This window comes from Zea mays, chromosome 1 (genome assembly GCF_902167145.1).
Source record: "Zea mays cultivar B73 chromosome 1, Zm-B73-REFERENCE-NAM-5.0, whole genome shotgun sequence".
Lineage (NCBI taxonomy): Eukaryota > Viridiplantae > Streptophyta > Magnoliopsida > Poales > Poaceae > Zea > Zea mays.
Window position 1 is genome coordinate 264,372,806 of NC_050096.1, and position 60,948 is coordinate 264,433,753.

Below are 60,948 nucleotides of genomic sequence, written 5' to 3' on the forward strand. Positions count from 1 at the left end.
GACTATGGAATTATTTTCAAGAATGTGCCTCTCATGTGTGATAATGAGAGTGCGATAAAATTGGCTACCAATCCGGTCCAACACTCAAGAACCAAGCATATTGATATACGGCATCACTTCTTAAGAGATCATGTTGGCAAGGGAGATATCTCTATTTATTCCATTGGCACCGATGATCAATTAGCAGACATTTTTACAAAACCTTTGGATGAAACAAGATTTTGTTCTCTAAGAAGTGAAATGAATGTGATCGATATCTCAAATGTGACTTGAAGTTGATCACACATGTGTCGTCTTGCATCTCGGGTCTAAGTATGCTCTTTATGCTATTTATTTGGTATTATTTGTGCATTTTTCATTTCTAATTGCTCTAGATAGTTTAATTCAAAAATCTTGCATTACTCAATTACATCATATGTATATGCATGCATACCAACTCTTGGATTGGTCAAAATGTCCATATATGAGCACCAATTCGGATTCGGAATTCAAAATCAGAAAGTGGACAGAAATTGAAAAATGAGTATCAGGCCGCGGACCGTCCGCCCATGGACCGCGGACCGTCCGCAGCATCAGGAAATGGACAGTCCGAGCAGCCTCGCAGACCGTCTGAGATCATCAGGGCGCGGACCGTCCGCCGCCCCAGCGCGGACCGTCCGCCGCCCCAGCGCGGACCGTCCGCGACAGGGCAGAAAAAGGGACAGAGCCCGCAGACTTGCCAGTTGTGCCCATTCGCTTGTTCTCTCTTGCTCTCCACTCGCCATATACTCTCTTGTGTCGAGTGTGCGCGGACCGTGAAGTGAAGTTGCGTGCGGACAGTCCGACAGCTTGCAGCAACATTCCCTCAACATGTCTTCATCACGGTATCTTCAAATCTTGTGGATTTAATCAAATTTCATCCACTTTGAGATTATTTGGATTTCTTCTCTGATCTGAACTTGAGCAGTGGGTTTCAAAATCTAATTGGTGGGATTGATAGTTCTTCTCAATATCAATGCTATGCCAAATTTTGAACTTGTTTGGCTGGGTATTATCTGCAAAAACATCAAAGTGAACACTTGTGGTGGCTAGGGTTCTTGGAGTCGCCCCTGGTCGGTCGCGGACCGTCCGCCTGGTGGACGCGGACCATCCGGGCCTCTGGCGCGGACAGTCCGGCCCCCTAGCGCGGACCGTCCGGACCCTGGCAGAGCATTACCATTCCATTCCTTTTTATAAGTGGTGATTGATCTCAATTATTTATCTATGGATGTCTGTCACCTTGTTGCAGTGGTTTTGGTGGTCTCCGCAAGAAACTTGCAGGTCGCTTTAAATCCAAGCGCCCTCGTGGCAATGATGATGACTACACACCGACCACTGATTCAGAGGCCCAATCCTCAGCTGGGGGCACTGAATCCATGGATGCTGAAGATTTTCTTCATGTTCATCCTGATTATCCCATTGATATCCAAGGATGGACTTATCCCAAGCGGAGATTTTCTATGGCTGAGTACTGCTCTAGACGGACTGTGAACCAGTATGCTCTGCCATCTGATACAAATATCTAGTTTTTCCACACTCAGCTGCAGTTTGATGTCTTTTGGGGCACCCTGGTGGATACCAATTTTCATAAGCATCAGGTGATTGATTGGTCCTTCTTGCTCAGTCAATCAGTCATGGAGGGTCTCATCCCCAAATTTGAAACATGTGGGTTATATCAATTTATGGGGCAGCGCACCGATTTTAATGAAATGGCAGTTAAGCAATTCTTGGCTACCTCAGAGATTGATATTGCAGAAGAATCTATCACCTGGATGACTGGCTTCAAGCGGTATTCTGCTTCTTTTGCTGACTTTGCCGCTGCCAACAGTCTAGACTATGGCACCATTTCTGCTGGGGTGGATCTTTATACTGAAGATAATTTTGAGGATTTTGTGCAGTTTTATGAGCCAGCCAGGCTCGGTATACCCAGGAGATTTGGAGAAACAGCAGGACTCAGACATCATCCTGCTGTCATCAACAAGATTGCCAGAGTCACCATTCTTCCCAAGAGTGGTGATAAGAGTAAAATTCGAGATAAGTTCTGGAACATAATCCAGCACATCATGAATGGTGAAGTCATGAACATTGTTCTTTTCATGATGAGACAGCTTAATGATTTAAAGATGGACAAGAATCAAAACTTGGCATATGCTCCCTACATTATGGCTCTCATCAAATCCAAGACAAGATTTGAGGGCCCATGTGAGATTGTTCACACTCCATTCAGGCCTTTTAAGAATGAGATAGGGTTTCTCACCAGGCCACTCACTCCATTCCCAGATGATGAGGAAGACCCTGGCTATGAGGGTGGAGCAGCTCCTAATGTTGAGGAACAGCAGATGCCTCCTCCTCCACCTCCTCCTCAGCCTCAGCACTATTGGGAGCCTGCTCCAGGATATTTTGATCCTTATTTTCACAATATGCAGCAAGGGCTGGAGACTCATATTGATACTCGCTTTGAGGGGTTGATGTCACATGTGGATCACCGCCTCGATGACATGCAGTCTCGCTTTGACAGCAACTGGGATGCGCTCAACTCTGAATTTTCTGACTTTCGTGATCAAATTCACACTAATGTCACTGATCCCATCATGTCAAGGCTGAATAATATGCAACAAAGTTTTCAAGATAACATGGGTGCTCTCTCCAGTCAGTTTGACAATCTTTCTACAACTGACAACATGCATGATATAAGTCAGAGGCAGCAGCAGCTCCAGCAGGACTTTGGCCAGTTCTCCTCCCTGTTTGACACCTTCAGCACTCATTATTACAACATGCATCCTCCGCCGAGTGATCAGTAAGGCCTCTCCTTTATGGCAATTGATGCCAAAGGGGGAGAGAAGTGATGAGAAGTTGTCAGGCGTCTCCTTCAGGGGGAGTTGGTGGTTCTATGTGGACACTAAGACCATGCATATGCATTTTACCTTTTTTATGCCGCTTTAGTTTATGTCTTATGCATTTGGAACTTGGCTTGATCTATTAACTCTATGTCGTATGTCTGTGGACTATTATCTGTAATATTCTGTGGGATGAACTATGTTTTAGTTCAAATTACTCTGTGTGTGGTTAATCGAGATGTGATTATAATTGCTGCGCTCACTCTACGAATCATCTCTTGTATGCCTCGATAACCATGATTGTAGGAAAGTATCCATCAAGCTCCAATATATTATGTGTGTTATATCTTCAACTTCAAATAATCCTGCACACACTTAGGGGGAGCCTTTCTTGCATACTGAGTTTTTATTGGGATTTATCTATCTCTTGGACAGAACTTCAAATCAAGATAAGTCCTATGAAACTCATCTTCAAAATCTATCTTATACCTTAGGTATGAGAGAGATTTGGAGAAACTAAACTTCTCTTTAATATACTATGTGGTGTTGTCATCAATTACCAAAAAGGGGGAGATTGTGAATCATCTAGGCCCCTTTGGTAATGTTTTGGTAATTAATGACAACTACTTGTGGACTAACGATTCTTGGAGAAATAAGAATGCAGGGTTGGACCACATAGAACAGGAAATGTTGAAGAGTCATACGCATTGGTTGTGGATCAGATGAAGGCAAAGGTATAATATAGGTTTTACTTTTGCCGGTCTTGAGGTGTTTAGAGAAGATACCTGACCGGATTAGTAGGCTAGATAGCCGTACTATTAAGAGGGGTCAATGACTTAGATCTGTGTAAAACTTAGTGCCTCATAGAGCATCAAGTAGTTGCATCTGCATAAGGGCTAACAGCGCTTCTCATTTCGTGAGTTAAAAGTTCATTCAAAAGCATGTTTGAAATTTGAGAAGTCTTGGTCGCGCGGACTGTCCGACCCTTGGGGGCGGACCGTCCGCGATCCTCCAGCAGGTCCGGGGTTTGACCATTTGTGTTGACTCTGTGTTCTATTGCACTGCGGACCGTCCGGGCCTTAGGGCCGGACCGTCCGCAGTCCTGACCAGAGGAAGGTGGCTTCGGGTCAGTCCCTGAATTATAGGCGGACGGTCCGCCTGTGAGGCGCGGACGGTCCGCATGTGTATAACTCGTTTTTGGACAGGGACTGTGTGTTTTTATTGGTTTGTACTACGGACGGTCCGGGGGACCAGTCCGGACAGTACTGTCTCAGGTCGCGGACGGTCCGGGATTTATAGCCGGACGGTCCGCGTGTGTTAACTCCGTTTGATCCGAGGCTCGGGTGTTTGAAATTGCCAGGTCGCGGACGGTCCGGCCTTGAAGGGCGGACTGTCCGGACCCACCTTTTGAGTCTGCTCTGACATGTTTCAACGGTCATTATAGCCGTTATGGTGTACGGCGGACCGTCCGGCCCTAGGGCGCGGACGGTCCGCGTGTGCGCAGAACTGCCCCCTTTTGCACATAACGGTTGGTTTTAGATGGGGGACTATAAATAGAAGGGTAGCTCGTGTGTGAGACCTCTCTTGGCTATTCCTTGCACACATTGAGCTCATTTGTGATCCTCCAACTCACTCTCTCACACTCTTTGCTTGAGATTGCATTCTAGTGAGAGATTGAGGGTTCCTAGTGCATTTGCATCATTTGGTGATTCTTGAGGCACTAGGTGGTACACCGAGCAAGCGTCGTTGGCTTGTTACTCTTGGAGGTTGCCGCCTCCTAGACGGCTCGGGTGATTGTCTCCGTCGAGCTCTCCAAGAAGATTGTGGAGAAGCCGCGATGTTGATTGTGAGGGGTTCGCGCCTACCTCGCCGGAGCGGCAAAGGTGACATTAGTGGAATCGAGGTATTGAGTGATTTCTTGTCCACTTGGCTCAAAGATCAAGTCGTGTCTTGATAGAGGAGCAAGTGAGAGCTTGAAATCCACCTCAACGTGGATTAGGGGTGATCGGCAAATCACCGATACCACGGGATAAATTTCGGTGTCTATTCCTTCTAGCATTACTTATTGCCTTGCAATTGATTAGTGTTTTGCTTATTGTTCTTCAAGTATTCAATCTCCGTAGTTGTCTTTCATACATTGTTTACTTATTGACACTAGTAAATTTATTCCTCTTGTTGTATTGATTAAATTTACTTAGTATTGTTGTTTTTAGTCAAAACCGTCTATTCACCCCCCCTCTAGCCGGTGTCCTAGATCCTACAAACGATGAGTTGGAGGAGAAGTCCCGGGACAGTTTCCGTGAGTATACTGAGGCGGCGATGAGGTCGCTTTGGTCAACCATGGAAATCCTTTCCAGGGACGTTCCCAGGGTTTTCCAGGTAAGGATTTAGACGTTCGCCTTGTGTGACCAGGGCATTCTTTGTGACATCTTGTTTTCCTTCCTCAAGAGCTCGGGGATGCGAGCACCGCCAAGTCGCTGTTCATACGCCATGAAAGCGACGTTTGGGAGTCGCTGTGATCCTAGCGGGCCGCGCTTGCCGAAGCCAACGAGCGCCTTGCCCAACGGAGCGCCGAGGTGGCGGACCTTCGGTTGCTTTGCGACGAGCTGAAGTCGGAGGCAGCTGCGGCGCAGACAGAGGCGGCATCAGCACGAATGGAGGCTTTGTCAGCCCGGGAGCAGGTGGCTTCCCTGGCCGAGGAGATGCGGCAGCGGCAGCTGGAGCTTGCCTAGGCTATCGGCGAGCGGGACCAATCTCAGAGCCAAGCTGCCGAGGCCGTGAGCCGGGCTGAGGCCCTTAGGGGTCAGCTGGCTGAGGCTACGAAGCGGCTAGCCGAGGCGTTCGCTCGGGCCGGGACCCTTGCGGAGAGCCTGGCCGTGGCCGTCGGGTCTGCCCATTCCGCCGAAGCCGAGGCCTCATAGCAGCGTACCCGGGCCGAAGGTATGTTTTGCTCGCTTTGTGACTTTGTTTATGTCTCCATTCTTCTCCTTGCGTCTGAAGAATTTTGTTCGACTGTCTGCAGGGTTCGAGACGGCTCTTGACGAGTCCGTCAAGAACTGCAAGGCGCTTGCCGAGGCGGTTGAGCAGAAGGAGGCCGACCGTGTGGCCATGTCCGAGGCTATCTCGGCCTTTTGCTAGGCCTTCGGCCTCGACGGCGTCTCCTCGGGTAGCTCCCCCTAGAGTCATCTGCGGGCCTTGGGTGGCCATGTGCGCAACAGACTCCACGGGGCGCTGCACCACGGCGTAAGGCGGGCCTTCGCCGTGCTCGCTTCCCACTATGACGTGGATCTGGAGCGGGTTAGCGAGGGGTACTGCTTACCCGACGAAGAGGAGGCTGCCTTAGCCGAGGTCTAAAGGCTTGACGCGGCTGTCGAGGGCCCGAGTGCGGCGTTGGCTTCCTCCTTTGAGGTGGAGATCCTTCCGCCCGTGTCGCCGTCCGAGGCTGGGCCAGATTCTGCCGAGGGTGGAAATGACGCTGAGCATGCTGCTCCTCCCTCTGCCGATGTCTGAGCCTGCAGGAACAGTTTCTAAGTATGCGTATGTTTTTTGCGGCCGCTGAGGCCTAAACATTTTAATGTCAGATTATAAAGCTGTGTTTTCTTTCCTCTCGTTTCGAGCGTTAAGACTTGTTCGGTAGCAGAATCCCTTGTCCGAGCGTGAGCTACTTTTCACGGAAGGTCATGAGTGAGGTATCCGTATCCCGGAGGCGTAGGAGTCCCTCGGCTCGGTCGGCCTTGTTGCTTACGTGTTCTCTCGTCGTTTTTAGTATTCTGTTATCAATATAGTCGAAAAGCACGAAAGTCATTTTGGTAGAAAAGTTTCCGAGCGTTAGGACTTGTTCGGTAGCAGAATCGCTTATCCGAGCGTGAGCTACTTTTCACGGAAGGTGATGAGTGAGGTATCCGTATCCCGGAGGCGTAGGAGTCCCTCGGCTCGGTCAGCCTTGCCGTTCAAGGTCTCTCTCGCTCGTCTTTAGGATTCTGTTATCGACGCAGTCGAAAAGCATGAAAGACGTTCTAGTAGAAGACTTATCCGAGGAAAATTTTGACGCAGAGGGGGTTCCCCCCTTCTAGCCCCCGAGGGAGGGTCGGGCTTTGCCGAGGCAAGGCTGATCCTTCCTTGATGGTTAGACTTTATTTATGCATGTAAAGAAAAGCGAGATACATGAACAACTTGAAACATTTTTAAGGGTAGAAGCGATGTAGCTGTTGGATGTTCCAAGCGTTGCTGTAGACCTCGCCTTGATCGTTGGCCAGCTTGTATGTCCCAGGCTTCAAAATCTTGGCGATGATGAAGGGCCCTTCCCAGGGAGGAGTAAGCTTATGGCGCCCTCGGGCGTCTTGTCGCAACCGAAGTACCAAGTCTCCCACTTGGAAGCCTCGGGGCCGAACCCTTCGGGCGTGGTAGTGTCGCAGAGACTGCTGATACCGCGCCGAGTGTAGTAAGGCCATGTCCCGAGCTTCTTCCAGCCGGTCCAATGAATCTTCTCGGCTGGTCTGGTTGCTTTGGTCGTCGTAAGCCTTTGTCCTCGAGGAACTGTATTCCAAGTCCGTGGGTAAGATGGCCTCGGCCCCATAGACTAGGAAAAACGGCGAGAAACCCGTGGCCCGGTTCGGCGTCGTCCTCAGACTCCAAACCACCGAGGGTAGTTCTTTTATCCTCCGCTTGCCGAACTTGTTGAGGTCGTTGTAGATCCTCGGCTTTAGTCCCTACAAAAATCATACCGTTGGCACGCTCCACCTGCCCATTTGTCATTGGGTGAGCCACGGCGGCCCAGTCCACACGGATGTGGTGGCATTCGCAGAAGTCCAGGAACTTCTTCCCAGTGAACTACGTGCCATTGTCGGTGATGATGGAGTTTAGGACCCCAAAGCGATGGATGATATTTGTGAAGAACGCCACCGCCTGCTCGGACCCGATGCTGGTTAAGGGTCAGACCTCGATCCACTTGGAGAATTTGTCAACGGCGACCAACAGGTGCTTGAAGCCCCCGGGTGCCTTCTGCAAGGGACCGACAAGGTCCAGACCCCATACGGCAAACGACCAAGTGATGGGTATTGTTTGCAGGGTCTGAGCGGGCAGGTGCGTTTGTCTCGCGTAGAATTGACACCCTCGGCAGGAGCGTACAATCCTAGTGGCGTCGGCCACCGCGGTCGGCCAGTAGAAACCTTGTCGGAAAGCGTTTCCCATGAGGGTCCGAGGTGCTGCATGGTGACTGAAAGGGAAATAGGCTTACACCTTTTTCTAAATTGATTTTGGTGGTTGAAGTGCCCAAAACAAATAATTGGGCTAACTAGTTTGCTCTAGTCTATAAAGTTTTACAGGTGCCAAAGGTTCACAACAAGCCAATAAAAAGACCAAAGATGGGTTCAAATGAAGTGAGCAAAAGACATCCCAAAGGCACCCTGGTCTGGCGCACCGGACTGTTCGGTGTGCCACCGGACAGTGTCCGGTGCACCACCAGACAGTGTCCGGTGCACCAGGACACTCAACGCTGAACTCGCTACCTTCGGAAAATTTAGAGGGCGCTCTGCTATAATTCACCGGACTATCCGGTGAAGCACCGAACAGTGTCCGATGCAACACCGGACTGTCCGGTGTGACAGCGGAGCAACGGCTACTTCGCTCGCAATGGTCGACTGCAACGCATTAAATGCGCGCCTGCGCGCGTAGGGGATAGAGGACGCACAGTTGGCGCACCGGACAGTCTACAGGACCTGTCCGATGCACCACCGGACAGCCTAGAGGCCCCACAAGTCAGAGCTCCAACGGTCGAACCCCAACGGCTGGCTGACGTGGCTGGCGCACCGGACAGTGTTCGGTGGCGCACCGGACTGTCCGGTGCGCCATGCGACAGCAGCCTTCCAACGGCCATATTTTGGTGGTTGGGGCTATAAATACCCCAACCACCCCACATTCAATGGTATCCAAGTTTCCAACCTTCAACACATTACAAGAGCTATAGCATTCAATTCTAGACACTCCAAAGAGATCAAATCCTCTCCCAAGTCCAGAATCACTCCAAATCAAATAGTGACTAGAGAGAGCGACATTTGTGTTCTTTTGAGCTCTTGCGCTTGGATCGCTTCTTTTCTTTCTCATTCTTCTTGTGATCAAACTCAATTGTAACCAACGCAAGAGACACCAATTGTGTGGTGATCCTTGCGGGAACTTCGTGTTCCATTTGATTGAGAAGAGAAGCTCACTCGGTCTAAGTGACCGTTTGAGAGAGGGAAAGGGTTGAAAGAGACCTGGTCTTTGTGATCACCTCAACGGGGAGTAGGTTTGAAAGAACCGAACCTCGGTAAAACAAATCTTCGTGTCTCGCTCTTTATTTGCTCACGATTTGTTTTGCGCCCTCTCTCTCGGACTCGTTTCTATTTCTAACGCTAACCCAACTTGTAGTTGTGCTTAAGTTTATAAATTTCAGATTCGCCCTATTCACCCCCCTCTAGGCGACTTTCAATTGGTATCAGAGGTAGGTTCTTCATTAGAGCCTAACCGCTCGAAGTGATGTCGGGAGCATCCGCCAAGAGGGAGTTCGGGACCGGCGAGAAGCCCGCCACAAGCCATGGGAAGGCTCCATCCGGGGAGTCCGCCAACAAGGTGAAGGGATCCCCTTCACACAATAAGTCGCGTCGGAGCGGTGACAAGAAGAAGAAGATGAGGAAGGTGGTCTACTACGAGACCGACTCTTCGTCGCCATCCACCTCCGGCTCCGACACGCCGTCCTTAACTTCTAAGCGCCATGAGCGCAAGAAGTTTAGTAAGATACCCCTACGCTATCCTCGCATACCCAAACGTACTCCTTTACTTTCCATCCCATTAGACAAACCACCTATGTTTGATGGTGAAGATTATAATATGTGGAGTGATAAAATGAGGCATCATCTAACCTCACTCCACACTAGCATTTGGGATGTTGTTGAGATTGGAGTACAGGTACCATCACCGGGGGATGAAGACTATGATTCGGACGAGGTCGCCCAAATCCGGCACTTCAACTCCCAAGCCACCACTATACTCCTCACCTCTCTAAGTCGAGAGGAGTATAACAAGGTGCAAGGACTAAAGAGCGCCAAAGAGTTGGGACGTACTCAAGACCGCGCACGAAGGAGATGAGGTGACCAAAATCACCAAGCGGGAGACGATCGAGGGGGAGCTCGGTCGCTTCCGGCTTCGCCATGGGGAGGAGCCACAAGACATGTACAACCGCTTGAAGACCTTGGTGGACCAAGTGCGCAACCTCGGGAGCACAAAATGGGATGACCATGAGATGGTCAAGGTTATTCTAAGATCCCTTGTTTTCCTTAACCCTACGCAAGTTCAATTAATTCGAGGAAATCCTAGATATACACTAATGTCTCCTGAGGAAGTAATAGGGAACTTTGTGAGCTTTGAGTTGATGATCAAAGGCTCAAAGAAAATCATCGAGCTAGATGGCCCCTCCATGCCCGAAGCACAACCGGTTGCATTCAAGGCAACGGAGGAGAAAGGGGAGGAGTCTACATCAAGTAGACAACCCATCGACGCCTCTAAGCTCGATAATAAGGAGATGGCGCTCATCATCAAGAGCTTCCGCCAAATCCTCAAGCAAAGGAGGGGGAAGGATTACAAGCCTTGCTCCAAGAAAGTGTGCTACAAATGTGGTAAGCCTGGTCATTTTATTGCAAAATGTCCACTATCTAGTGACAGTGACAGGGGCGACGACAAGAAGGGCAAGAGGAGAGAAAAGAAAAGATACTACAAGAAGAAGGGTGGCGATGCCCATGTGTGTCGCGAATGGGACTCCGACGAGAGCTCCTCCGACTCCTCCTCCGACGAGGATGTCGCCAACATCGCTGTCACCAAGGGACTCCTCTTCCCCAACGTCGGCCACAAGTGCCTCATGGCAAAGGACGACAAAAGGAAGAAGGTAAAATCAAGATCCTCCACTAAATATGCTTCCTCTAGTGATGAAGATAATTCTAGTGAAAATGAGGAGGATAACTTGCGAACCCTTTTTGCCAACCTAAACATGCAACAAAAAGAAAAAATAAATGAATTAATTAGTGCTATTCATGAGAAGGATGAACTCTTAGACACCCAAGAGGACTTCCTAATTAAGGAAAATAAGAAGCATGTTAAGGTTAAAAATGCTTACGCTTTAGAAGTAGAAAAATGTGAAAAACTATCTAGTGAGCTAAGCACTTGCCATGATACTATTGTCAACCTTAGAAATGAAAATGCTAAATTAATTGCTAAGGTTGATTCAAATGTTTGTAATGATTCAATTCTCAATCTTAGTGATGATAATGCTAATTTGCTTACTAAGATTGAAAAGTTGAATGATTCACTTGCTAGCCTTAAGATTGAAAACGAAAAATTAATTGCTAAGGCTAAAGAATTAGATGTTTGCAATGCTTCCATTTCCGATCTTAGAGATAACAATGATATTTTACGTGCTAAGATTGTTGAACTAAATTCTTGCAAACCCTCTACATCTACCATTGAGCATGTCACTATTTGCACTAGATGTAGAGATATTAACATTGATGCTATTCATGATCATATGGCTTTAATTAAACAACAAAATGATCATATAGCAAAATTAGATGCTAAAATTGCCGAGCATGACTTAGAAAATGAAAAATTCAAATTTGCTAGAAGCATGCTCTATAGTGGGAGACGCCCTGACATCAAGGATGGCATTGGCTTCCAAAAGGGGGACAATGTCAAACTTAATGCCCCTCCTAAAAGATTGTCTAACTTTGTTAAGGGCAAGGCTCCCATGCCTCAGGATAACGAGGGCTACATTTTGTACCCTGACGGTTATCCCGAGAGCAAAATTAGGAGAATTCGTTCTAGGAAGTCTCACTCTGGCCCTAATCATGCTTTTATGTATAAGGGTGAGGCATCTAGCTCTAGGCAATCAACCTGTGCTAAATTGCCTAAGAAGAAAACTCCTACTGCATCAAACGATAATAACATTTCATTTAAAACTTTTGATGCATCTTATGTTTTAACTAACAAGTCCGGCAAGGTAGTTGCCAAGTATGTTGGGGGCAAGCACAAGGGGCCAAAGACTTGTGTTTGGGAACCCAAAGTTCTTGTATCTAATGCCAAACGACCCAAAACCGTTTGGGTACATAAAATCAAGAACTAAACTTGTTTTGCAGGTTTATGCATCCGAAAGCTCAAGTTGGATCATTGATAGCGGGTGCACAAACCACATGACCGGGGAGAAGAAGATGTTCTCCTCCTATGAGAAAAACCAAGATCCCCAAAGAGCGATCACATTCGGGGATGGAAATCAAGGTTTGGTCAAAGGATTGGGTAAAATTGCTATATCCCCTAACCATTCCATTTCCAATGTTTTTCTTGTAGATTCCTTAGATTACACCTTTTCCTAAATTGATTTTGGTGGTTGAAGTGCCCAACACAAATAATTGGGCTAACTAGTTTGCTCTAGTCTATAAAGTTTTACAGGTGCCAAAGGTTCACAACAAGCCAATAAAAAGACCAAAGATGGGTTCAAATGAAGTGAGCAAAAGACATCCCAAAGGCACCCTGGTCTGGCGCACCGGACTATCCGGTGTGCCACCGGACAGTGTCCGGTGCACCATCAGACAGTGTCTGGTGCACCAGGACACTCAACGCTGAACTCGCTACCTTCGGAAAATTCAGAGGGCGCTCCGCTATAATTCACCGGACTGTCCGGTGTGACAGCGGAGCAACGGCTACTTCGCACGCAACGGTCGACTGCAACGCATTAAATGTGCGCCTGCGCGCGCAGGGGATAGAGGACGCACAGTTGGCGCACCGGACAGTCTACAGGACCTGTCCGGTGCACCACCGGACAGCCTAGAGGCCCCACAAGTCAGAGCTCCAACGGTCGAACCCCAACGGCTGGCTGACGTGGCTGGCGCACCGGACAGTGTCCGGTGGCGCACCAGACTGTCCGGTGCGCCATGCGATAGCAGCCTTCCAACGGCCATATTTTGGTGGTTGGGGCTATAAATACCCCAACCACCCCACATTCAATGGTATCCAAGTTTCCAACCTTCAACACATTACAAGAGCTATAGCATTCAATTCTAGATACTCCAAAGAGATCAAATCCTCTCCCAAGTCCGGAATCACTCCAAATCAAATAGTGACTAGAGAGAGCGACATTTGTGTTCTTTTGAGCTCTTGCGCTTGGATCGCTTCTTTTCTTTCTCATTCTTCTTGTGATCAAACTCAATTGTAACCATGGCAAGAGACACTAATTGTGTGGTGGTCCTCGGAGGAGATATTGCGGGTACGAGGTCTGCTAGCTTTAGTTTGGCGCAACCCCATTCCGCTCTCCCTCGATGCGCAAGGCCTCACCCTCGGTGGCCGAGGGTACCTCGGGCTGGGCCGAGGTCTCGTCGGGTTTGGGCGTTTCGTCGAATTTGACGGATGGTTGATATATGTCCCTGGAGAAGACGTTCGGGGGAACCGTCGTCCGCCCCAAGGCTATTTTCGCTAGCTCATCCGCGGTCTCGTTGTACCGTCGAGCAACATGGTTGAGTTGCAGCCCGTGGAACTTATCTTCCAAGTGCCGAACTTCGTCGCAATAGGCCTCCATTTTTCGATCGCGGCAGTGGGAGTTCTTCATGACCTAGTCAATGACGAGTTGCGAGTCGCCACGAGCGTCGAGGCACCGAACCCCTAGCTCGACGGCGATGCGCAGTCCATTAACCAAGGCCTCGTACTCGGCCACATTGTTTGATGCTGGAAAATGGAGGCGCAGTACGTAGCGCACATGTTTCCCAAGGGGTGAGATGAAGTGCAAGCCAGCACCTGCCCCGGATTTCATCAGCGACCCATCGAAGTACATGGTCCAAAGTTTGGCCTGGATTGGAGCTGTCGGCAATTGGGTGTCAACCCATTCAGCCAGGAAGTCCGCCAAGACTTGAGATTTTATGGCCTTCCGAGGGGCAAATGAGATTATTTTGCCCATGAGTTCCACCACCCATTTTGCTATCCTACCCGAGGCCTCTCGGCACTGGATAATCTCCCCTAGGGGGAAGGATGACACCACAGTCACCAGATGAGACTCGAAGTAGTGTCGCAATTTTCACCGTGTCAGAATTACTGCGTACAGTAGCTTCTGGATTTGTGGGTAGCGGATCTTGGTCTCGGATAGCACCTCGCTGATGAAGTAGACCGACCTCTGGACGAGCAGTGCATGCCCTTCTTCTCGTCTCTCGACTACGATCGCTACGCTGACCACCTGAGTGGTTGCGGCTACGTAGATCAAGAGGGCTTCTCCCGCAGCGGGGGGTACCAAGATGGGCGCGTTAGTAAGGAGTGCCTTTAAGTTTCCGAGGGCTTCCTCGGCCTCGGGGGTCCAAGTGAAGCGCTCGGCCTTCCTTAAGAGGCGGTACAAGGGTAATCCTTTCTCGCCAAGGCGCGAGATGAAGCGGCTCAGAGCCGCAAGGCATCCCATGACCCTTTGTACTCCTTTTAAATCCTTGATGGGTCCCATGTTGGTGATGGCCGCGATTTTGTCCGGGTTGGCCTCGATGCCTCGCTCGGAGACAATGAACCCTAGGAGCATGCCTCGGGGGACTCTGAAGACACACTTCTTAGGATTGAGTTTTACGCCTTTTGCGCGCAGGCACCCGAAAGTTACTTCGAGGTCGGAGAGGAGATCAGAGGCTTTTCTTGTCTTGACAACGATGTCATCGACATAAGCCTCGATCGTTTTGCCGATGTGCTCTCCGAACACATGGTTCATGCACCTTTGGTAGGTTGCACCTGCATTCCTCAAGCCAAATGGCATAGTAGTATAACAATACATGCCAAAAGGTGTGATAAAAGAAGTCGCGAGCTGGTCGGACTCTTTCATCTTGATTTGGTGATAACCTGAATATGCGTCGAGGAACGACAGGGTTTCGCACCTAGCAGTGGAGTCCACAATTTGGTCGATGCGAGGCAGAGGGTAGGGAACCTTTGGACATGCTTTGTTTAAACCAGTGTAGTCTACGCACATCCTCCATTTCCCACCTTTTTTCTTTACAAGCACAGGGTTAGCTAGCCATTCTGGATGGAATACCTCTTTGATGAACCCTGCAGCCATTAGCTTGTGGACCTCCTCGCCTATGGCCCTGCGCTTTTCTTCATCAAAGCGGCGCAGGTGTTGCTTCACGAGTCGGGCACCGGCTCGGATGTCCAGCGAGTGCTCGGCGACATCCCTCGGTATGCCTAGCATGTCTGAGGGACTCCACGCAAAGATTTCGGTGTTTGCGTGGAGAAAGTCGACGAGCACTGCTTCCTATTTGGGGTCGAGCTCGGAGCCGACCCTGACCTTCTTGTCGGCGTCGTTGCTGGGGTCGAGGGCGACGGACTTGACCGCCTCGGCCGGTTCGAAGTTGCCGGCACGACGCTTCACATCAGGCGCCTCCTTGGAGAGGCAATCCAGGTCGGCGATGAGGGCCTCGGACTCGGCGATGACCTCAGCGTACTCCACGCATTCCACGTCGCACTCGTAAGCGTGGCGGTACGTGGATCCGACGGTGATGGTCCCGTTGGGGCCTGGCATCTTGAGCTTGAGGTACGTGTAGTTGGGGACGACCATGAACTTGGCGTAGCACGGTCTTCCTAGCACCGCGTGGTAGGTCCCTCGGAACCCGACCACCTCGAAAGTGAGGGTTTCCTTTCGGAAGTTGGAGGGAGTTCCGAAGCAGACGGGCAAGTCAAGTTGCCCAAGGGGCAGGACACGCTTATCAGGGACGATCCCGTGAAAAGGCGCTGCACCGGCCCGGATCATGGACAGATCGATCCCCAAGAGCCCTAGGGTCTCAGCGTAGATGATGTTGAGGCTGCTGCCTCCGTCCATGAGGACCTTGGTGAGCCTAGCGTTGCCGATGACGGGGTCGACGACGAACGGGTACCTTCCTGGGCTCGGTACGTAGTCGGGGTGGTCGCCTTGGTCGAAGGTGATGGGCTTGTCAGACCAGTCTAGATAGACCGGCGCCGCTACCTTCACCGAGCAGACCTCCCGGCGCTCCTGCTTGCGGTGCCGAGCCGAGGCGTTCGCCACTTGCCCACCGTATATCATGAAGCAGTTGTGGACCTCTGGGAACATCTCATCCTTGTCACGCCCCTTCTTGTTGTCGCCTTGGTCCTTGCCACCTTCTGTCGAGGGTCCAGCCTTGATGAAGTAACGCCGGAGCATGTCGCACTCCTCAAGGGTGTGCTTGACGGGACCCCTGTGATAGGGGCATGACTCCTTGAGCATCTTGTCAAACGTGTTGACTCCTCCGGGAGGCTTCCGAGGATTCCTGTGCTCGGTAGCGGCAACGAGATCCGCGTCAATGGCATCATGCTTTGCTTGTGCCTTCTTCTTGGCCTTTTTCTTCGTGCCGCGCTGGGCGGATGCCTCGAGGGCGTCTTCCTTCTGCCTTCCCTGGGGCTGCTTGTCCTTCCGGAAGATGGCTTCGACCGCCTCCTGACCAGAGGCGAACTTGGTGGCGATGTCCATCAATTCGCTTGCCTTGGTGGGAGTCTTGCGCCCCAGTTTGCTCACCAGGTCTCGGCAGGTGGTGCCGGCGAGGAATGCCCTGATGACATCCAAGTTGGTGATGTTGGGCAGCTCGGTGCGCTGCTTCGAAAACCGCCAGATGTACTCTAGCAGGGATTCCCCTGGCTGCTGGAGACAGCTTCGGAGATCCCATGAGTTCCCAGGGCGCACGTACGTACCTTGGAAGTTTCCAGCGAAGGCCTTGACCAGGTCGTCCTAGTTGGAGATCTGCGCAGGAGGCAGATGCTCCAGCCATGCCCGGGCAGCGTCGGAGAGGAAAAGGGGGAGGTTGCGGATGATGAGGTTGTCGCCATCCCTCCCTCCCAACTGGCATGCCAGTCGGTAATCCGCAAGCCACAACTCTGGCCTTGTCTCCCCTGAGTACTTGGTGATGGTAGTCGGGGCTCGGAACTGGGCCGGGAACGGCGCCCGTCGTATGGCCCGGCTGAAGACCCTCGGACCTGGCGGTTCAGGCGAGGGGCTCCAATCCTCCTCACTGTCGTAGCGGCCTCCACGCTTGGGGTGGTAGCCTCGGCGCACCCTTTCCTCGAGGCGGGCTCGACGGTTGCGGCGGTGTGGCTCGTTGCCGAGGCAATCCGGGGCCGTGGGCGTCTCGTCCCGTGTGCGCTCGGTGCGGACCGAGGCCTCCCGTATGCGTCGGGAGGGCGTTGCGCGATGCTCCGAGGGGCACCCTTGCCTTTGGGAGGCAGAGCTCTCATCTTGTCGGACTGCGGCATCTTCCAGGAGATCCTTGAGTTCGCCCTGGATACGCCGTCCCTCAGTGGTGGATGGCTCCGGCATCGTTCGAAGCAGCATCGCTGCTGCAGCTAGATTCTGGCCGACCCCGCTGAAGGCCGGGGGCAGCCCTGCCCTGACACCATCAACGATACGACGCTGGACATCTCGGGCCCGATGACGCACTCCTCCGGCGAGTGCTCGGCCTGCCCATTCCTTCTCGATGTTTTATCGGAGCTGCACAAGCCGCCCCGCTTCTTCGTCGAGCTTGGCCTGCATCTCGCGGAATTGCTCGAGCTGTGTGTCCTGACCCCCGCAAGGACTGGGACCACAGCTAGCTCCCGCGGGATGTCAACGCAAGATGCAGGCATAGGGCGTTGTCATCTTCCGGCATGCCGAGGTGGTTGTCTTCGCCGTGATCCCCCTGATCGATGTGGAAACACTCGCGACTTGGGTCGTAACCTTCGTCGCCGAGGCTATGGCCATCGTTAGAGCAGCCGGAGAGGCAGTAGTCACATGCGGACATGAAGTCTCGCACGGCACTGGGATCACAGAGCCCGGAGAAATCCCAACCGAAGTCGGAGTCGTCCTCTTCCTCGGAACCCGTAGGTCCGTAGGTTGAGACGGCCGTCAGTTGGTCCCAGGTTGACCACATATGGTACCCTGGAAGGTTAGGATATGCCCTCGTGAAAGCGCTCAACGAAGCGGGGTAGCTTGGTGGATCGAAGCTGAATCTAAAAGGGACAGGGTGGAAAACGGACAGTACCTTTTGGTCGATGGACGGTGGTGAAGTCGCGTCGGGGACGGACTGCACCGTTATCTCAGGTACGAGGCTAACGTCCAGCAAGTCCTTCGCGAGGGTGCTGGCGTCATCAGTCCGCTCAGGGTTGGCACGTTGCGGGGAAGCGATACCCGTCGTTGTCTCAGGTGCGAGGACAACACTCGACATGTCCCCCGTAGGGGTGCCGGCGTCGTCGACTCGCTCTGGTCCGACAGCCGACGAGGTGCCGCCTCCTGCCTGGCCACGATTGTCACGTCTCCTCCTCCTCCGGCGAGGAGGGTGGCGGGGCAAACCCGGGTGTTCCTCTTCTGCCACGGTGGGAAGTCGTCGTCGAGTTCGCCGCCGCCGAGCGAGCCGACGACCGTCATTGCTGTCGTGCTACGTGGGGAGGAGTACTATGTCGTAGCCGCCGTCGCGAGACATGAACTCGAGACTCCCGAAGCGGAGCACGGTGAAAGGGAAATGTGCCCTTGGGCCATTTCTAAGTATTTTGGTGATTGAGTGCCAACACAAGTGATTAAATGTGAATCTATGCCCATGGATGGACAAAGTGCAAATCAAGAGTAAAGGTATGTTTCTAAGCTTTAGTACATTGGTTTTGTGTACTAATATACTTGTCTAAGTGTTAGAAACAGAAAGAAGAAGAAAAGAGAAGAGTTGGCTGTGTACAGCCAAGAGGCTGTTTCGGTCTGGGGCACCGGACAGTGTCCGGTGGTGCACCGGACAGTGTCCGGTGCGCCAGGCTGACTCGGCGTGAAGAGGCCGCTCTCGGGAATTTGCCGACGGCGTACGGCTAAAATTCACCGGACTGTCCGGTGTGCACCGGACTGTCCGGTGAGCCAACGGTCGGCCGGGCCAACGGTCGGCCGCGGAATCTACGCGCGACACGTGGCCGGGCCAACGGTCGGAAGGGGGCACCGGACTGTCCGGTGTGCACCGGACATGTCCGGTGCGCCAACGGCTCCCAGATCTGCAACGGTCGACTGCGCGGTTTAAGGAAGGAAATCGGGCACCGGACAGTGTCCGGTGTGCACCGGACTGTCCGGTGCGCCCGACGACAGAAGGCAAGGATGGCCTTCCAGATTTGTTCTCAACGGCTCCTAGCTGCCTTGGGGCTATAAAAGGGACCCCTAGGCGCATGGAGGAGGAAATCAAGCATTCCTACAACATTCCTAAGCACCAAGACATCGATTCCACGCATTTGGTTCATTGTGATAGCATCTAGAGCTCTTGTTGAGTTGTGAACTCATTGAGTTGTGTTGCGAGCTCTTGTTGCGACTTGTGTGCGTGTTGTTGCTCTGATTTTGAGTCTTGTGTGTGTTGCTAGTTTCTCCCTTACTCCGTATTTCTTTGTGAATCTTAAGTGTAAGGGCGAGAGGCTCCAAGTTGTGGAGATTCCTCGCAAACGGGATATTGAAAGGCAAAGCAAAACACCGTGGTATTCAAGTTGGTCTTTGGACCGCTTGAGAGGGGTTGATTGCAACCCTCGTCCGTTGGGACGCCACAACGTGGAGTAGGCAAGCGTTGGTCTTGGCCGAACCACGGGATAAACCATTGTGTCATCTCTGTGTTTGATCTCTTGTGGTATTGTGTTTTGTTGAGACTCCTCTCTAGCCACTTGGCAATCTTTGTGCTAACACTTAACACGTTTTTGTGGCTATAAGTTTAAGTTTTCACAGGATCACCTATTCACCCCCCCCTCTAGGTGCTCTCAATTGGTATCAGAGCCGTTCTCTTCAAGAAAGGGACTAACCGCCTGAAGAGATGGATCCTAAAGGCAAGGGGATGGTGATCAACGACAAGGAAAAGGAGTCCTTCGTCAACGAGCCAAGGGATGACAAGTCCAACGACTCGGGCTCGGGCCACAAAAGAAAAGATGGGAGGAAGAAGAAGACAAGGCGCATCAAGGAAATTGTCTACTACGACAGCGACGAATCTTCCTCCTCCCAAAAGGACGACGACGACTACGATAGACGAAAGACGGTTAACTCAAACTTTTCTTTCGATTATTCGTGCATCCCGCATAGTTCAAATGCTCAATTGCTTCCCATTCCACTTGGCAAGCCCCCTCACTTTGATGGAGAGGATTACGGATTTTGGAGCCACAAAATGCGTACTCACCTGTTTTCTCTCCATCCAAGCATTTGGGAGATTGTGGAAAGTGGAATGAAATTTGATAGCTCGGATAGCCCTATGTTTATTAATGAACAGATTCATAGAAATGCACAAGCTACTACTGTATTGCTAGCCTCTTTGTGCAGGGACGAGTATCACAAGGTGAGCGGCTTGGACAATGCCAAGCAGATCTGGGACACCCTCAAGATCTCTCATGAGGGAAACGACGTCACCTTGCTCACCAAAATGGAGTTGGTGGAAGGCGAACTTGGACGGTTCGCGATGATAAGGGGGAGGAGCCGACGCAAACATACAACCGGCTCAAGACCCTTATCAATAAAATAAGGAGCTACGGGAGCACGCGATGGACGGACCATGATGTCGTCCGCCTAATGCTAAGGTCATTTACCGTTCTTGATCCTCATTTGGTGAACAATATACGTGAAAATCCCAGGTACACCAAGATGTCGCCTGAAGAAGTTCTTGGGAAATTCGTTAGTGGGCGAATGATGATTAAGGAGGCAAGGTACGTGGACGACGCCTTGAATGGTCCGATCAACGAGCCGCAACCCCTTGCTCTCAAAGCAACACGAAGCAAGGAGGCGCTACCTAGCAAGGTGGCACAGTTTGAGGCGGCCGGACTTAATGATGAAGAGATGGCCCTCATCATCAAAAGATTCAAGACGGCGCTAAAGGGTCGAAAGGGACAGCCAAGCAAGACTAAGACCAAGGGAAAGCGATCATGCTTCAAATGCGGTAAGCTTGGTCATTTTATTGCTAACTGTCCCGACAATGATAGTGACCAGGAACACGGGAGCAAGAGGGAAAAGAAGAAGCATTACAAGAAGGCCAAGGGCGAGGCACATATCGGAAAGGAGTGGGATTCGGATTGCTCCTCCTCCGACTCCGACAATGAAGGACTCGTCGCCACTGCCTTCAACAAGTCATCCCTCTTCCCCAACGAACGTCACACATGCCTTATGGCAAGGGAGAAGAAGGTATGTAATCAAAACAATGTCACTTATGATTCTTCTAGTGACGATGAGTCTAGTGATGATGAAATAGATTACTCTAGTTTGTTCAAGGGATTGGATAGAACTAAAGTAGATAAAATTAATGAATTGATTGATGCCTTGAATGAAAAAGATAGACTCTTAGAAAAACAAGAGGATCTTTTGTATGAAGAGCATGACAAATTTGTAGAGGCACAAAAATCTTATGCTTTAGAAGTTAAAAGAAATGAAGTGCTTTCTAGTGAACTATCTTCGTGTCATGAAACCATTGCTACTTTAAAGAGTGTTAATGATGACTTAAATGCTAAACTAGAAGTAGCTAGTAAATCTAATTCTTGTGTAGAACATGTTGAGATTTGCACTAGGTGTAAAGATTTCGATGTTGATGCTTGTAGTGATCATTTAGTTTCAATTTCCAAATTAACTGAGGAATTGGCTAGTCTTAATGCCCAACTTAGGACTAGCAAGAATGAATTTGATAAACTAAAATTTGCAAGGGATGCCTACACGATTGGTAGACACCCCTCAATTAAGGATGGACTTGGCTTCAAGAGGGAAGCCAAGAACTTAACAAGCCATAAGGCTCCCATTCCCGCTAAGGAGAAAGGGAAGGCCCCTATGGCTACTAGTGCTAAAAAGAACCATGCCTTTTTGTATCATGATAGGAGACAAACTAGAAATGCTTATAGGAGTTATAATGCTTACGATGATTTTTCTCATGCTATGTTTGCTTCTAGTTCTTCATATGTGCATGATAAAAATGTTGGTAGAAGGAATGTTGTTCATAATATGCCTAGGAGAAATGTTGTTAATTTTCCTAGGAAAGTTAATGAGCCTTCTACAATATATCATGCTTTGAATGCTTCCTTTGCAATTTGTAGAAAGGATAGAAAGGTAATTGCTAGGAAGTTAGGGGCAAAATGCAAGGGTGATAAAACTTGCATTTGGATCCCTAAGGAAATTGTGACTAACCTTGTAGGACCCAACAAGAGTTGGGTACCTAAGTCCCAAGCCTAAATTTGCCTTGCAGGTTTATGCATCCGGGGGTTCAAGCTGGATTATCGACAGCGGATGCACAAACCATATGACGGGGGAGAAGAAGATGTTCACCTCCTACGTCAAGAATAAGGATTCCCAAGATTCAATTATATTCGGTGATGGGAATCAAGGCAAGGTAAAAGGGTTAGGTAAAATTGCAATTTCTAATGAGCACTCCATATCTAATGTGTTTTTAGTAGAGTCTCTTGGATATAATTTGCTATCTGTTAGTCAATTATGCAACATGGGGTATAACTGTCTATTTACAAATATAGATGTGTCAGTCTTTAGAAGAAGTGATGGTTCACTAGCTTTTAAGGGTGTATTAGACGGCAAGCTTTATTTAGTTGATTTTGCAAAAGAAGAGGCCGGTCTAGATGCATGCTTAATAGCTAAGACTAGCATGGGCTGGCTGTGGCATCGCCGCTTAGCACATGTGGGGATGAAGAACCTTCACAAGCTTCTAAAGGGAGAACACGTGATAGGTTTGACTAACGTGCAATTCGAAAAAGATAGACCTTGTGCAGCTTGTCAAGCAGGTAAACAAGTGGGAGGAGCGCATCACAGCAAGAATGTGATGACCACTTCAAGACCCCTGGAGCTGTTGCATATGGACCTCTTCGGACCTGTCGCCTACCTGAGCATAGGAGGGAGTAAGTATGGTCTAGTTATTGTTGATGACTTTTCCCGCTTCACTTGGGTGTTCTTTTTGCAGGATAAGTCTGAAACCCAAGGGACCCTCAAGCGCTTCCTCAGGAGAGCTCAGAATGAGTTTGAGCTCAAGGTGAAGAAGATAAGGAGCGACAATGGGTCCGAGTTCAAGAACCTTCAAGTGGAGGAGTTCCTTGAGGAGGAAGGGATCAAGCACGAGTTCTCCGCTCCCTACACACCACAGCAAAATGGTGTGGTAGAGAGGCAGAACAGGACGCTAATCGATATGGCGAGGACGATGCTTGGAGAATTCAAGACCCCCGAGTGTTTCTGGTCGGAAGCTGTGAACACGGCTTGTCACGCCATCAACAGGGTCTACCTTCATCGTCTCCTCAAGAAGACTTCGTATGAGCTACTAACCGGTAACAAACCCAATGTATCTTACTTTCGTGTATTTGGGAGTAAGTGCTACATTCTAGTGAAGAAGGGTAGAAGTTCTAAATTTGCTCCCAAAGCTGTAGAAGGGTTTTTGTTAGGTTATGACTCAAATACAAAGGCGTATAGAGTTTTCAACAAATCATCGGGTTTGGTTGAAGTCTCTAGCGACGTTGTATTTGATGAGACTAATGGCTCTCCAAGAGAGCAAGTTGTTGATTGTGATGATGTAGATGAAGAAGATGTTCCGACGGCCGCTATACGAACCATGGCGATTGGAGAAGTGCGGCCACAGGAACAAGATGTACGAGATCAACCTTATTCCTCAACAACGGTGCTTCCCCCACCCCAAGACGATGAACAGGTTCATCAAAAGGAGGCGTGTGATCAAGGGGGAGCACAAGATGATCACGTGATGGAGGAAGAAGCGCAACCAGCACCTCCAACCCAAGTTCGAGCGATGATTCAAAGGGATCATCCCGTCGACCAAATTTTGGGTGACATTAGCAAGGGAGTAACTACTCGATCTCGATTAGTTAATTTTTGTGAGCATTACTCCTTTGTCTCTTCTATTGAGCCTTTCAGGGTAGAGGAGGCCTTGCTAGATCCGGACTGGGTGTTGGCCATGCAGGAGGAGCTCAACAACTTCAAGCGCAATGAAGTTTGGACACTGGTGCCTCGTCCGAAGCAAAATGTTGTGGGAACCAAGTGGGTGTTCCGCAACAAACAGGACGAGCACGGGGTGGTGACGAGGAACAAGGCTCGACTTGTGGCAAAAGGTTATGCCCAAGTCGCAGGTCTGGACTTTGAGGAGACGTTTGCTCCTGTGGCTAGGCTAGAATCAATTCGTATCTTGCTAGCATATGCCGCTCACCATTCTTTCAGGTTGTTCCAAATGGATGTGAAGAGCGCTTTCCTCAACGGGCCAATCAAGGAGGAGGTGTACGTGGAGCAACCCCCTGGCTTCGAGGATGAACGGTACCCCGACCACGTGTGTAAGCTCTCTAAGGCGCTCTATGGACTTAAGCAAGCCCCAAGAGCATGGTATGAATGCCTTAGAGACTTTTTACTTGCTAATGCTTTCAAGGTTGGGAAAGCCGATCCAACTCTGTTCACTAAGACTGTGATGGTGATTTGTTTGTGTGCCAAATTTATGTCGATGACATAATATTTGGTTCTACTAACCAAAAGTCTTATGAAGAGTTTAGCAGGGTGATGACGCAGAAATTCGAGATGTCGATGATGGGCGAGTTGAACTACTTCCTTGGGTTCCAAGTGAAGCAACTCAAGGACGGCACCTTCATCTCCCAAACAAAGTACACGCAAGACTTGCTGAAGCGGTTTGGGATGAAGGACGCCAAGCCCGCAAAGACTCCGATGGGAACCGACGGACACACCGACCTCAACAAAGGAGGTAAGTCCGTTGATCAAAAAGCATACCGGTCAATGATAGGGTCTTTACTTTATTTATGTGCTAGTAGACCGGACATTATGCTTAGCGTATGCATGTGTGCTAGATTTCAATCCGATCCTAAGGAGTGTCACTTAGTGGCGGTGAAGCGAATTCTTAGATATTTGGTTGCTACGCCTTGCTTCGGGCTCTGGTATCCAAAGGGGTCTACCTTTGACTTGGTTGGATACTCAGACTCCGACTATGCTGGATGTAAGGTCGATAGGAAGAGTACATCGGGGACGTGCCAATTCTTAGGAAGGTCCCTGGTGTCATGGAACTCTAAGAAACAAACCTCTGTTGCCCTATCCACCGCTGAGGCCGAGTACGTTGCCGCAGGACAGTGTTGCGCGCAACTACTTTGGATGAGGCAAACCCTCAGGGACTTTGGCTACAATCTGAGCAAAGTCCCACTCCTATGTGACAATGAGAGTGCTATCCGCATGGCGGAAAATCCTGTTGAGCACAGCCGCACAAAGCACATAGACATCCGGCATCACTTTTTGAGAGACCACCAGCAAAAGGGAGATATCGAAGTATTTCATGTTAGCACCGAGAACCAGCTAGCCGATATCTTCACTAAGCCTCTAGATGAGAAGACCTTTTGCAGGTTGCGTAGTGAGCTAAATGTCTTAGATTCGCGGAACCTGGATTGATTTATAGCATACATGTGTTTATGCCTTTGATCATGTTCCTTTTTGCATTTTGTTGCTTATTATGGTGCTCAAGTTGTACAAACACTCCCTGGACCTCACAAGTCCGTTGCAAAGTGATGCACATGTTTAGGGGAAGATGTGTTACAACTTGACCCTTGGAGACTAACCATGTGCTTGAGTTTGATGATTTAGTCTCGAAGGAGGATTGAAAGGGAAAAAGGTGGACTTGGACCATGAAAGACTTCCACTGCACTCCGATGAGAGGGTAATTTATTCCAAGTTCATCTTTAAACTCTTATTGCCTATTTGCTCTTAATTGAAGATTTTGGTGAGGCAATGGGGTTAAAGGGCCAAGATTGATCCCGTTTTGGTGCTTGATGCCAAAGGGGGAGAAAATAAAGGCCAAAGCGATAAATGGATCAGCTACCACTTGAGAGATTTTGAAAATAGTAGAATAGAGCTTTTTGTTTTGTCAAAACTCTTGCATTGTCTCTTTTGTCAAAAGTTGGCCTCTTGTGGGGAGAAGTGTTGATTATGGGAAAAAGGGGGAGTTTTTGGAATCTTGAATCAATTTTCTTTGGAAAACCTCTCTTTATGTCTCTACAAGTGGATTTGACTTAGAGATAGGATTTTGAGGTTGATTTGCAAAAACAAACCAAGTGGTGGCAAAGGATGATCCATATATGCCAAATTGAATCAAAATAAATTTGAGTTTTTATTTGAAGTGATATTGCACTTGTTCTAGTTGCTTTATGTTGTGTTGGCATAAATCACCAAAAAGGGGGAGATTGAAAGGGAAATGTGCCCTTGGGCCATTTCTAAGTATTTTGGTGATTGAGTGCCAACACAAGTGATTAAATGTGAATCTATGCCCATGGATGGACAAAGTGCAAATCAAGAGTAAAGGTATGTTTCTAAGCTTTAGTACATTGGTTTTGTGTACTAATATACTTGTCTAAGTGTTAGAAACAGAAAGAAGAAGAAAAGAGAAGAGTTGGCTGTGTACAGCCAAGAGGCTGTTTCGGTCTGGTGCACCGGACTGTCCGGTGGTGCACCGGACAGTGTCCGGTGGTGCACCGGACAGTGTCCGGTGCGCCAGGCTGACTCGGCGTGAAGAGGCCGCTCTCGGGAATTTGCCGACGGCGTACGGCTAAAATTCACCGGACTGTCGGTGTGCACCGGACTATCCGGTGAGCCAACGGTCGGCCGGGCCAACGGTCGGCCGCGGAATCTGCGCGCGACACGTGGCCGGGCCAACGGTCGGAAGGGGGCACCGGACTGTCCGGTGTGCACCGGACATGTCCGGTGCGCCAACGGCTCCCAGATCTGCAACGGTCGACTGCGCTGTTTAAGGAAGGAAATCGGGCACCGGACAGTGTCCGGTGTGCACCGGACTGTCTGGTGCGCCCGACGACAGAAGGCAAGGATGGCCTTCCAGATTTGTTCTCAACGGCTCCTAGCTGCCTTGGGGCTATAAAAGGGACCCCTAGGCGCATGGAGGAGGAAATCAAGCATTCCTACAACATTCCTAAGCACCAAGACATCAATTCCACGCATTTGGTTCATTGTGATAGCATCTAGAGCTCTTGTTGAGTTGTGAACTCATTGAGTTGTGTTGCGAGCTCTTGTTGCGACTTGTGTGCGTGTTGTTGCTCTGATTTTGAGTCTTGTGTGTGTTGCTAGTTTCTCCCTTACTCCGTATTTCTTTGTGAATCTTAAGTGTAAGGGCGAGAGGCTCCAAGTTGTTGAGATTCCTCGCAAACGGGATATTGAAAGGCAAAGCAAAACACCGTGGTATTCAAGTTGGTCTTTGGACCGCTTGAGAGGGGTTGATTGTAACCCTCGTCCGTTGGGACGCCACAACGTGGAGTAGGCAAGCGTTGGTCTTGGCCGAACCACGGGATAAACCACTGTGTCATCTCTGTGTTTGATCTCTTGTGGTATTGTGTTTTGTTGAGACTCCTCTCTAGCCACTTGGCAATCTTTGTGCTAACACTTAACACGTTTTTGTGGCTATAAGTTTAAGTTTTCACAGGATCACCTATTCACCCCCCCCCTCTAGGTGCTCTCACACGGTCCCCGGCTGAAGAGGCTGCTGAAGGCTACCCATCTGGAACTCAACGGGAAAGTATTCGTTAACACGCAACGAGCCCCTACTTGGCGCGCCAACTGTCGATGTTTTGGACCCGCGAGGTCCGTCAACCAACCAGTGAATTTGTTGCTGCGTGCCCCTGTCCAGATGGGTTGATGCAAGATGGAACACAAGAGGGAAATGAGGCTTATGTTATCCTGCACCGGGGTGCTCGTAGTAGGGGTTACAAGCGTCGCGAGAGAGCGAGGGCGAGAGCGAGAGCGAGAGAGAGAGAGTCCATGCGTGCGTCCGTCTCTGCCTATCTCGTCTGCCCCGCCTCCCTCTATGCCGATGTGCCCCGTCGTCAACGTGTGTCCATGTGCCTTGGGAAGGCCCTGGACATCCCCTTTTATAGATACAAGGAGATGCCCAGCTGTACAATGGGGGTGTAGCTATATGCTAACATGGATGGCGGAGAAGTGCCTTGAGCCCTGTACATGCGCTAACATGGCCATCGGAGAAGTGCCTTGAGCCCTGTGGAAGCACAGCTGGCGATGCGGCATGGATCCTACTGATGTTTCCTTGCTTCCGTAGGAGGTTGAGAGCAATCAACGTCATGGGCGCACGCGGGGAACCATCATTACCTATTACCGGAGTAACCTTAGATGGAACACCGGTCTTGTTCCTTCATAGCCTGAGGCATCTAGCTAGGAGTAGGGTAATGATGTATCCCCTGTAGCGTAGTCGGTCTGAGGCTGAGGTCGGGCGAGGCGGAGACTTCTCCTGAGGCCGAGGCCGAGGTCGGGCGAGGTTGTGACTCCTCCCGAGGCCGAGGCTGAGGTCGAGGCCTGGGGTCGGGCGAGGCGGAGACCTTCTCCCGAGGCCGAGGCTGAGGCTGAGGCCTGAGGTCGGGCGAGGCGGAGACCTTCTCCCGAGGCCGAGGCTGAGGCCGAGGCCTGAGGTCGGGCGAGGCGGAGCTCCCTGTTGTGCCCGAGGCCGAACTCGTGGGAGATCGTGACTCAGCTTTACCCTGGTGGTTGGCACAGTAGCCGGAGCGGGGCGTACAGTGTTGTTTTCCTATCAGAACGGTCAGTAAAGGGGCGAAGTGACTGCGGTCACTTCGACCTTGCCGACTGAGGCACGCGTGTCAGGATAAGGTGTCAGGCGATCCCCGCATTAAATGCGCATGCGATACGGTCGGTTGGTAGGGCGACCCGGCCGAGGTCGCTGCACGACAAAGTCTGCCCAAGCTAGGCTTCAGGCGAGCCGAGGGTGCGCTCACTGCCTGAGGAGGCCCTCGGGCGAGGCGTGAATCCGCCCGGGACTACTGTTCCCGCCCGAGGCCGAGGCTGGGCTCGGATGAGGTTGCGTCCCTTGGTAGACGAGGCCCTGACTTGAACCGCGCTTTATCAACTGTTTATGGTTTGTTCTGAAGATGTTTTCCAGCCGCGTTTAGGAGTATTGGGGGGTACCCCTAATTACGGTACCCGACACGTTCGTTTTCGCAATTCCGTTTATCCCGCTCCTATTTCCGTTCCTGACTATTCCAAACCCGATCCCGTTTCCGATGATAAAATGCGGATACGGAAACGGGAGACGGGTTTTCCTGTCCGTTTCTGTCCGTTTTCATCTCTAATGTCGAGTATAGTTACCCATTCTCTATCCCCGAAACTTGCCCCGAATATTGTGCATGGACACAACCACATGAGTTGCGGAGGTCCAGCCACTGACCCACTAGAACAGCCCACCACGAAACAAGCAAGTAAGAGCAACTCCAAGAGTGCTTCAAAATAGTGCCTTAACTTGAATTATAAGACAAAAGGCTAAAAAGAGACTTCAGAAGGTGCCTTATTTAAAAAAATATCAAAAAATATAATCGTGTCGGGCCGGCACTATGAGCGAGACGCCCGCGGGCCACAACTCTGGCCCAGACACGTCATGCCGGTCTGCTGACTGTGTCGGGCCAGCCCGTTAGCCCGTCGGACCATTTGATTAAAGGAACAATTGGATCTATACCATTAAAAGATCCAAACTTTAGATATATACCATGGACCCCACATGTCATTGACTCATGTAGACCCACATGTAAGTGAGATAGTAATGGTATGGATCCAAAGTGGTGATCTTTTAATGGTATGGATCCAAATTTCCCTTGATTAAATCAGCGTAAAATGTTAAAAAACGATGCAGGAGGTGGGGTTCGAACCCATGCCCTGATGGAAGAAGGACGGGAGACATTGGATGAAGCTGTCTAACCAGTAGAACATAATGCTCAGATATTTTTAATATTGAATATAAATTATATATATGTATATACGTTTTTTGTAAAATAAAAAATATAATCGTGTCGGGCCGGGCCGGGCCAGCACTACGGGCCGAGGCTACAGCTCAACCACGGCACGACATTCTTGGCTCTTGCAAGCATTAGGTCGTTTCTAAGATCACATTGGCGCAATGGACTCCATAGTATTTAAGGTTGCTGAATTGGATGGAGCAATAATGATTTGTCACACTAACAGTAAAATGTAAGATTATTTGTTGGTTTTAAACGTTAGTAATTGCTACGAAGTAGCATAGTTTATATGAAGCGCATCCAGTTTTTATTTATGTCTAATTTTAGCCTATATTTTGATCCATCTTTTTTTATAAGTTTGAGTTCGTGTGACTTATTTTAGAAACTTGAGATCACAACTTTCTTTTATTTGGTCTCTGTATGGTGGAATTATGTTATTTTATAATCTTTGTTCGTTCAGTCAGTCGTTGTGAACTATTTTATAATCGCTCACTTTATTGGTCGTGTTGTACCATGACATATTGAATGGAGTAAACAATAACATCAGTTAGCCAAATGAAAAAAAAATATTATACGAAGAGCGGATACAATCAATAAAAAATCTTGAACTTTTTGTGGTAGATAATTTATGTAGGTATTGTTGTAAACCATCGTAACACAAGTACAACCGACTTGTATACAACAATATTTCGTCTGGCGCTATCCCTACTCGCGCTTCATACGGAAACTTCACCAACTGCCTTTCTTCTCCGTTATATACACGCCTATCTAGAACTATGCTGCCCCTCCGTCCATCCCACGTCGCCCCCGTCCGTCCATCCCATCCCAGGCAAGCTCCACATATCTCCACCTCGCATCCTCCTTTCTCCATCTCTCCTTCATCCATTGATCTTCCTCGCAGCCTCCTTCCTCGACGATACAGGAACTTGTTGCCTGATCTTCCCCTCCTCCCCTTTCCATCATAGGTGCTTAGTTCTGGTCTATCCAGTCGCCCCTCCCCACCGTTCGCGATGGATGGACGACAAGCACCCAAATCCCGTCGTGATTCGTTGGATGCTGCCCTAGGTATGATTTCTAGATCCCATCGAAGTTCTGTGCAAGACATTCGAGGGAACTCCATGGCCGCCAGTGGTATTGCTCGACGCCATGTTCAGACAGCACCAGCCTCTAATCAATCTGCGTCCATTAGTGTCGATCCAGCATGGATGATGCCCGAGTACAGGTTTGTAATCAATTTTTAGTACCTCAGTTAGGTACTTGCATAATAACCTACTGCTATGGTCTGCTAGAATGTTGCTTCGCAGAATGTCTTTTAGCAGCTGTATGAGCATAGTTGTGCATACTGACTATTGTGAAAAGAATATATGGAAAACTGGAATATAGATGTGATGCTTCAATGGCCAAGGCTAACTTGAAATATATGCTAAAAAGAATACAATGACACCTGTGAACAACAAAATTAGGGGGGAGAATTACCCTCTGAAATACATTTTTTGGTTTTCTGTGCATTATCTGCAAAACTGGTAATGCCATCAGCTGTTGGGTGCATTATCTGAAATATATAGTTGATGCCTTAAAGGTGTGCAATTTAGTTTGAGAGAAAGGCACGCTATTTCTTCTTGACATAGTGGTAGAAGAGGAAGTCTACTCTTCATTGCTAACTTCTGGTCACAGTTTCTTCTTGACATTTTCAGAAGCATTTGTTTTTGGGACATTTACATTTCACCCACTAGTCTGGACGTCTTACTCAGATCTGCCACCGTCCAAATTCTCTACTCAGTTTTGCCCTTCCATCTTCACAACCCACTCAAAAATCCCCTCACGGGCCAAGATTCGAACCCATGATCCCCTGACCACACAGAGCCTACCAATGGAACGGAGAAACCAATGGGACAGATACAGAGTTCGTTTATGTTACGCAAAAACGAATTTATAACGTGTACATACTAGTATAAACCATACCAAAAATTTCTAAAATGTGGCTAATTTGAACTGAAGCTACCTCAAATAAAGTTGACCAAAACATAAAAATATATATTTAGAGTTACAAATAGAAACTTACTTCATATACATATTTTTAAAAATATATATAATGTTTATGGTGCATTGTTTTATTCTTGCGTTTGTTTACTAACTAATATGCTTTAAATGTCTTTTTAAGCTGAAAATAAATAAATAAATACCAAATGTTGTCAGAAAATAGCGAAACTTGGCATGGAGTCATAACTTGGTCCTAGCTGCTTGAGATAAATAGAGCATAAAGTTATGCAAAAGTGTCAATATAGATGCTTCACAAATGGACATCTCTCTCACTATGTTTCATAACATTCAACTATAACATCAGTGCTTGAGCTATATTTCTTACTTTTTTCTTTGTTTTTGCTTCAAAAGTGCACCATTAGTTCATCTAACAGTTACAAACTTACTTCATGCAAAGATGCCACTTTTTTGATTGTTTACTAATTTATACGCTTTAAATGCATTTTCAAGCCGAAAATAAATAAATAAATATCAAATATTGTCAGAAAATAGTGAAACTTGGCATGGAGTCATAATTTGGTCCTAGCTGCTTGAGATATATAGATCATGAGGTTATGCAAAAGTGTCAATATAGGTGCTTCACAAATGGACACATTTATCTCTAAGTTTCATGACATTCAACTATTGTCGGGGACCATAATTAGGGGTACCCCAAGACTCCTAAATCTCAGCTGGTAACCTCCATCAGCACAAAGCTGCAAAGGCCTGATGGGCGCGATCCCGGTCAAGGCTCCGTCCACTCAAGAGACACGATCTCGTCACGACCGAGCCCAGCCTCGGGCAGGAACAGTAGACCAAGGCAGATTCACACCTCGCCCGAGGGTCTCCTCAAGCAACGGACACACCTTTGAATCGCCCGAGGCCCAGCTCGGGCAGGCTTCGCGGAGAAGCAACCTTGGCCGGATCGCCACGCCAACCGACCGTATCGCAGGAGCATTCAATGCAAGGATCGACTGACATCTTATCCTGACGCGCGCTCTTCAGTCGACAGGGCCGAAGTGACCGCAGTCACTTCGCCGCTCCACTGACCGACCTGACAGGAAAACAGCGCCGCCTGCCCTGCTCCGACTGCTGTGCCACTCGACAGAGTGAGGCTGGCAACAGCTAAGTCCAGCCTCGGGCGCCATAGGAAGCTCCGCCTCGCCCGACCCCAGGGCTCGGACTCAACCTCGACCTCGGAAGACGGACTCCGCCTCGCCCGACCCCAGGGCTCGGACTCTACCTTGACCTCGGAAGACGGACTCCGCCTCGCCCGATCCCAGGGCTCGGACTCAACCTCGACCTCGGAAGACGGACTCCGCCTCGCCCGACCCCCAGGGCTCGGACTCGACCTCGACCTCGGACGACGGTCTCCGCCTCGCCCGACCCCTGGGGCTCAGACTCTACCTCGACCTCGGACGACGGACTCCGCCTCGCCCGACCCCCAGGGCTCGTACTCTACCTCGACCTCGGACGACGGTCTCCGCCTCGCCCGACCCCAGGGCTCGGACTCTACCTCGACCTCGGAAGACGGACTCCGCCTCGCCTGACCCCAGGGCTCGGACTCAACCTCGACCTCGAAAGACAGACTCCGCCTCGCCCGACCCCCAGGGCTCGGACTCTACCTCGACCTCGGACGACGGTCTCCGCCTCGCCCGACCCCCGGGGCTCGGACTCTACCTCGACCTCGGACGACGGACTCCGCCTCGCCCGACCCCCAGGGCTCGTACTCTACCTCGACCTCGGACGACGGTCTCCGCCTCGCCCGACCCCCAGGGCTCGGACTCTACCTCGACCTCGGACGACGGTCTCCGCCTCGCCCGACCCCCAGAGCTCGGACTCTACCTCGACCTCGGACGACAGTCTCTGCCTCGCCCGACCCCCGGGCCCGGACTTAGCTTCGACCTCGAAGGAGCCTCCGCCTCACCCGACCTCGGGCTCGGACCGACCACGTCACATGGGGGCCATCATTACCCTACCCCTAGCTAGCTCAGGCTACAGGGAACAAGACCGGCGTCCCATCTGGCTCGCCCCGGTAAAACAAGTAATGATGGCACCCCGCATGCTCCATGACGACGGCAGCTCTCAGCCCCTTACGGAAGCAAGGAGACGTCAGCAAGGATCCGACAGCTCCGACAGTTGTACTTCCACAGGGCTCAAGCGCTCCTCCGACGGCCACGACATCACATGAACAGGGCGCCAAAACCTCTCCGACAGCCACGACGACATGTACATAGGGCTCTGGCTCCCCTTCGCTAGACACGTTAGCACATTCCTACACCCCCCATTGTACACCTGGGCCCTCTCCTTACGTCTATAAAAGGAAGGTCCAGGGCTCTCGTACGAGAAGGTGGGCCACGCGGGAGAACGGGCCGACGCACAAGGCTCTCTCTCTCCCACGCGAACGCTTGTAACCCCCTACTGCAAGCGCATCCACCCTGGGCGCAGGACAACACGAAGGCCACGGTTTCCCCTTACTGTTTCCCCCCTTTGTGTCTCGTCTCGCGCCGACCCATCTGGGCTGGGACACGCAGCGACAATTTACTCGTCGGTCCAGGGACCCCCCGGGGTCGAAACGCTGACAGTTGGCGCGCCAGGTAGGGGCCTGCTGCGTGTTGACGAACAGCTTCCCGTCAAGCTTCAGATGGGTAGTCTCCAGCAACCTCTCCAACCCGGGACGGTGCTCCATTTCGGGAGTCTTGAGTTCATGTCCCTTGACGGCAGCTATGACATGATACTCCTTCCTCCGCCGCGCGGCAACGACAATGACGGCCGTCAGCCCGCCCGCCGCCGGCGGAATCGACGACGTCTTCCCCACGTGGCGGAAGAACAACATCCGGGTCTGTCCCGTCACCTTCCCCGCCGACGGAGGAGGAGGCGGGGCAGACATGGCCAAGCAGGAGGCGGCACCTCGTCGGCTGTCGAGCGAGTCGACGGCGCCGGCGCCCCAGCGGGGGACACGTCAGGCGTGGACCTCGCATCTGAGACGAAGACGAGCGTCGTTTCCTCGCAACACGCCAACCCTGAGCAGACGGACGATGCCAGCACGCTCACGAAGGACTTGCTGAGCGTTAGCCTCGTACTTGAGATAATGATGCAGTCTGTCCCTGACGCGACTTCGTCACCACCCGTCGATCAAGAGGTACCGTCTGTTTCCCGTTCCATGCCTTTTAGATTCAACTGCGACCCACCAAGCGACCCCGCTTCGGTGGACGCTTTCATAAAGGCATATCCAAACCCTCCGGGGTATCATATGCGGTCAACCTGGGACCGACTGACGGCCGTCTCGACCTACGGGCCCCTGAGTTCCGAGGAAGATGACGAGCCCGACTCTGGTTGGGATTTCTCCGGGCTCGATAACCCCAGTGCCATGCGAGACTTCATGACCGCATGTGACTACTGCCTCTCCAATTGCTCCGATAGTAGCCACAGCCTCGGCGACGAGGGCTGTGGCCCAAGTCGTGAATGCTTCCACGTCGATCTAGGGGGTCTCGACGAAGGCAACCATCTTGGTATGCCGGAGGACGGTGATCCCCCTAGGCCTGTGCCTCGCGTTGACATCCTTCAGGAGCTAGCTGTGGTCCCAGTCCCTGCGGGGGGTCAGGACGCACAGCTCAAGCAAATCCGTGAGATGCAGGCCAGGCTCGACGAGGAAGCAGGACAACTTGTGCAGCTCCGGCAGACTATCGGGCAGGAGGGGGCAGGCCGAGCACCGGCCGGAGAAGCGCGTCATCTGGCCTAGGACGTCCAGCACCGCATTGCCGACGATGCCAGGGCAAGGCTGCCCCCAGCTTCCAGTGGGGTCGGCCAGAACCTGGCTGCAGCAGCGATACTACTCCGAGCGATGCCGGAACCATCCACCACCGAGGGGCGGCGTATCCAGGGGGAGCTCAAGAATCTCCTGGAGGATGCCGCGGTCCGACGGGCCGAGAGCTCTGCCTCCCGAAGGCAGGGGTACCCCCTGGAGCACCGCGTCGTGACCTCCCGATTCATGCGGGAAGCCTCGGTCCACACCGGGCGCACGCGGAACACAGCGCCTGCGGCCCCAGGACACCTCGGCAACGAGCACCGCCGCGACCGTCGAGCCCACCTCGACGAGAAGGTGCGCCGAGGCTACCACCCCAGGCGTGGGGGACGCTACGACAGCGGGGAGGATCGGAGCCCCTCGCCCGAACCATCCGGTCTGCAAGCTTTCAGCCAGGCCATACGACGGGCGCCGTTCCCGACCCGGTTCCGAACCCCGACTACTATCGCCAAGTACTCGGGGGAGTCGAAGCTGGAACTGTGGCTCGCGGACTACCGGCTGGCCTGCCAGCTGGGTGGGACGGACGATGACAACCTCATCATCCGCAACCTTCCCCTGTTCCTCTCCGACGCCGCCCGAGCCTGGCTGGAGCATCTGCCTCCTGCGCAGATCTCCAACTGGGATGACCTGGTCAAAGCTTTCGCCGGCAACTTCCAGGGCATGTATGTGCATCCTGGGAACTCCTGGGACCTCCGAAGTTGTCGCCAGCAGCCGAGAGAATCCCTTCGGGACTACATCCGGCGATTTTCGAAGCAGTGCACCGGGCTGCCCAACATCACCGACTCGGATGTCATCGGCGCGTTCCTCGCCGGCACCACTTGCCGCGACCTGGTGAGCAAGCTGGGTCGCAAGACTCCCATCAAGGCGAGCAAGCTGATGGACATCGCCACCAAGTTCGCCTCTGGTCAGGAGGCGGTCGAGGCCATCTTCCGAAAGGACAAGCAGCCTCAGGGGCGCCAGCCGGAAGACGTCCCCGAGGCGTCCGCTCAGCGCGGCACCAAGAAGAAGGGCAAGAAGAAGTCGCAAGCGAAACGCGACGCCGCCGACGCAGACCTTGTCGCCGCCACCGAGCACAGGAACCCTCGGAAGCCTCCCGGAGGCGCCAACCTATTCGACAAGATGCTCAAGGAGTCGTGCCCCTATCATCAGGGTCCCGTCAAGCACACCCTTGAGGAGTGCGTCATGCTTCGGCGCTACTTCCACAAGGCTGGGCCACCGGCGGAAGGTGGCAGAGCCCACAACAACGACAAGAAGGAGGATCACAAGGCAGAGGAGTTCCCCGAGGTCCACGACTGCTTCATGATCTACGGTGGGCAAGTGGCGAACGCCTCGGCTCGGCACCACAAGCAAGAGCGCCGGGAGGTCTGCTCGGTAAAGGTGGCGGCACCAGTCTACCTAGACTGGTCCGACAAGCCCATCACCTTCGACCAGGGCGACCACCACGACCACGTGCCGAGCCCAAGAAAGTACCCACTCGTTGTCGACCCCGTCATCGGCAACGTCAGGCTTACCAAGGTCCTTATGGACGGAGGCAGCAGCCTGAACATCATCTACGCCGAGACCCTCGGGCTCCTGCAGATCGATCTGTCCTCGATTCGGGTCGGCGTGGCGCCTTTTCACGGGATCATCCCCGGGAAACGCGTCCGACCCCTTGGGAAACTCGATCTGTCTGTCTGCTTCGGGACTCCCACCAACTTCCGAAATGAAACCCTCACATTCGAGGTGGTCGGGTTCCGAGGGACCTACCATGCAGTGCTGGGAAGACCATGCTACGCTAAGTTCATGGCCGTTCCCAACTACACCTACCTCAAGCTCAAGATGTCGGGCCCCAACGGGGTCATCACCGTCGGCTCCACATACCGACACGCATACGAATGCGACGTGGAGTGCGTGGAGTACGCCGAGGCCCTCGCCGAATCCGAGGCCCTCATCGCCGACCTGGAGAGCCTCTCCAAGGAGGCGCCAGAAAAGCGCCACGCCGGCAACTTCGAGCCAGCTGAGAGGGTTAAGTCCGTCCCTCTCGACCCCAGCTACGACGCCTCCAAGCAGATCCGGATCGGCTCCGAGCTCGACCCCAAATAGGAAGCAGTGCTCGTCGACTTTCTCCGCGCGAACGCCGAAGTTTTTGCGTGGAGTCCCTCGGACATGCCTGGCATACCGAGAGATGTCGCCGAGCACTCGCTGGATATCTGAGCTGGAGCCCGACCCGTGAAGCAGCCTCTGCGCCGATTCGACGAAGAAAAGCGCAGAGCCATAGGCGAGGAGATCCACAAGCTGATGGCTGCAGGGTTCATCAAAGAGGTATTCCATCCCGAATGGCTTGCCAACCCTGTGCTTGTGAGAAAGAAAGGAGGGAAATGGCGGATGTGTGTAGACTACACTGGTCTAAACAAAGCATGTCCGAAAGTTCCCTACCCTCTGCCTCGCATCGATCAAATCGTGGATTCCACTGCTGGGTGCGAAACCCTGTCTTTCCTCGATGCCTACTCAGGGTATCGCCAAATCAGGATGAAAGAGTCCGACCAGCTCGCGACTTCTTTCATCACACCCTTTGACATGTACTGCTACGTTACTATGCCATTCGGTTTGAGGAATGCGGGTGCGACATACCAAAGGTGCATGAACCACGTGTTCAGAGAGCACATTGGTCGAACGGTCGAGGCTTACGTCGATGACATCGTAGTCAAGACGAGGAAAGCCTCCGACCTCCTCTCCGACCTTGAAACGACATTCAAGTGTCTCAAGGCGAAAGGCGTAAAACTCAATCCTGAGAAGTGTGTCTTCAGAGTCCCCCGAGGCATGCTCCTGGGGTTCATCGTCTCCGAGCGGGGCATCGAGGCCAACCCAGAGAAAATCACGGCCATCACCAACATGGGCCCCATCAAGGACTTGAAAGGAGTACAGAGGGTCATGGGATGCCTTGCGGCTCTGAGCCGTTTCATCTCACGCCTCGGCGAAAGAGGCCTACCTCTGTACCGCCTCTTGAGGAAGACCGAGCGCTTCACTTGGACCCTCGAGGCCGAGGAAGCCCTCGGGAACCTAAAGGCGCTCCTCACAAGCGCGCCCATCTTGGTGCCCCCCACTGCCGGAGAAGCCCTCTTGATCTACGTCGTCGCTACCACTCAGGTGGTCAGCGCCGCGATCGTGGTCGAGAGACGAGAAGAGGGGCACACATTGCCCGTCCAGAGGCCGGTCTACTTCATCAGTGAAGTACTGTCCGAGACCAAAATCTGCTACCCGCAAATCTAGAAGCTACTGTACGCGGTAATTCTGACGCGGCGAAAGTTGCGACACTACTTCGAGTCTCATCCGGTGACTGTGGTGTCATCCTTCCCCCTGGGAGAGATCATCCAGTGCCGAGAGGCCTCGGGTAGGATCGCAAAGTGGGCGGTGGAGATCATGGGCGAGACAATCTCGTTCGCCCCTCGGAAGGCCATCAAGTCCCAAGTCTTGGCGGACTTTGTGGCTGAATGGGTCGACACCCAGCTTCCAGCAGCTCCGATCCAACCGGAACTCTGGACCATGTTTTTCGACGGGTTGTTGATGAAAACAGGAGCGGGCGCGGGCCTGCTCTTCATCTCGCCCCTCGGGAAGCACCTCCGCTACGTACTGCGCCTCCATTTCCTGGCGTCCAACAACGTGGCCGAGTACGAGGCTCTGGTTAATGGGTTGCGCATCGCCATCGAGCTAGGGGTCCGACGCCTCGACGCTCATGGCGACTCGCAGCTTGTCATCGACCAAGTCATGAAGAACTCCCATTGTCGCGACCTGAAGATGGAAGCCTACTGCGATGAGGTTCGGCGCCTGGAGGACAAGTTCTTCGGGCTCGAACTCAACCACATCGCCCAACGATACAACGAAACTGCGGACGAGCTGGCTAAGATAGCCTCGGGACGGACAACGGTTCCCCCGGACGTCTTCTCCCGAGACCTACATCAACCCTCAGTCAAGACCGACGACACGCCCAAGCCCGAGAAGGTCTCGGCCCTGCCCGAGGTGCCCTCGGCTCAGCCCGAGGCACCCTCGGCCCCCGAGGGTGAGGCACTGCGCGTCGAGAAAGAGCGGAATGGGGTTTCACCTAATCGAAACTGGCAGACCCCGTACCTGCAATATCTCCACCTAGGAGAGCTACCCCTCGACAGAGCCGAAGCTCGGCGACTAGCGCGGCGCGCCAAGTCGTTCGTCTTGCTGGGTGACGGAAAGGAGCTCTACCACCGCAGCCCCTCAGGCATCCTCCAGCGATACATATCCATCGCCGAAGGTCAGGAGTTATTACAAGAAATACACTCGGGGGCTTGCGGTCACCACGCAGCACCTCGAGCCCTCGTTGGAAATGTCTTTCGACAGAGTTTCTACTGGCCAACCGCGGTGGCCGACGCCACTAGGATTGTACGCACCTGCCAAGGATGTCAATTCTACGCAAGGCAGACGCACCTGCCCGATCAGGCTCTGCAAACAATACCCATCACCTGGTCGTTTGCTGTGTGGGGTCTGGACCTCGTCGGTCCCTTACAGAAGGCACCCGGGGGCTACACGCACCTGCTGGTCGCCATCGACAAATTCTCCAAGTGGATCGAGGTCCGACCCCTAAACAGCATCAGGTCCGAACAGGCGGTGGCGTTCTTCACCAACATCATCCATCGCTTTGGGGTCCCGAACTCAATCATCACCGACAACGGCACCCAGTTCACCGGCAGAAAGTTCCTGGACTTCTGCGAGGATCACCACATCCGGGTGGACTGGGCCGCCGTAGCTCACCCCATGACGAATGGGCAAGTAGAGCGTGCCAACGGCATGATTCTGCAAGGACTCAAGCCGCGGATCTACAACGACCTCAACAAGTTCGGCAGGCGATGGATGAAGGAACTCACCTTGGTGGTCTGGAGTCTGAGGACAACGCCGAGCCGAGCCACGGGCTTCACGTCGTTCTTTCTAGTCTATGGGGCTGAGGCTATCTTGCCCACAGACTTAGAATACGGATCCCCGAGGACGAAGGCATACGACGACCGAAGCAATCGAACCAACCGAGAAGACTCACTGGACCAGATGGAAGAGGCTCGGGACATGGCCTTACTACACTCGGCGCGGTATCAGCAGTCCCTGTGACGCTACCACGCCCGAGGGGTTTGGTCCCGAGACCTCCAGGTGGGCGACTTGGTGCTTCGGTTATGACAAGATGCCCGAGGGCGCCACAAGCTCACGCCTCCCTGGGAAGGGCCATTCATCCTCGCCAAGATTTTGAATCCCGGAACATACAAGCTGGCCAACAGTTAAGGCGAGGTCTACAACAACGCTTGGAACATCCAACAACTACGTCGCTTCTACCCTTAAGATGTTTTCAAGTCGTTCATATACCTCGTTTACATACGCAAATAAAGTCTAACCATCAAGGAAGGGTCAGCCTTGCCTCGGCAAAGCCCGACCCTCCCTCGGGGGCTAGAAGGGGGGCACCCCCTCTGCGTCGAAATTTTCCTCGAAAAAAGTCTTTCTGCCAGAACATCTTTCGTGCTTTTCGACTACTTCGAAAGTGGGATCCTGAAAACGACGGAGTACACGTAAGCAGGCAAGGCCGACCGAGCCGAGGGACTCCTACGCCTCCGGGATACGGATACCTCACTCATCACCTTCTGCGATAAGTAACTCACGCTCGGATAAGCGGTTCCGCTGATTGAACAAGTCTTAATGCTCGAAAGCTTTTCTACCGAAACGATTTTTTGTGCCTTCTCGATTATATCGATATCAGAATCCTACAGACGAGTAAGAGTACACGTAAGCGGCAAGGCCGACCGAGCCGAGGGACTCCTATGCCTCCGGGATACGGATACCTCACTCATCACCTTCCGTGAAAAGTAACTCTTGCTCGGATAAGCAATTTTGTTACCGACGAACAAGTACTGATACTCGAAACAAGGGGAAAAGAAACGCAGCTTTACAACACGACGACGGTATGTTTGGGCCTCGGCGGCCGCAAAAAACATACGCACACTACAGATAAACTGTTTCTGCAGGATCAGACATCAGTGGGGGAGCAGCAGCACCCTCGGCGTCGACTCCACCTTTGGCGGAATCCGACCCGGCCTCGGACGACGACACGGTCGAAGGATCTCCACCTCGAAGGAACCTGTCGGCACCACGCCTGGGCCATCGTCGTCGGGGTCTCCTCCGGGAACCCGGCCCGAGCATACGGCTCGACCGGCCACTCCGTAGCCTCAGCCAGCTGTCCCCCGAGGACATCAGCCCGACTCCGGCGCTGGTCCTGCCAGTGAACGGCCCGGCCAGGCTCCGGCCAACGAAGCTTCTTTTCAAAGCCAACTCCGCCTCTGTCCATGCTGACACCGCTGCCTCCGGCTCCAGCTCATCGTAGAGCGGCCGAGGGTTCCTTTAACTAAGCAAGAGAAGCCTCGGGCGGCAAGGCCGACTGAGCCGAGGGACTCCTACGCCTCCGGGATACGGATACCTCACTCGTCACCTTCGCACGAGGCAACTCACACTTGGTTAAGCGGTTCAGCTAGCCGACAGGCGAGTCCTAGTGCTCGAAAGAAGGAAAAACATGGCTTTACGCCAAAATACATTTTTGTTCAGGCCTCGATAGCCACAATGAACAAACACCGGCACTCAAGGTGCCATTACAAACGGAACTCCGGTTCCGCCCCCGCAGGTACGAACAACCCCCCACATTGGAGGGCCTGCGGGGCGACAAAACCCCAGATAGCTCGCTAACGCCCGCTCCGGCAGCAGCGACAACGACCTCCACTCCGGGCGGCCAAACAGCAGCAGCGATGACCTCAGGGCAGACGCTGCTGCGACAAGGCCCTCGCCCACGTCCCCACTCGAGGGGCGAGGACAAGCTATTAAAGCCAAAGAGCCGGAGGTCGGTCCGCAGGTGGCGCTGACGATCTCGACGGTGGAGAAGCTTTCTCCAGCTGCCACCACCTCAGCACCGACGGCGGCGTCCACCTGTCCACCAACACCGCACCGGCGAGCGCTGGCCGCCCCAAAGCGCACCGGTAGGTCCTCACTCCCGTCCTCGCCACGAAAACGAGGACAGAGGACGGAATGTTGCACCCTGGCTGGGCAGCAACAATTCGCCTCCCCCGGCATGGCTAGAGGGCGCCTCCTCCGCAGAGCTGGAGGATGGTTTCCACCCCCAGAAGCTGGAAGAAGAGGTGGCCCGCCGACCCGTGCGGGAGGTAGAGCTCCGGCTCGCCTCGCTCTCCGCCCCAGCAAGGATGATGAACATCCTTGAAGCTGAGGGCGGGGCAGAGGCCGTAGCCCGGCTTGCTTCTCCCCACCATCAAACTGGTGGTCACCGTCTTGGGTGACCATTGGCAAGGGGATGCAGCCGGGCTGCCTGATGAAAATCCTTGAAACCGAGCGATGGCTGAAAGGTACCAACTTCCGCGAAGTTGCGTTCCTCCATCGACGACAAGACGAAAGCAACGCTGGCGCTCCCCATCCGGGGGCTCGAAAGGTGGAAGGGCGCGATGCATGAGGAGAGTGCGAAGACATGGTTGCCATCCTAGGGGGTCGCCCTCCTTTTAAAGGCGACTCTCCCCACTTGCGTCCTCAGCCGTCGCGGACTGAGTCTCCACCAACACGCTCCAAGGTCCTCCCCCTACGACATGGGGGCTGGGTCCCACGCGTCATGCAAGCTGGCCCAGGACAGAAGGAGCCAAACCGCTGCGCGCGGAGTGCACGACTGCCCAGCGGTTACAAGCACTCCTCCACTTTCGCCCAGACCAGCGGGTGAAAGGGCGGACCGCCGTGCAGGCGGCATGCAACTGCACCAAGGGGGCGCACCCTTTCGACTTCGACGCGTCCAGCATGGAGGCCCAGGCCCACACGTCATGTAACCGGCGCGCCGGTCACTACGTGCGAGAAACTGCACCGCCACTTGCGCCAGTACCACGCCTTCTCGACTGCGGAACCGGTGCCGCGACTTGAGGCAACCCTGCGCATGGCCCCACAGTGCCAACCGAGCACATCGGTCACGGGTCGGTCCGCCGCAGGAGAAGACGCGACGATCGATATGGCCAAAAGTGGGCCGGCAGTAATGGCGGCGGCAGGCAGGCGGAAGCAGCGGTCAAGTCATCTGCAGGCTCACGTCCCCTCCTGGGACAGCGAGAGAGCCCTCTCCCACGGCGTGAAGACGACGCGCCCATGTTCCGTTCCTCGAACGGCTCGCGCACGCACAACGGCCGCCCCGCCAACCACTCGCCCCGTCGCATTAACTCTGCGACAGAACGGGCGACACCTTTGGTAGGAGAAGCGGGCGACGCTTCACCTCCGCCATAATGACCGCATCAAAAAAGGTGCGCCACGTCGTTCGATTTCGTATCCTTTTCCTCTTCCTCTTTCTCTCTCTTGCTACAGGGACCGGGAAAGGGGATACTCCGAAAGGGATCCTTCTCCGCGAAGGAAGCAGGCCCCGAGCCCTCCTACTGATCAGAGGTTCGAAGGCTGGCCCCTCCGAAGGGTTCGACAGCCGCCTCAGAGCACTCAGGCTCCGCGCCTACTACTGATCAGAGGTTCGAAGGCTGGCCCCTCGGAAGGGTTCGACAACCGCCTCAGACCACTCGGGCTTCGCGCCCACTACTGGTCAGAGGTTCGAAGGCTGGCCCCTCGGAGGGGTTCGACAGCCGCCTCAGACCACTCGGGCTCCGCGCCCACTACTGATCAGGGGTTCGTAGGCTGGCCCCCGAAGGGTTCGACAGCCGCCTCAGAACACGTAGAGCGAGGGATGACTCTAGGTATGTCCGATACATGGCCGAGGCTCGGGCTACGCTCCCGAGGTATCCTAGGACATTTCCGAGACCAGCAGGAACGATTCTGTAACGGAATCCCATCAGAGGGAGGCATCGAGCCCTCGGACCCTATCAAACGGGACCGGGTCCGGCAAATCACATGCAGGTACTTTTGGAGCGCGCCTCTGGGCCACTAGCCGACCCTTATAGAATGGGGCACGAGCGTCCACTCGGATCACCCGTTAGCAACTCACTGGAGACACCATGTTCGGCGCCCTCCGAGGGCAACATGGCGCTTCCCCCCCCCCCCTCCTCCTTGAGGAAAGGCGACGCAGGGGCGTATGAAAAAAGCCGAGTCTATCCTCGACCGTCCTCTCGCTCTGTGCGGAGGCTCGGGGGCTGCTCTCGCAAACCCGGCTCCGGCCAAACCGTTGACAGCGTCAACATACCAGCCCGAGAACTTGGAACCTGACTATGCACCCGGGCTACGGCTAGTTCGCATGAGGGAATAACCAGACTGGCCAAGGCATCACGAAATGCGCTAAGACCTCGAAGGAGTCAAACCACTCCTCCGAGGCCTTGGGGGCTACACCCGGCGGGTGCGCTCGCGCGCACCCACCGGAATGAAACGCAACCGAGAAAGGCCGGTCCCCTTGCAAAAAAGTGCGACAAAAGCCTCCAAGTGAGTACTAATACTCCCTTCGAGGCTCGGGGGTTACTGTCGGGGACCATAATTAGGGGTACCCCCAAGACTCCTAAATCTCAGCTGGTAACCCCCATCAGCACAAAGCTGCAAAGGCCTGATGGGCGCGATCCCGGTCAAGGCTCCGTCCACTCAAGAGACACGATCTCGTCACGACCGAGCCCAGCCTCGGGCAGGAACAGTAGACCAAGGAAGATTTACGTCTCGCCCGAGGGTCTCCTCAAGCAACGGACGCACCTTCGACTCGCCCGAGGCCCAGCTCGGGCAGGCTTCGCGGAGAAGCAACCTTGGCCGGATCGCCACGCCAACCGACCGTATCGCAGGAGCATTCAATGCAAGGATCGACTGACATCTTATCCTGACGCACGCTCTTCAGTCGACAGGGCCGAAGTGACCGCAGTCACTTCGCCGCTCCACTGACCGACCTGACAGGAAAACAGTGTCGCCTGCCCTGCTCCGACTGCTGTGCCACTCGACAGAGTGAGGCTGGCAACAGCTAAGTCCAGCCTCGGGCGCCATAGGAAGCTCCGCCTCGCCCGACCCCAGGGCTCGGACTCAACCTCGACCTCGAAAGACGGACTTCGCCTCGCCCGACCCCAGGGCTCGGACTCTACCTCGACCTCGGAAGACGGACTCCGCCTCGCCCGACCCCAGGGCTCGGACTCAACCTCGACCTCGGAAGACGGACTCCGCCTCGCCCGACCCCCAGGGCTCGGACTCTACCTCGACCTCGGACGACGGTCTCCGCCTCGCCCGACCCCCGGGGCTCGGACTCTACCTCGACCTCGGACGACGGATCGCCTCGCCCGACCCCCAGGGCTCGGACTCTACCTCGACCTCGGACGACGGTCTCCGCCTCGCCCGACCCCCAGGGCTCGGACTCTACCTCGACCTCGGACGACGGTTTCCGCCTCGCCCGACCCCCAGGGCTCGGACTTTACCTCGACCTCGGACGACGGTCTCCGCCTCGCCCGACCCCCGGGCCCGGACTCAGCTTCGACCTCGGAGGAGCCTCCGCCTCGCCCGACCTCGGGCTTGGACCGACCACGTCACAGGGGGGCCATCATTACCCTACCCCTAGCTAGCTCAGGCTACGGGGAACAAGACCAGCGTCCCATCTGGCTCGCCCCGGTAAAACAAGTAATGATGGCACCCCGCATGCTCCATGACGACGGCGGCTCTCAGCCCCTTACGGAAGCAAGGAGACGTCAGCAAGGATCCGACAGCCCCGACAGCTGTACTTCCACAGGGCTCAAGCGCTCCTCCGATGGCCACGACATCACATGAACAGGGCGCCAAAACCTCTCCGACAGCCACGACGACATGTACATAGGGCTCTGGCTCCCCTTCGCTAGACACGTTAGCACATTGCTACACCCCCATTGTACACCTGGGTCCTCTCCTTACGTCTATAAAAGAAAGGTCCAGGGCTCTCGTACGAGAAGGTGGGTCGCGCGGGAGAACGGGCCGACGCACAAGGCTCTCTCTCTCTCCCACGCGAACGCTTGTAACCCCCTACTGCAAGCGCATCCACCCTGGGCGCAGGACAACACGAAGGCCACGGTTTCCCCTTACTGTTTTCCCCCCTTTGTGTCCCATCTCGCGCAGACCCATCTGCGCTGGGACATGCAGCAACAATTTACTCGTTGGTCCAGGGACCCTCCGGGGTCGAAACGCCGACAACTATAACATCAGTGCTTGAGCTATATTTCTTACTTTTTTCTTTGTTTTTGCTTCAAAAGTTCCACCATTAGTTCATCTAACAGTTACAAACTTACTTCATGCAAAGATGCCACTTTTTTGATTGTTTACTAATTTATATGATTTGAATGCCTTTTCAAGCCGGAAATAAATAAATAAATACCAAATGTTGTCAGAAAATAGTGAAACTTAGCATGGAGTCGTAATTTGATCCTAGCTGCTTGTGATAAATAGATCATGAGGTTATGCAAAAGTGTCAATATAGGTGCTTCACAAATGGACACATCTATCTCTAAGTTTCATGACATTCAACTATAACATTAGTGCTTGAGCTATATTTCTTACTTTTTTCTTTGTTTTTGCTTCAAAAGTGCACCATTAGTTCATCTAACAGTTACAAACTTACTTCATGCAAAGATGCCACTTTTTTTATTGTTTACTAATTTATATGCTTTAAATGCCTTTTCAAGCCGAAAATAAATAAATAAATACCAAATATTGTCAGAAAATAGTGAAACTTGGTATGGAGTCATAATTTGGTCCTAGCTACTTGAGATAAATAGATCATGAGGTTATGCAAAAGTGTCAATATAGGTGTCGGGGACCATAATTAGGGGTACCCTCAAGGCTTCTAATTCTCAGCTGGTAACCCCCATCAGCATAAAGCTGCAAAGGCCTGATGGGTGCGATTAAGTCAGGGATCGGTCCATTCGAGGGACTCGATCATGCCTCGCTCGAGCCTAGCCTCGGACAAGGGCAGCCGACCCCGGAGGATCTCCGTCTCGCCCGAGGCCCCCCTCCAGCGACGAACATACTTCCGGCTTGCCCGAGGCCCTGTCTTCGCCAAGAAGCAACCCTGACCAAATCGCCGCGCCGACCGACCAAATCGCAGGAGCATTTAATGCAAAGGTGGCCTGACACCTTTATCCTGACGCGCGCCCTTCAGTCTACAGAGCCGAAGTGACCGCAGTCACTTCGCCACTCCACTGACCGACCTGACAGAAGGACAGCGCCGCCTGCGCCGCACCGACTGCAGTGCCACTTGACAGAGTGAGGCTGACAGGCAGTCAGGCCCGACCTCAGGCACCATAGGAAGCTCCGCACCGCCCGACCCAGGGCTCGGACTCGGGCTAAGCCCCGGAAGACGGCGAACTCCGCTCCGCCCGACCCAGGGCTCGGACTCGGGCTAAGTCCCGGAAGACGGCGAACTCCGCTCCGCCCGACCCAGGGCTCGGACTCGGGCTAAGCCCCGGAAGACGGCGAACTCCGCTCCGCCCGACCCAGGGCTCGGACTCGGGCTAAGCCCCGGAAGACGGCGAACTCCACTCCACCCGACCCAGGGCTCGGACTTGGGCTCAGCCCCAGAAGACGACGAACTCCGCTTCGCCCGACCCAGGGCTCGGACTCAGCCCTGGCCTCAGCCGACGGTCTCCACCTCGCCTGACCCAGGGGCTCGGACTCGACCACGGCCACGGAAGACAGACTCAACCTCGACCTCGGAGGAGCCTCCACATCACCCAACCTAGGGCGCGGACCGACCACGTCGACAGGAGGCGCCATCATTACCCTACCCCAAGCTGACTCGGGCTACGGGGAACAAGACCGGCGTCCCATCTGGCTCGCTCCGCCGGATAGGCAATGATGGCGCCCCGCGCGCTCCCTGACGACGGCAGCTCTCCGCCCCCTTACGAAAGCAAGAGGACGTCAGCAAGGACTCGACAGCCCCGACAGTTGTCCTTCCGCCAGGCTCCGGCGCTCCTCCGACGGCCACGACATCACAAGAACCAGGTGCCAAAACCTCTCCGGCTGCCACGACGGCATGTACTTAGGGCGCTAGCTCTCCTCCGCTAGACACGTAGCACTCTGCTACACCCCCCATTGTACACCTGGATCCTCTCCTTACGCCTATAAAAGGAAGGACCAGGGCCCTCTTATAGAGGGTTGGCCGCGCGGGGACGAGGACGAGACAGGCGCTCGCGTGAGGCCGCTCGCTCCCTCTCCCGCGTGGATGCTTGTAACCCCCTACTGCAAGCGCACCCGACCTGGGCGCGGGACGAACACGAAGGCCGCAGGATTTCCACCTCTCTCACGCCCGTCTCCGGCCACCTCACTTCCCCCCTTCGCGCTCGGCCTCGCGCCGACCCATCTGGGTTGGGGCACGCGGCGACATTTCACTCGTCGGCCCAGGGACCCCCCGGTCTCGAAACGTCGACAATAGGTGCTTCACAAATGGAAACATCTATCTCTAAGTTTCATGACATTCAACTATAACATGAGTGCTTGAGCTATATTTCTTACTTTTTTCTTTGTTTTTGCTTCAAAAGTGCACCATTAGTTCATCTAATAGTTACAAACTTACTTCATGCAAAGATGCCACTTTTTTATTGTTTACTAATTTATATGATTTAAGTGCATTTTCAAGCCGAAAATAAATAAATAAATATCAGATGTTGTAAGAAAATAGTGAAACTTAGCATGGAGTCGTAATTTGATCCTAGTTGCATGAGATAAAAAAATCAAAGAATTATACAAAAGTGTGAATGCAGGCGCTTCACAAATGGACACATCTCTCACCAAATTTTGTAACATTCAACCACAACTACAAAATTTGAGCTATATTTCTTACTTTTGTTTATTTTATTAATACTAAATATGGTTAAAAAGTGAAACGATGGAGTCATAATTTGGTCCTAGTTGTTTGAGATAAAAAACAAAGGATTATACAAAACCATGGCTTCTAAAGAAATACAACAAAATGCCAAAAAAGAGAGCCAGCACCTCGTAGACCGCCAAGCAACAACAGACCACCACACTATGTGCAAATTTCTCATACAATGACAACATGAGATTATTTGACCACCACGTCCGTATCAGTTTAAGCAAAACAGAGAGCCAACATAGGTTCAGTTTCAGTTACTACACCCAACGCACATACAGATTAAGCAATACCAGCAAAAAAGGTTCAGTTTCAGCAGTCAGCACCCATACAGGTTCAGATTCATTTTCAGTTTCAACACAGGTTCAATAGCAGCAAAACAGCAAGCTTACTTGCAATATTAGCAGCATATGCACCTGAACACGGGTTTAGTTTCAGCAGTGACAGCAACAGCAAAACAATAAGAAGAACAGTAAGCAGAACAGCAAGCTTACAGCAGCACACGTTCAACAGGTTCAGTTTTAGTTTCAGTAGGCACAACAGAAAGTTTCAGCAGCACATGTTCAACAGCCCCAACGACGGCTGCTTCGGGCCTACTGACGTCAGTGCGCGGCTCGGGGAAGAAGGCCTACTGACGTCAGTGCGCGGTAGCTCCGGCCCGTTGCGTGGTGGGGGTGGAGGCGACCCTTCACATGCCTAAATGTCGGAGATCTGCCCATTCGCGCCGGCGTCGGAGACAGTCCGTCGCGTGCAGCGTGCTCCGAGGGATGATTCAGCAAGTCGCGCGCCGTCGGGAGGGGGCTTCGGCCGGCGTTGCTGCTCGGGAAGACGAAAGTCGGTCAAGCGCGGCTGCTCGCTCTAGACGTGGGGGGTGGTCGGGAAGAAGAAGCCCACGGATAGGCGTCGGCGTCGGGGACGAAAGCCAGCATTCAGGCGCTATGGTCGGCTGCTGCTTCAGCGAGCGCGCCGACGCCGCTGTTAGGGCAAGTGCCATGCTTGCTTGCGCCGCTGCGGCACGGCCACGCCGAGCACACCACCCGTCGATGATATCGGAGGTTGCGCATACGGATCTTCGGTGGGCGCTGCTTGGGGAAGATGAGCGCATAACGAAGCATCAGCCGTCCATTAGGTTACGGGCAGGCAGCACTAGCCTGCTGGGGAAGATGGCCTGCTGGCTGGCACTGTACGGGAAGAAGATAGCACGATCGAGCATCCACCATGGATCTGGTAATCTGCTCTCGGCTCTGTTTCCTCTGATTTGGGGAAGAAAAGGGACGGGTCCCACATATCAGGCTGCAGGTCCCACATACTAGGCAGCGTTAACGGACGGAACTCGTCCGTAGGAACATTACTGAGTATAGAACGATGGTGCAAGGAGAAAACTGAGGAGTAAATTCAGTTGAGGGTAGAACTGAGTAAAGTGTGCAGACTAGTGGTTGAAACGTAAAAATCCTTTTGTTTTTTTGTTCAAAGTAGGAATCATGCCGTCTAACAACCGCAACTATCCGCAAGAATAGAGGTTGGCTCATTCGAAAGTGTTGTCGAAAATACTTCTATGGATATATTGGATTTTCAGCAAAGTAATTGTGATATAATTTTTTATCATGTTCTCTACTTTTATCATAAACCTTGTGTCCAAAAACAGAACCTCGATGTCTTTTACATTGCTCATGTTTCATCTTCCAATATTCACCGATCACAACTTGGGCAAATCTTTCAAGGGAAAGTTGATTGATGACAACTTATGGCCAGCATCATTGACATATAGCCTTAGAAAGCATAGCATTTTGCTTCAAACTTGGGCAAATCTTTCTTGGGAAAGTTGATTGATGACAACTTATGGCCAGCATCATTGACATATAGCCTTAGAAAGCATAACTATCATGTGAATCAACTGTACACGAACTCTAGGTTAAAGATATACATGGAAAGTCATCACAAATATCTATGGGCTAGAAGCAAATTTGGTGAAGGGTGCAAGGTGGACTATGTGAACAATTGGCACTAGATCCAGCTAATGGAGATGATGAGTCACTAGAGCAACAATTGGCACTAGATCTAGCTTTTGGAGATGATGAGTCAATAGAGCCACATGTGCCCTCCTCTGCGACCTCTATGGTACCCTCCTCTGTGGTGCCATCTTTTGTTGCCTCTGTCATGCCTTCCTCTGTTGCCTCTGCCGTGCCTTCGTCTGTTGTCTCTGTCGTGCCTTCGTCTGCTGCCTCCGTAGAGCCCTCCAACCTTGCTTTGGTGCTGCCCTCGTCAAGGTTATATTAAACTAAAAGTTACTTTATTTTTTCAAGTTTATAAAATTCACATGATTATTTACTATTTTCATGTTTTGTGTAGGGAAAAGAAAAAGGAAGAGAGGAAAAGAGGTTGTGCATACAACTAAAGACAATCCAAGGAAGAATACAACGACCAAGGTTATGAAGAAGGCAAAAATCAAGAAAAGGCTCGTTGCAGACTTGTAGCTGAATTTTAGCTGTATTTGGTGAAATAACTGAATTTTAGCTCGGTGTGCAGACTTGAAGTGCTTGTGCTCGGTGAAATAACTGAATTTTAGCTCGTTGCAGACTTGTGCTCGGAGAAAAGACTTGAAATGAAATTTATCTGAAAGTGCATATGTGACTTGCTGTTGCTTGTAAAGTGCATATCTGAATTGTTGTTGCTTGTGCAGACTTTAGCTGTTGCTTGTGCAAACTTTAGCTGAAGTGCTCGGTTTGCTGTTCCTTGAATCCGCACACATGTAATTGCTCAAATATAGTTTCTTTGTCAAAACATATGTGACTTACATATGGCGCAGTGGTTTGTGTTAGTAGTTAGGTGTTTGAGGTGCTGGGTTTGGTCCTTCCTTGGGCCTTTTTTTGCATTTTGTCCAATTAAACTATATTCACCGAATCATAGGTCCGCTTAAACTATATTTTGTTCAATTTTTTACCTTAAGTAAATAAGGCCAAAACATGACTCCATGCCAAGTTTCACTATTTTTATTTACCAAATTTGCTATTTATTTATTTATTTTTGTCTAGGAAGGCATTTAACCCACAAAAATAGTAAATAGTCCAAAAAAGGGACATCTCTGCATGAAGTTTGCTTGTAGTGGATAGATGAACAAATTGTACAAATTTGAATGAAGAAACCACACAAAACTAAGAAATGTAGCTCAAACCATGTAGTTGTAATCTAATGTCATGAAACTTAGTGAGATATGTGTCTGTTTGTGAAGCACCTATATTCAAACTTTTGCATAATCCTCTGAATTTTGTACCTTAAGTAAATAAGGCCAAAACATGACTCCATGCCAAGTTTCACTAATTTTTGACCAAATTTGCTGTTTATTTATTTATTTTTGGCTAGGAAGGCATTTAACCCACAAAAATAGTAAATAGTCCAAAAAAGGGACATCTCTGCATGAAGTTTGCTTGTAGTGGATAGATGAACAAATTGTACAAATTTGAATGAAGAAACCACACAAAACTAAGAAATGTAGCTCAGATAATGGAAGCATGTCAAATAGCTACACTTCCCTATCTCTTCAATAGTGTTTGTGTGGTGTAGTGGTGTGTTCTCTATGTGATTTGCTCGGGGTACTAGGTTCGAGCATGTAGTTCCTCTTCTTTGCCCCTTTTTTTGTTTTTTTTTTCTCCTGAGAAACGCCATTTTTTTGCCCCATTGAGTATATAGTTTTGTTTCCCTCTTTTGTTGCCCCATTTTTTGTTTCTTTTTCCTGAGAAACGCCATGACTGGAATTCATAACCAAGTTCAAAAAAGGACCAAATTCAATATAGAGCATTGTTTTCTATTTTCAGTATAGAGCTCAGTTTTCAGAACCAAGACCAAACCAATTCAGAAACCCAATTCAGAACCAAGACCAAGATGTTACTACCAATACACATGTTGCATCATAAAGAGGTCCATCATACATATACATATTAAAAGGAACAATACACAACTTCCCGGTCATCTAGAATGGCATCACAAGGAGGTCCATCATACATATACATATTTAACGCTTGCAACCATAGTTCATAACAAAGAAAAGCAAGGTGATAAAAATCATGGAAGCATACAAAACTCCAAACATCTTCTTCAAGTCGCTCAAGTTGTTATTCATCTTCTTCAGTTCTGCAGTAAACATGTCCCAGTTCGCCGCCACTCGTTCGTCCCCAAAATTAGACGCCATCATCTCCCCCAGGCCGCTAGTAAACCCTGTCCCTTCGACCATCTTAATGTAATCATCCATCCACATGAAAAATTTGCATTTTCCTGAACCTAGACCACAAAAATAAACATAATTGAGCAGTAATATAGTAGTAACCATCAAAATAAGTAGTAATCAGCAAAACAAAGACAAACCTTCCCTGGGCGTGGCTTGCTTTCACACTTAACGAATTTGAAAGGGAAATAGGCTAAAACCTTTTCCTAAATGATTTTGGTGGTTAAATTGCCCAACACAAATAATTGGACTAACTAGTTTGCTCTAGATTATAAGTTCTACAGGTGCCAAAGGTTCAACACAAACGAATAAAAAGTCCAAGAAAGGGTTCAAATAAAAAGGAGCAAAAGAAACCAAAGGCAGCCCTGGTCTGGCACACCGGACTGTCCGATGTGCCACCGGACAGTGTCCGGTGCACCAGGGTGGATCATCTCCAACTTGCTAGCTTCGGGTTTCTGGAAATGGCTCTCCGCTATAATTCACCGGACTGTCCGGTGTAGCACCAGACTGTCCGGTGTAGCATGCGGAGCAACGACTACTGCGACAATGGTCGAGTTCAACGGTCGGCTGACAATGCTACAGTGCGGACTGCGCGTGCAGAAGTCAGAGTAGGCGCCAGAAGGCGCACCGGATAGTGAACAGTGACTGTCCAGTGGCCCCACCTGTCAGAGCTCCAACGGTCGAACCCTAACGGTTGGGTGACGTGGCTGGCGCACCGGACTGTCCGGTGCGCCCATCGACAGCAGCCTTCCCCAACGACCACTTTAGTGGTTGGGGCTATAAATACCCCCCAACCACCACACTTCAAGGCATCCAAGTTTCCAGCCAATACATTCAATACAAGAGCTAGTGCATTCAATACAAGACACAATTAGAGTGAATCAAAATCTCTCCAAGTCCCAATTCCACTCAAAGCAATAGTGACTAGAAGAGAGAGTTTTGTCGTGTTCTTTTGAGCTCTTGCGCTTGGATCGCTTTTCTTCTTCCCCATTTCTTGTTCCCAAGTTCTTTGTAACCAAAGCAAGAGACACCAATTGTGTGGTGGTCCTTGTGGGGACTAAGTGTCCCAATTGATTGAGAAGAGAAGCTCACTCGGTCTAAGTGACCGTTTGAGAGAGGGAAAGGGTTGAAAGAGACCCGGTCTTTGTGACCACCTCAACGGGGAGTAGGTTTACAAGAATCAAACCTCGGTAAAATAAATCATCGTGTCACTCTCGCTATTTGCTTGTGATTTGTTTTTCGCCCTCTCTTTCGGACTCGATTATATTTCTAACGATAACCCCGTCTTGTAGTTGTGCTTAAACTTTATAAATTTCAGATTTGCCTATTCACCCCCCTCTTGGTGACTTTCAATTGGTAGCAGAGCCCGGTACTTCATTAGAGCCTAACCGCTCGAAGTGATGTCGGGAGCTCACGCCAAGAAGGAGATGGTGACCGGCGAGAAGCCCGCCACAAGCCATGGAAAAGCTCCATCGGGAGAGTTCGGCAACAAGAAGAGGGAGGAATCACCTCCCCGCGTCAAGTCACACCGGAGTGGCGACAAGAAGAAGAAAATGAAGAAAGTGGTCTACTACGAGACCGATTCTTCGTCGCCTTCCACCTCTGGCTCCGACACGCCGTCCGTCACTTCTAAGCGTCATGAGTGCAAGAAGTTTAGTAAGATCCCCTTACGCTATCCTCGCATTTCCAAACGCACTCCTTTACTTTTCGTCCCACTAGGCAAACCACCGGTTTTTAACGGTGAAGATTATTGTATGTGGAGTGATAAAATGAGGCACCATCTAACCTCACTTCACGCTAGCATTTGGGACATTGTTGAATTTGGAGCGCAGGAACCATCCGTGGGGGATGAAGGCTATGACTCGGATGAGGTAGCCCAAATCCGGCACTTCAACTCCCAAGCCACTACTATACTCGTTGCCTCTCTAAGTCGAGAGGAGTATAATAAGGTGCAAGGGTTGAAGAGTGCCAAAGAGATTTGGGACGTGCTCAAAACCGCACACGAAGGAGATGAAGTGACCAAGATCACCAAGCGGGAAACGATCGAGGGGGAGCTCGGTCGATTTATGCTCAACCAAGGAGAGGAGCCACAAGCCATGTACAACCGTCTAAAGACCTTGGTGAACCAAGTGTGCAACCTCGGGAGCACCAAATGGGATGACCATGAAATGGTCAAGGTTATTCTTAGATCACTCGTTTTTCTTAACCCTACTCAAGTTCAATTAATTCGTGGTGATCCTAGATATAAACTAATGTCTCCCGAGGAAGTGATAGGAAAGTTTGTGAGATTTGAATTGATGATCAAAGGCTCCAAACAAATCATCGAGCAAGGCGCCACCTCCACACCCGAGGTGCAACCCGTTGCCTTCAAAGCAACGGAGGAGAAGAAAGAAGAGTCTACATCAAGTAGGCTCCCCATCGACGCCTCCAAGCTCGACAATGAGGAGATGGCGCTCGTCATCAAGAGCTTCCATCAAATCCTCAAGAAACGGAAGGGGAGAGACTACAAACCCCGTTCCAAAAAGGTTTGATACAAGTGTGGTAAGCCCGGTCACTTTATAGCAAAATGTCCAATTTCTAGTGACAGTGACAGGGGCGACGACAAGAGAGGGAAGAAGGAGAAAAAGAGATACTACAAGAAGAAGGGCGGCGATGCCCATGTTTGTCGAGAGTGGGACTCTGATGAGAGCTCCACCGACTCCTCCTCCGACGAGGACACCGCAAACATCTCCATCAACAAGGGTCTCCTCTTCCCCAACGTTAGCCACAAGTGCCTCATGGCGAAGGACGACAAAAAGAAGGTAAAATCTAGAGCCTCCACTAAATATGCAACATCTAGTGATGAGGAAAACTCTAGTGATGATGAAGATAACTTGCTTGCCCTTTTTGCCAACCTAAACATGCAACAAAAAGAAAAATTAAATGAATTGATAGGTGCTATTCATGAGAAGGATGAACTCTTGGATAGCCAAGAGGACTTCCTAATTAAAGAAAATAAGAAGCATGTTAAGGTTAAAAATGCTTATGCTCAGGAAGTAGAGAAATGTGAAAAATTAACTAGTGAGCTAAGCACTTGCCATGATATTATCTCAAACCTTAGAAATGAAAATGCAAAATTAATTGCTAAGGTTGAGAAGTTAGATGTTTGTGATGATTCAATTGTTAGTCTTACAAATGATAATGCTAGTTTGATTACTAAAATTGACAAGTTGAATGCATCACTCTCTAGCCTTAAAATTGAGAATGAAAAATTAATTGCTAAGGCTAAAGATTTAAATGTTTGCAATATTTCTATTTTCAATCTTAGAGATGAGAATGCTATTTTCATGCTAAGATTGATGAATTAAATGCTTGTAAACCCTCTACATCTACTGTTAGTCATGTCTTTATTTGCACTAGATGTAGAGATGTTAATGTTGATGCTATCCGTGATCACATTGCTATAATTAAAACAAAATGATCATATAGCAAAATTAGATGCTAAAATTGTCGAGCATGAATTAGAGAATAAAATTTTTAAATTTGCTCGTAGTATGCTTTATAGTGGGAGACGCTCTGGCATTAAGGATGGCATTGGCTTCCAACAGGGAGGCAATGTCAAACTCAATGCCCCTAAAAGATTGTCTAATTTTGTTAAGGGCAAGGCTCCCATGCCTCAGGATAACGAAGCTATATTTTATATCATGCTGGTTATCCTGATGATAAGATTAGGAGAATTCATGCTAAGAAGACTCATTCTATTTCACACCATGCTTTTATTTATAAGAATGAGGCTTCTAGCTCTAGGAGTTCTGCCCATGTTAAAATGCCTAAAAAGAAATCTCCTATTGCATCAAATGATCATAACATTTTATTTAAGACTTTTGATGCATCATATGTTTTGACTAACAAATCAGGCAAAGTAGTTGCCAAATATGTTGGGGGCAAACACAAGGGCTCAAAGACTTGTGTTTGGGTACCCAAGGTGCTTGTTTCTAATGCGAAAGGACCCAAGACCGTTTGGGTACCTAAGAACAAGGCCTAAATTTGTTTTGTAGGTTTATGCATCCGGGGGCTCAAGTTGGATAATTGATAGTGAAAGGGAAATAGGCTTACACCTTTTCCTAATTGATTTTGGTGGTTGAATTGCCCAACAAAAATAATTGGACTAACTAGTTTACTCTAGATTATGAGTTCTACAGGTGCCAAAGGTTCACAACAAACCAATAAAAATACCGAAAAAAGATTCAAATATAGAGAGCAAAAGTCAGCCGAAGTGTGCCCTGGTCTGGCGCACCGGACTGTCCGGTGTGCCACCGGACAATGTCCGGTGCACCAGGGACTCCAACTCCGAACTGCTCACCTTCGGGAATTCTGGAGGCCACTCCGCTATAATTCACCGGACTGTCCGGTGTAGCACCGGACAGTGTCCGGTGGCGCACCGGACTGTCCGGTGTGCCAGCGGAGCAACGGCTACTTCGCGCCAACGGTCGTCTACAGAAGGCATTAAATGCGCTACAGTGCGCGCCAGAGTCAGAGCAGAGCCAGATGGCGCACCAAACACTGAACAGTGCCTGTCCGGTGGCCCAGAAGACAAAAGCTCCAACGGTCGGAATCCAACGGTTTGGTGACATGGCAGGCGCACCGGACAGTGTCTGGTGGTGCACCGGAGTGTCCGGTGCGCCATGCGACAGCAGCCTTCACCAAACGGCTAGTTTGGTGGTTGGGGCTATAAATACCCCCCAACCACCCACCATTCATTGCATCCAAGTTTTCTGACTTCCCACACCTTACAAGAGCTATAGCATTCAATACAAGACACACCAAAGAGATCAAATCCTCTCCTAAGTCCATAGATCATTCCAAATCAAATAGTGACTAGTGAGAGAGTGACTTGTGTTCATTTGAGCTCTTGCGCTTGGATTGCTTCTTTTTCTCATTCTTTCTTGTGATCAACTCAATTGTAACCGAGGCAAGAGACACCAATTGTGTGGTGGTCCTTGCGGGGACTTTGTGTCCCGTTTGATTGAGAAGAGAAGCTCACTCGGTCTAAGTGACCGTTTGAGAGAGGGAAAGGGTTGAAAGAGACCCAGTCTTTGTGACCACCTCAACGGGGAGTAGGTTTGCAAGAACTGAACCTCGGTAAAACAAATCCTTGTGTCTCATTCTTTATTTGCTTGCGATTTGTTTTTCGCCCTCTCTCTCGGACTCGTTCATATTTCTAACGCTAACCCGGCTTGTAGTTGTGCTTAAGTTTATAAATTTCAGATTCGCCGTATTCACCCCCCCTCTAGGCAACTTTCAATTGGTATCGGAGCCCGGTGCTTCATTAGAGCTTAACAGCTCAAAGTGATGTCGGGAGATCACGCCAAGAAGATGGTGATCGGCGGTGAGAAGTCCGCTACAAGCCACGGGAAGGCTCCATCAAGGGAGTCCGCCAACAAAAAGAAGGATGGATCCCTTTCACGCATTCGATCACACAAGAGTGGTGAGAAGAAGAAGAAAATGAAGAAGGTGGTCTACTACGAGACCGACTCTTCATCGCCCTCTACATCCAGATCCGACGCCGCGTCCGTCACTTCTAAGCGCCAAGAGCGCAAGAAGTATAGTAAGATCCCCCTACGCTATCCTCGCATTCCTAAGCATACTCCATTACTTTCCGTCCCACTAGGCAAACCACCGACATTTGACGGTGAAGATTATTCTAGGTGGAGTGATATGATGAGATATCACCTAATCTCACTCCACAAAAGCATATGGGATGTTGTTGAGTTTGGTGTACAGGTACCATCTGTAGGGGATGAAGATTATGATGAGGACGAGGTGGCCCAAATCGTGCACTTCAACTCCCAAGCCACCACTATACTCCTCACCTCTCTAAGTCGAGAGGAGTATAACAAGGTGCAAGGATTGAAGAGTGCCAAGGAAATTTGGGACGTACTCAAGACCGCGCACGAAGGAGACGAGGTGACTAAGATCACCAAGCGGGAGACGATCGAGGGGGAGCTCGGTCGCTTTCAGCTTCGCCAAGGGGAGGAGCCACAAGAGATGTACAACCGGCTCAAGACCTTGGTGAACCAAGTGCGCAACCTAGGGAGCAAAAATGGGATGACCATGAAATGGTCAAGGTTATTCTTAGATCACTCGTTTTTTTAACCCTACGCAAGTACAATTAATACGTGGTGATCCTAGATACACACTAATGTCTCCCGAGGAAGTAATAGGAAAATTTGTGAGCTTTGAATTGATGATCAAAGGCTCAAAGAAAATCATCGAGCAAGATGGTACCTCCACGCCCGAAGCACAACCGGTCGCATTCAAGGCGACGGAGGAGAAGAAGGAAGAGTCTACATCAAGTAGACTCCCCATCGACGCCTCCAAGCTCGACAACGAGGAAATGACGCTCATCATCAAGAGCTTCCGCCAAATCCTCAAGCAAAGGAGAGGGAAGGACTACAAGTCCCGCTCCAAGAAAAGTGTGCTACAAGTGTGGTAAGCCCGGTCACTTTATTGCAAAATGTCCAATATCAAGTGACAGTGACAGGGGCGACGACAAGAAGGGAAAGAGGAGAGAAAAGAAGAGTGTCGGCGTTTCGACCCGGGGGGTCCCTGGACCGACGAGTAAATTGTCGCCGCGTGTCCCAGCCCAGATGGGTCGGCGCCAGACGGAGCACGAAGGGGGGAGAGGAGACAGGCACAAAAGAGGGGAAACCCGTGGCCTTCGTGTTGTCCGGCGCCCAGGTCGGGTGCCTTGCAGTAGGGGGTTACAAGCGTTCGCGTGGGAGAGAGCGAGGGACCTGCGTATCGGCCCGTTCTCCCGCGCGGCCAACCCTCTCGTACGAAAGCCCTGGACCTTCCTTTTATAGGCGTAAGGAGAGGGTCCAGGTGTACAATGGGGGATGTAGCAGTGTGCTAACGTGTCTAGCAGAGAGGAGCTAGCGCCCTAAGTACATGCCGTCGTGGCAGCCGGAGAGGTTTTGGCACCCTGTTCATGTGATGTTGTGGCCGTCGGTAGAGCGCTGGAGCCTTGCGGAAGGACAGCTGTCGGGGCTGTCGAGTCCTTGCTGACGTCTCCTTGCTTCCGTAAGGGGCTGAGAGCCGCCGTCGTCATGGAGCACGCGGGGCGCCATCATTATTTACCGGGGCGAGCCAGATGGGACGCCGGTCTTGTTCCCCGTAGCCTGAGCTAGCTAGGGGTAGGGTAATGATGGCCCCCCTGTGACGTGGTCGGTTCGAACCCTGGGTCGGGCAAGGCGGAGGCTCCTCCAAGGTCGAGGTCGAGTCTGTCTTCCGAGGTCGAGGTCGAGTCCGAGCCCCGGGTCGGGCGAGGCGGAGACCGTCGTCTGAGGCCAAGGCTGAGTCCGAGCCCTGGGGTCGGGCGAGGCGGAGTTCGTCGTCTTCCGGAGCCGAGGCTGAGTCCGAGCCCTGGGGTCAGGCGAGGCGGAGTTCGTCGTCTTCCGGAGCCGAGGCTGAGTCCGAGCCCTGGGGTCAGGCGAGG

At 51.6% G+C, this 60,948-nt stretch overlaps 1 protein-coding gene across 1 annotated transcript; it reads right to left on the reverse strand.

The window, feature by feature from the left end:
- Positions 1 to 49,725: 49,725 nt before the first annotated feature.
- On the reverse strand, positions 49,726 to 50,512 carry LOC103643770 (uncharacterized). The gene has a single exon (NM_001363849.1). It carries the CDS (start codon positions 50,355 to 50,357, stop codon positions 50,025 to 50,027), a length of 333 nt encoding a protein of 110 aa, NP_001350778.1. The 5' UTR covers positions 50,358 to 50,512; the 3' UTR covers positions 49,726 to 50,024.
- Positions 50,513 to 60,948: the final 10,436 nt, after the last annotated feature.

What these genes read in the sequence shown, in the direction of transcription:
- LOC103643770 (NM_001363849.1), bottom strand. Translation starts at nt 50,357, where the DNA reads ATGCGCTCATCTTCCCCAAGCAGCGCCCACCGAAGATCCGTATGCGCA.